At 39.5% G+C, this 72,089-nt stretch overlaps 4 protein-coding genes across 6 annotated transcripts; 2 read left to right on the forward strand and 2 right to left on the reverse strand.

Annotated features, from left to right (window-relative positions):
* The first annotated feature begins 403 nt into the window (after positions 1-403).
* Positions 404-7,754, forward strand: LOC124168047 (activating signal cointegrator 1 complex subunit 1). Of its 2 annotated transcripts, XR_006866825.1 has the most exons (10): positions 405-767; positions 856-946; positions 1,041-1,150; positions 3,526-3,659; positions 3,699-3,716; positions 4,777-4,940; positions 5,329-5,507; positions 6,489-6,679; positions 6,967-7,179; positions 7,337-7,754. XR_006866825.1 is itself a non-coding variant. In XM_046546152.1 (9 exons), exons 1-9 carry the CDS (start codon positions 638-640, stop codon positions 7,081-7,083), a joined length of 1,134 nt encoding a protein of 377 aa, XP_046402108.1. In that variant the 5' UTR covers positions 404-637; the 3' UTR covers positions 7,084-7,203. The 2 variants fall into 2 exon arrangements, 1 of the variants encoding a protein (XP_046402108.1); XM_046546152.1 differs by lacking the exon at positions 7,337-7,754 and having other exon boundaries at positions 404-767; positions 3,526-3,660; positions 3,700-3,716; positions 6,967-7,203.
* Positions 7,755-12,607: 4,853 nt separating this feature from the next.
* LOC124168058 (sperm flagellar protein 1-like) lies at positions 12,608-18,495 on the reverse strand. 2 transcript variants are annotated; one of them, XM_046546164.1, is made up of 4 exons: positions 18,127-18,495; positions 17,893-18,008; positions 15,862-16,021; positions 12,608-13,056 (listed from the first exon to the last, which is right to left on the reverse strand). In XM_046546164.1, exons 1-4 carry the CDS (start codon positions 18,221-18,223, stop codon positions 12,824-12,826), a joined length of 606 nt encoding a protein of 201 aa, XP_046402120.1. In that variant the 5' UTR covers positions 18,224-18,495; the 3' UTR covers positions 12,608-12,823. The 2 variants fall into 2 exon arrangements, with proteins under 2 accessions (XP_046402120.1, XP_046402129.1); XM_046546173.1 differs by having other exon boundaries at positions 18,188-18,493.
* Positions 18,496-22,371: 3,876 nt separating this feature from the next.
* Positions 22,372-27,048, reverse strand: LOC124168077 (B9 domain-containing protein 1-like). Its single transcript, XM_046546192.1, has 5 exons — positions 26,856-27,048; positions 26,610-26,721; positions 26,427-26,535; positions 26,214-26,332; positions 22,372-22,903 (listed from the first exon to the last, which is right to left on the reverse strand). Exons 1-5 carry the CDS (start codon positions 26,973-26,975, stop codon positions 22,731-22,733), a joined length of 633 nt encoding a protein of 210 aa, XP_046402148.1. The 5' UTR covers positions 26,976-27,048; the 3' UTR covers positions 22,372-22,730.
* A 60-nt stretch (positions 27,049-27,108) lies between these two features.
* LOC124168069 (ankyrin repeat domain-containing protein 65-like) lies at positions 27,109-32,392 on the forward strand. The gene is made up of 3 exons (XM_046546183.1): positions 27,109-27,397; positions 28,406-28,970; positions 30,537-32,392. Exons 2-3 carry the CDS (start codon positions 28,470-28,472, stop codon positions 30,975-30,977), a joined length of 942 nt encoding a protein of 313 aa, XP_046402139.1. The 5' UTR covers positions 27,109-27,397; positions 28,406-28,469; the 3' UTR covers positions 30,978-32,392.
* The last annotated feature ends 39,697 nt before the right edge of the window (positions 32,393-72,089 follow it).

A 72,089-nucleotide genomic window follows, 5' to 3' on the forward strand; every position in this document is an offset into this window, starting at 1 on the left:
GCGGTTATCGAAGAGTACAGCTAGGCTAGCGGGTCCTCATTGTTTCCTCAGCATCCGAGATGCTGCCAAATCGTTTTCAATCGATCGACAATGGTACCCTCCGACATACCATCAAACCAATTCTCGTGGATAGAGCGTGCGTTATGAATCCTTTTTAGTGGGGTTTGGTCATCATAGGGCATCTTATGGTACGGTGATTTTTCTGTTAGAAACATTTGTCTTACAATGTTTTACCGCATATATGAAGCATGGGAAATTATTAGTGATGGTTAAATTTCCCGGGCAATGGCTACACTACTGCTCTCTAACAGATAAATGTAGAACTGCTTGATGTTCCGCTCACAGAAATTCATCTGTTAGCGATTTGTTTTGAACTCTATGATGCCTATGATGATGATGATGCTCTATGGTTTTGAACATGAACATGCATATGCATGTTCATGGTTTTGAATATATTCCACGATGTCACACACCATAACATACTTTCCGTCTAAAGAACGGCCTGATTTGTATTAGATGGGATAACTTCGTTTGCGGAAAAAGTTTTTAGGCATTGACACCGAGTGCAATCGATGCATATTGATACACTGATAATATTTTGCTGCACGGGAAACCTATCTCTAATTGTGTTTGAGCCATGGATGTCATGCGACCAGAGCTAAAATGGGTTGACGGCTGTTGCTTTAGGATAAACGTAGTTGATCCTTCAATATGCCAGGAAGAAAAGGTGCCGACTTACTCGAGGAATCTGCAGGAGTATGATGATGGTAACTGTTCTTTGTTCTGGGCTGTTTTCTGGTGTATATTAACCTCTAAATTAATGGACCAATTGCGTCTAATGAATGATAATTTCAGAGCCCGAATGTCTTGCAAATCCTGCAATAGATAATGTACAAATTGTATGTGATGATACTGGTAAATTTACCGCGAGTCTACATGTTGCCAGGTATTTATGAATATTTCAATCATTTTTTTGTTTTTGGGTATGCGGCATTTCAAGTCGTTCAGAACTGTACTCTCCTAGTTGTTTCTTCCTGTAGCGCCTACTTTCCTCTCATCATTGGCTCGAGAGGGACAACTCGCAAGCGGTTGGAGACAGAAACTCGAACCCACATATTCATACCGAAAATGGGCCAGGAGGGTGACATAAGTAAGGACTAAAAACATTCTTTTTAGTGCAGGCTCATGCATAAGTTAACTCTGTGTCGATGAGTATAATAGTCCTGTGAAATGGCTTAAAAATTCTTGTAAGAAATTTTCAATTGTGTTAAGGATACTTCTGTATCATGGAATAGAATCCTAATAACATGATTGATTTATTTCTCGATTGAACTCAAGTGACAGGCCGAATTAATGGTCAATCTCAATATTCACAAATTAATCAGTATAATTAAGGAAGTACACAGCCATAGTATAGTCTTCTAGTATAAATCACATCAGATTCAGTCATTTCAGTCGACAACATGAGGTAATGTTTTACAACATTGTTATCATTCTTATCACTGCAGTAGTAATTGTTTCTCTCACATTATCCATTTAAAGGTGAATTTTCAGAGTGATTATATGTTATATAATTTAAGGAAAAGAAAGACTGGTCTCAAATGAAAATTGGAAGTACAAAGTTGTATTCTTTCATTACAAAACTAGCATTTGCCAATATATATTGTGTCAAGTATGTAGTGTGCATGGAATATGGCATTTACTATTACTTGCAATATCGAATGGTGCACTTGGAATCTTGATCAAACCTTCCCTTTTTCAAAGTTTTACCATCACACATTTTCAATGCAGTGTTATCTTACTCCTGATTCCCATGTATAATGGGTAGATATTGAAGTGAACTTTATGCAAGTGGCTGAGAAATATAATATTGAATACAAAAGTAGTTGCTTAAGAACGCGTTGACTCCTCCATTTCTGCATTTCATTCGTATTTGCTGATCAGCTTCTCCTGAAGTCACGTTACATTCTGTTCAGCTGCTGCAATGTTGTCCAATGCTGAAGTACAAACAATGCAAAGAAGGAAATTAATCGGGAAGACTTCCTAAAATTGTAGCCATAAGAGCCAGATGAGGTACCTATTTGCTCTCCGACATCCTCTAGTTGTGCCTCTAAGTTTTGCAGAATACCTTACTACTGAGTCACTTGGCCCTGTCGTGTACTTGTGCAACAGGTCTTAAATTTTTAGTTTTTTAACCATATCTCCAATTTTTATTTTTGCAAAATCATTTTCTTGATTTTAAAATGTAAATACTATTACGTTCTACCAAGCTGATTTTTTTTTCAAAAATTTTGACTGAAAACTAATCATTTACATAAGTTTGAAATTTTCAAAATTGAATTCAAAATTTTAGGAAACAATAGACACTGAAAAAAATATCTAGGTATGTTGTAACCCCTACTATAAAGTGTTCCACCAATTTTAAAAATCTGAAAAAAATTAGTATTATACTTTAGAGTAGGGGTTGCATCATATATTTTTTCAGTGTCTATCGTTTCCTTAAATTTTGAATTCAATTTTTAAAATTTCAAACTTTTGTAAAAGTTTAGCTTTCGATCAAAAAATTTAAAAAAAATCAGGATGGTAGCATTAATAATAAAATAAATTGGTTAATTAAATTATAATTAAATAGTATAAATATAATAATAGCATTTACATTTTAAAATCAAGAAAACAATTTTACAAAAATAAAAATTGGAGATATGGTTAAAAAACTAAAAATCGTGTTTCAATTTTTTTGGGATTATTATCCATAGTTATGACCTAAAACTTTGAGGAAACAAATTATTTTGGATGCTCTTTAAATGTACATTTTTTTAGTTTTCAAAATACCTAGGGGGCACTTTCATACCATCTTAACCTGCTAGACCCTTTATGCTTACAGGATAGTTTCCTGTATCAAAGAAAACGAACAAAAGGCATTGATTGCGATTCGTTCTCGAAAATTATTGTATTTATAACGTACAATTTTTTTGGTTTTAGAAATCCTAGTTGAGACGAATTTTAATGGTCAATTTTTACCTCATTTGAAAAAGGCCAGATCTGCACCCATGCGAGGCCACTCCATGTGACGTCACAGGGACCTAAATTCTATAAGAGTAGTCAGGAGTTTTACACCGCCTGATATTATCAATGCATGCTTGTGACACAGAGCTCAGGGAAACATTTCTTAATAATCACCTATTAAAATTGCCTAAGGTTGGAAAGTTTCCTTCATTTGATAGGGTATTAATTATCCTCATTTAAGCCAAGTGCTACCTGCTAGCAGCCTGCATCGTAGTGGCACTCAAAGCCTCGTCGCGTTTTCGAGTGCTTGAAAATTTTCACTTTTCATTTAATCGCAAACAATAGATATCATCATTTAAAAATTTACAATCGTGAAATACGTAATCCAGGAGTAATAATCTTTTGATTTAGGCAATGAAAAAAATAGGAAACCACCCTATTGTGTTTTCGTTTGTATATGAGTGGAAAGCTAGATAGTTATGTATGCCCTTCTATTAAATCATTCCTTTGTTTAAACAGAAATCAAAGGACTGGACCACAAGGGAGTATCTGCTGCCTGCAGACGCATAGGGTTAATTGTGATGTCTTCACGCCAAAGGCAGGCTTTCACACACTTTCTCTCTCTATCGATGGCTGGAGAAGAGATCCAGAAGTATTTCCTAAAGTACAAAGTTCTTCTTTCTTAATTTAATTATTTCCTCCAGTTTAAGGTAAAGTGTTTTCATTTAATTATGAACATCACGTTAGCAATATTTTTAGTTTGTGTTGATCACATTGTCTTGATAACTATATCAGTGGTGGCTAAATTGCTAGCCACAATGGAATTTGACTCTTGGCAAAATTTTGGCCAAAGATAGTTTGGCAGCAGTTTGACTGGTCATAATTTGGCCTGTGTAAACTTAAGACATTTGCCTATAGTTGAGGGCAAGGGTGTAGCCACATTTAAGTGCTGGTTTCCATTAGTTCCCTGAAGTTAAGCGACATTGGTTCTAGACTAAAGCTGAATGGGTAACCATTCACACCTTAACTATGTTGATCTTGTCTGCTGTTTGCAAGTGGTTGACAGGATAGAGATGAGGTTGGCACAGTGGACCAAGATTGTTCTGAGTACCAGAGCACCTTATGTAGGCCAACCATGTAATCTACCATATTTGCCCTTTTGTATTGTTCGTTGTATTGAAGGCCCTAGCAGGATAAGATGGTGAAATTGGCCTCAGCGGTATAAAAATGAACGTGGCAGTAACTTCATGGAGAGATTGCTTTTCAAGCAATTGTTCTTTTGATGTTTCTAGGAACCATTGAAGATCAAACTTTATTTGCTTGTAAATACATATCTGTTGAAAATTAAGTTACTGGGACAATTAAAAAACAAAGCAATGAATTCTTAGGAGATGCATCTAATTGTATGCATGTATTTCTTAATGCCCGCGGTCAGTCTTTTAGCCAGTGTTTAATAATCAAATATTAGAGGGCATACCTTTATTGTCTTACTGATGTGTTCATGGAATGCAGGTGGTAAGTATGAATGAAATGTAAATGTTTATTGCTGGTAATTTTTGGACTCAATTATGTATGTACATATACATTTCCTAATAATTAATAATTTTAATATTCATGTACTTTTTTGTGCTTAATGTTTGAAAGTTATATTTTATTGGCTATTATTAAAGCTGTTAGATCAAATAAGTTTATTAGTGGTAGCAGGAATTGTTTCAGTGCAGTTTACAGGGAATGTCTTTTCAGCTTTTTTGTTGTGTATCTGATTTTTAGAAAGATGTGCTGGAGGCTTGCAGAGATAGCCGAGGTATTTGTGAATCTGTATTTCAGCGGGAACAGAAGTTGCATTTGACCCTTGGCACTCTCGCCTTGTTGGACAAAGTAGAACGGGAACAGGCGGCCAAGACCCTTGAAGATGCATTCACAGATGTTATCATGTAAGCTCTTATTTTTTTGTGGCAAATTAATTGTACAGTCCCAGACAGAAAAGTATTATCACCTAGGATCTGAAATTTTTTCCCAAATTAACACTGAATTGGCAATGCGGCTGAAAAAAACCACTCTAAGCATCGAGTGAGGGCTTTCTTCCTTGCAGGTCTGAAGTGGGAGAATTCCTCAATTATGGTTTTCATAATATGCAAAATAATACTTGCGTGGATGCATAAATGTCCCATATTTATTATTAATCTTAGTATGAATAGACATTTGTGAATTAACTCTTTCACTGCATATGATGTTGTCACAGATTGCCTATTTCTCTTTGCACACTAATGGCTCTCATTGACAAATCCATGTAATTTTCGTGTACAACATTTTTCTCATCAGCCCATTGCTGGAAGGACGCAGTTTGAAAGTTCAGATGAAAGGATTAGAGTATATGAATGATGATCCAGCAGAGGTGGATGTACTCTATGGCCAGGTCCAAGTGGTGGATGGGAATGGTGGTAGTGAGGACATACTTCAGAAGCTAGCGGATGATGTTGCGGCATATTTTACACAAAAAGGTAATATTAATGATCAAATACCACTCCACTTATTAATGTAAAGGTTAAATATTATGAGCTCGTTCACCAATTTTTATTTATTCCAAATTAAGTTAGGGGTAGAAAAATAAAAGATACCAATTAATCTACTTTTTTCCATTCTCTGCCTACTTTTCAGTGTTTGTGAAAAAAATTGAGTCTTATTCCTTTTGCTGATAAGATGATGATGCCATGAGCTGTTTTTGACTCTCTTATTTTCCATTGTTTTCCTCAATTAATGCTTCTTGTTGAATGAATATGTAAATATATCAGAGAAAATAATGGTGTCATCGACTCTTGAAAAGTGGGTGGCAACTTTTCCTTTTTCATGTTTTTAACTCACGAGACAGTACTGAGTGTGGAAGGTTTTTTTACTTTCTCTTAATTTTTATTTTTTCTATCTACCTAACAAATTGTTTTTATTTTGGGTCCTTAAGAATGACCCCAATCCAGTAGAAATTAAAAAATGAATGATACTTTCATTTCTGTTTAATGTAATATATTTATGAACAAAATTTAATCTTTTTTTTATTCTAAATGCTTTTCGTATAGGCATATTTAATCATGGCTTATAATTTGTTTTTAACTACCTATTATTGTTAAATTATCAGTGTATAGAGTTGACCTTTATGGACATTTTCCTGTTTCTCAAATATAGAAAAATTGCATCTGACAAAATGTTGTGTAAAATTTTCATATTTTGAGATAAAGGCAAATGATGTCCTGGATCTACTCTCTGTATTCTGAAATTTCAACATGCTAACATAAGTTTTAAGCCAGTATTTCTTCACAAAATGACCAGTTGAGTAAGTGTGTTGAATCCTCTTGTGTGTGGAGTATTACCATTCTGTTTCATTTTTTTTTTGTCATGGAAAAAATAAGAGAGCTATTCCAGCATGATTATTCAACTAATGCTGTATTGAGACTAATTGCATACCGCATAAATTTTCTTGGTTTTTGCAGGATTCATGCAAAAGGAGTATGACAGGGTGAAGCTGCATGTTACTCTAATGAACACTATTTTTCGCAAAGAAGAGGAAGGTGTTAGTGAGGGTCTAAGGCCGGGTGAAGAGAATGATGGGCCGCCAAGGCGAGGAAAGCCACCTCCTCTGCGGAAGGCCAGGGAGACCTTTGATGCCAGGTCGATTCTTGAGGTGAGGCCATAATTTCTGGTAGCTACATTAGATTTCTTCACAATGTTTTAAATGGGTGGCACAATGCTGAAGTTTGATATGTAATTGAGTTTCAAGGATTAATGGTAAAGTAGGTTGCCAAAAAACCTCACTGTTTATGTAATTCTGTTTTAAAAAGGTACTAATCTAGAATCAAAAAAATTTGATATTATTTACTCGAAACTTGGGTATCTTGACTTTTTGTTTGGGTAGTTGTTTTCTTAAGTTGACAAGTGTTCTCTAACAGGTCTTCATGTTTCTTTCTCCAGAAATTTCAAGATTACTATTTTGGGGAACAAGTGATCGATACTTTGCATTTGTCGCAGCGATACTCGACTGGAAAAAATGGTTATTATCAATCAACTGCCAAGATAATTCTGACGTGATTTCATCTTCAACAACTAACAATTTTCTAGGGAAAATCTTTCTTGATGAGTGTCCGTAGTTATTTAGTCACTGAAGTGTGTCTGTCTTTTGCATTGGTAAATAAATTTTTTTATTGGTAACCATGTGAATGAATTCACTTAAGTTATTCTTTAAGTATCTTCAATATTGTTTTACTGAGTTAATTATGTTTATCACTTGCATGAACGGATGAAGTTTGATGTAGCCATCTTGATGGCATTCTGCTTTCACCAGGCTTTCAGGATGAATGACAACATTGACCTCTCACAAAAAAGGAAATACGATGGAAGCTATCCCATAAGAAAATGGGTTCAATAATTAAAACACTTTTTGAGCATTGCTCAAAAAAAGAGAAGAAAGAGAGGTGTTACAATGGAGATGTTGCTAATTTTCTGATTACAAGCGTCAAATACTGAAAAAGTTTTCCTTCTGTACATCTAAGGAATGAATTTAAAAGGAAGTATCTGTAGCAATTTCTAAAGCGATACCAACTTCAAATCAAACTCACTCTGAGAATGCCTCTGAAAACTATCTTTGATCGAATGATTGGATTGCATTCCCTGTAGGCATGGAATATCACATGAGGGCAAGATTGGAAAGTAACCTCCGAATTGCTATAAAAAATAAACCAGCACAGAGGGAAAAAAATGATTATATTAACCTATCAAAGGTACAACTCTCCTCTATTTTGACAACATAGTGTCTCCCATTATTCAAGTACTTATGGTACGGTTTTACCAATGTACCAATTCGTTCTGCATAAAAAGCGGCTACCTGTGATTTAAACCAATGTGTCACCTCATTTTTGAGTCTCTCATCATCAGCAAAATGCTGTCCCCCAAGCCACTTCTTCATTGCAGTGAGCAGATGATAATTAGGAACCAAGTCCGTACTGTAGGGAGGATGTTGAAACACATCCCATTTCAATTTGCACCAAGCCTCTCCTGTTTTTACAGCACTGTGAGGGTGCACGTTGTCATGCAGAAGTACAACCCCAGAACCCAATAGGTGATGACATTTGTTCTTGATATAGGGCTCCCACTAAACCGGGAATTTCATCTACCATGAAAAAACATGGAAATAGATGTGAATTTCGTCACAAACCTTAAAAATCTCTCTTACTTGATTGTAGAATTGTGACTGACAAATCAAAAGAAAAATTGATATTTTGATTGTGTTTTAAGGCCGAGTCATGGGCAGACACTGTCCACACATTTATCTGCACACATGTATTCGAAGCGCAATTGGTCCGTGTACCATGGCGACACATCGACCTTAAACCTGTGGTTGGAAGACCGGTAGATTGTTCATTAACCCTGACAAAAATTCAGACACTTCTATACTTCCCTGCCACCCTGCTCTCTCCATATTCCCACTCACAACCTTTAGCCAGACCTGAATAGCCCGGTCAAATTAGCCCAAAAAATAGGGGTACCCTTGCATAAATTGCCAACAAGCTGAAAATTTGCATGAACCTCAAGGATACCACTCTAATGAAATCCTGAAAAGTCCCCATTGATCCCGTTTGTGCAAAAAATTTTATTCAAGGTCAAAGCTCACAAAAATGAGTTTTTTGCATTTTTGTGAGTAATTTGCAATTGTTGTCAGATGGACAGGTGAGAGGTAGTAACCCATATGCGAGTTACGCGTCCAATAATGTTCGGAGAGCGCAACAATATACCTAGTCATGCATATTACAAAGAATACAGCTCCAGCCTACATTCGAATGGCTTTTTCTCAGAAATGGTAAATCTTAGAGAAAAAAGTGAAATGACAATTTTGTAGATAATTTTCTGATCTACAATTTTGGTCTGAGCAATTTTTATCTAAAAACTAACCGTTTGGCCAAAAAATGCAAAAAACTCATTTTTGTGACCTTTGACCTTGAATAAAATTTTTTGCGCACACGGGATCGATGGGGACTTTTCAGGATTTCATTAGAGTGGTATCCTAGATTTTCATGCAAATTTTCAGCTTGTTGGCAATTTATGCAAGGGTCAATGTTTATTTTGACTGGGCTAGAATGTTGCTAACGATAGGTAATGTCATGAGAGATAGCATTTTCATTGCTGCATTTGCATTTCTGGCGTCTGTTCCGTTTGTTACATTTTTAGTTAATGTGCGGTCAATAATTGTTACGTGATCAATATTTTTGGCTAAAATGTGTAATCTAAAAACCATGAATTTGACCTCATTGAGACCATAAAAACTGTGACTTATATAATTTAGTTAGAAAGGGAGCCCTTGGATAGCTCTTTTAAATTCTTGAAATGTTTTGCCAAAGGCGAGATAATTAAGAATGCTGAGACACATTGATTTAAATCGTAGGGGGCTCACTTTTATGCAGAAGGAATTGGTTAATTGGTAAAACGATATAACTAGTGCTTGAATGATGAGGGAGACTCACCAGAAAAATAAGGAGAATGGTACCTATGATTTGTCAATAATTTTTGTTCCCTTTGTGCTAATTTGTTTTTTTTCAGCGATTTGGCAGTTACTTTCTGAAGGAATAATGTGTAGAATGGGGTGGAAAAAGATTTGTCTTTGTCGTTGGCTTTAGTTGTGAAAACATTCAGGTAATCACCTTAGTAAATCATGTCCAACTGTATTTTAAGGCAACGAGATTATTATTGGTGTTTCTCAATGTCAGGTTTAAATTTAAGGGTTTATACATACATATATATATGATGCTATCTGGTGTAACTTTATGGAATCTAAAATTCATATAGGAATTCCATTATACCACCTCCTCCTTCCCCCAACCAATCAGCCTGTAGACCCCTCCTTTTCCTCGTCCCTTAATATCCCTTGGTTTTGCTAGTTAAGGACAATATTGGCAAAAGTATGGTGTAAAAGTAACTGGGCTCAATTACAGTTGCATGGTAAAAAATTAAGCAGTTACGAGTAAAAATTACTGATTTTTAAAATTAATCAGTAAAATTACATTCACAATTGCAATTATTTCTTGTAAGATTGTCCACCCCAGAGACTGTGTGGCAACTGTCTGATAGTGCAATAAAAATGTGGAATAATGGAATCATAGAAATTGCTAAATATTTAACCATGCATATTTTTGCATATTTAACCATGAATATCTTAGAAATTGCTAAAGTTGAAATTTCAATTGCAAAACTTACAATTATAACTTTTGTAATGACACAAGAGGTGTCATATATTGTACCCATTATACAGGGTTTGTCCGGAAAGTAATAGGACTGATTTTCTTCCGCCGTGACTGTACATTGGAGTCTGCGTGCACCGACTGGATTCGGTAGAGGGCGTTCCTAGCTAACGAACGAGCGGCTGGTCGTTTGTCTCCGAGCATCTAGAGAGTCAGGACAGACATTTTTGCGCAACGTGTTTCTGTGAGTGGTGCAAGCCGAAAATGCAGCGTTCACTCGAGCAGAGGTACGCGATTAAATTCTGTGTGAAACTCGTTAAATCTGCAACGGAGACGTTTGATATGACCAAGTAGGCTTACCCAGATGTTGCTTTAGCAAGAAGTGGTGTGTTTCGGTGGCACCATGCCTTTTTGGAGGGCCGGGAAGAGGTTGCTGATGAAGGTCGTGCTGGAGGACCTGCGACTTCGACTAACACCGGCAATGTGACTCATGTGCGCAAAGTTTTGAACTCAAACCGTCGACTAAGTATTCGTTTAATTGCCCAGATGTTAAATTTATCAAAACCTGTGGTTCATGACATTGTAACGGAGCATTTGAACATGCGCAAGGTGTGCGCGAAGATGGTCCCAAAAGTGCTCACTGACGACCAGAAATTGCGGCTCACACCGCTTTTCTTGTGAACAGCTACCTAACCAAGGCCGGCATCCCAACGCTTCCGCAGCCGCCTTACAGCCCAGATGCGACCCCCCCCCCCCCCCCCGGACTTTTTTTTCATTCCTTGCCTTAAATTGCCGATGAAAGACAAGCATTTTGAGACGACAGAGGGGATCCAAGCAGCATGCACCTCGGCTCTCAAGGCTATTCCGGATAATGACTTCCGTGACGCCTTCAATGCTTGTAAATCGCGCTGGCAGCGCTGCATCGATGCAGAAGGAGCCTATTTTGAAAGTTTTTAAAGAATTGTAATGATTGGCTCAATAAATTTTTTTAAATCGACTCAGTCCTATTACTTTCCGGACAAACCCTGTAGGTAGGCTACAACATGAAGGTGGCTGAACCTAAATAGGCAAATTATGGTACTCAGGGACCCAAAGTTATCTTTAGGCCTAGGTAAATCAGTAAAGTAATCATCGATTATGAGCAAGTAACGATTCCTCTTTCAGCGTATGGAGTAAATTTCGGGTAAAAATTATGTTTTCCAATAAGTAATCAGTATAAGTAAAAATTACTGCAAAAGTAATTGTACAAGTAATCCGATTACTTTTCCTGGACGACTTACCTACACTGGTTAAGGAATATGTTCTGTAAATTTCTCACCTGATGATAACAACTGTTCGATAAATCCATGGCCGTGAAATCGATCATCCTGTGGAAATGCTCATGGTTTTTCTTAAGAGTTTATGTTCATACTAATTTTACAAACAATTAGTGTGATAATAGTAATTGAACATGTATAAAACGGTGATATGGCTGGATTATCAAAAGTGACGGATTACTGGAAATGCTCATGAAAAAAATTAATCCACCTAAATGGATAGCTACTATTTTTTAAGGCATGTATACCAATACCAAGGATGAAATTTTCCGTAAGAAATCATTTGGCTTACAATTTGGGCTATCTGGGATTTGAACCCAGATCTCATGGTTGGCAGTCAGGTATGCCACCACTTACACCACCAGCCTCAAGGGTTTAAATCCTGGCTAAGCCAGATGATTTTTTCACGGCAAATTTCATCCTTGGTGTATGTAACTTTGCACTGTGTGATTGATTGCTTACAAAGTTACTTGTTTCATGCAGTGCAGTGAATTTATTTATGAATTAAATGTTGCTATTCTTACTCTTTCCTTATGAATCCCTCGGGTCAGAGTCGTAGCTGAACATGTTTCTTTTTTTAACTTAGTTACCTATTTTATGCCAATGTGGTGGATCGTGTAACCAAAACTTCAAACCTGCTTCTTCTCACTTCAAAACTACAGACTGCTAAACTATCCTGTTTTTTTTTTTGTTTCTCCTGGAAATTTTACCAAGGTGCATGATACTAGATATTAGGCCCTTGGGGTCCATCAAGGTTTGAAGTGCAAGGGAATATGGACTTCCATGAAGCCAATGCTCATGATTAACTTCATACTTTAGTTGAAATATTCTAAGTTTACCACCAAGAGCGGCTATAGCACTAGAAAGGGGTTTGCCTTTGGTAGTGAGGGCTTCATGGAAGCAACATTCCTCCTTGAATAGCCATCCTTGATGGATCTCAAGGGCCTAATATCTAGCACCATTAGCCTCGGCATGATTGTCATAGGAATCATGGAACCTGTAATTTTCCTAACTGCATATATTTATAATATGGAAAGGAAGTGATGGCAAAGAAAGGAATCTTCTGAATTTCAATCATTGAGTTAGTCATTGTTTCTGAATTTATCTGATACAGTTATAATTCCCTTGTCCTAGGAATTTATAAAAAAATTATTATTTTATGAATTGTATTCATTTTGTGGCACAATTATACTCTACTTACAGAATAATGCATTTCAGGTTTTTCATAGGTCACTTTCATCGACTAAAAAATCATCCATAGGCTATGGTTTACAGTTTTTTGGTTTAAATAAAGGACAAAATTTCATTATTTCCCTTAATTTCGTCACTACACTTTTCCTGAAGTCTCTTCAATTGAGCTGTTAGGTCAGCTATATGTTGCTCTTTTAACTTCAGTAGCCCTCTCACATGAACAACATCAGCTTTTAAACTGTTTATCACCTCTTCTTTTTCGGTTATTTGTTGCTGACAATCTTGCAAAGCTTGGCTAATTTCTTCATAGGATGGAGCATTTTCATCTAAGATGAATCCAATGTTCATGTTTAAGATAGAATAAATATGATTGTTTTGTTTTTATCAGAGCAATTTCAGATGAAACTCATGTAATTAATAGTAGCCATTTTCTGGTAATTGATTTTTAAAAATATCAGTGATAAATGAGATAATTTATGTATGTATTAGGGAGCATTCAGGTATGATGTTGGTAAATTTTTGTTTATTTCATCCACTCCTCCTCCTATCAAGCAAAAACAAGCATTTCCTGAACCTGTTGCCTCTCCCCACTTTCTTACCTTAGATTGTTCAGGTTTTTATATTTGTAGTATACATAGAATACTAATTATTTTTAGTGTTTTAGGTGTTTCTTTAGCAATGTATTGTCAGTGCCTCAAAAAAACATGCTTCTATTGAAGTATTTTCGTAGTATTTATTAATAAATTATTTTTAGTATGTACAATGTGATGTACTATCTTGGCATTCTATATACTGCAGAATATGCTCCACTTGACCATTTCTTCTTTCTTTGCGTAAGAGTTAGGCACAAACGCTCACCTCCAAGTCTCCAAGCTTCGGAGGTGAGCGTTTGTGCTCCGGCTACTGCCAGCTGAGCTTATGCATATTGTTGGCCTCCTGGATGAGTGGGTTTGATCAGGTGGGCGATTGTTGAGTGGTTGTACAGTGGAGGTATCGAAATGAAATTGATATTTGGCAATCAAATCAAAATTTTGCAACCAGTTTAAGTTTGAAATTGTAAATTCAAGAAAAAATTAACCATACAACACTGGTGGCCCACACTGTAACATAGCAGTGGAATGGTCTAGTGGTATCATAGCATACCCACAAATTGTGACACGTCATAAATACCCAACGATTTGGTTCACATCCACAAAATAGGCTTAGATAGCTGTATAAGCATGAAATAATTGCTTTACACAGGATAATCCTCCTGTTTAGTATGCTTTAACCCTTTCGAGACAGCGGAGTTTTCGTCTTAGCGTGACTGCTGTACTGAGCCCCAAGAGACTTCTTTTTTGTGGTACGGAGCATTTTTGGAGGACATTCGTTAAGAAGGGTCCCGCTGAATCTTTTTCGACCCCTCCCCGCTGGGACTTGGCATTATCTCGGACTCCGAGAGTAGTTGTGCTCCCTCCTTTCCGAGTTTACGACAATACCTGGGGCATTGGTTCGCGGACAAATTTTGTATTGCTTATATGTATTTAGCAAATGGATAATTTTTACTTGCACGTAAATTGCAGACTTTGAATTGAAGTCCTCATTTTTTTCTGAGCATTGTCAAATTTTAAAGGAAGTTCTAAGTTCTATATTAACACATTTAATGCAGCAACAATTTCCATGTTGATGTTTATACATAACTTGAGATATAAGTTAATATTTATCTTAGAATTTCGTTTAAAAATTGTAAACGCTGCTCAAAAGACAAATAATTCTATTCATAGTTTATTTTTTATGAGAAATTAACAAATATTTATTTTGAAAACTGACTGGATAAAATATTGTACGACGGCTGTCCCTTACTGCTAAGAGGGGTCTTTAAAGACGAGGGGTCCGGGTACCTGCTCTCGAATTCCGAGGGTAAATCCTAAACCCCGCAAGGTTGGGTCCCGAGACAAAGGCGACGTAAACCCATAAACCTGCGACCATCCTAAAAGGGGGAGAGCTAGAAAACGTATCTATATGGCTTTCGTTCTCCTGGCCAGGAAAATCTCACACGTAAATATTCGGCCGTCGTCTTCCGGGTCAGGAAACGTCCACACGTACCTATATATATACGTGTATAGTAGGGAAAAGGCTAAATATGTTATTAATGAAATGAAACACTCAAAAACTTCATGAAATGCCAGAGAAAGTCCTAAATATTAAGTTAGGTTCACTGCAGCTGTTGCAGTATGCTATTGCTAGGCATCCATGGGTTAATATGACAAACTGGAAAAATTGAACACTTTTTGACTGTGAAAATAGAAATGTAATTTATTCCTGAAATTGTTGGAATGTGTCTCTATATTTTATATTTCAAATGCATATGTAGGCTTGTATCTGCATTTTGTGAGTGTTACTTTTCAATTAGTAGGTATGCAAAAACTGGAGAATCCTCTAATTTAGTATTCTTAGTTTACTCATTCTAATTGTTCATAGAGCAAGTTAGATATGTCTTCAGGAAGAGTGTCCTTTTGGTTTGTAGCATGTGCAGGTGATTGGTGTGGAATGTTTCCAATGCCCCTGGAGTTATGCAATCAACTATAACATTGTAATTTCTGGTGTCAGCAATAGTTTCATAGAGCATGGTATAGGGTGAAAATATCCTCCCAAAATACTTGGATAAGCTTTTTTCTTACTGCAGCTAATAATTTAGCACCTAAAACGAAGTGTCATCTATAGATAATGTGGTGGGATTCACCAAGTAAAAGGTCATTTATTAGGGAAAAAATAGTTATGTATGTATTTAGAAAATTTTCCACCGAGGGTTCTCTCTATTTACCAAGTATGTGTTAAGTAGGTATTACACATCCACAATTATTCACTTTACGATCGACAGTTCTCCCCTAATATCTGTGCAAGGATTCACCTCTGCTGAAACCAAGGCTCTTTAATTGGGCAATGAATCTTTTTGAAGAGGGTAAATGTCAAATGATCAAGCTGAGTAGTACTCATTTTACAAATTCAAGTATTGCTCTCTCGGACATTAGATAATTAGTGATGGATTAATGGTTTATTATTGGAGATTTTTTAGGCAGCTCATTTGTGAAGAGAGGATGGCTTTTACCAATTGATTCATCAACCATTGACTCTTTATTTGATGAACTTACCTCTTGAACTATCAAAACTTGTCACACTTTCACTTGACATATCAACAGCTTCCACTTTGTCCTTTATTTTCTGTAGCAACTCCTCTGCTGCTCCAGGAACGGCTGATGAAAGGTCTGAAATCATGTCATTACTGATAGGAATTTTCAGCCTCTTGAGAACCTTCAACAATAGATGTAAATAATTAAGACAATTTTTCCTTTAATTTGTGCTTATTTTCAGTTGTATGAGGAATAAAAAAAACTTGAGAAGAGTTGTAAGCAAGTATGTATAAAGACAGCTGTTACATTAAGATGGAACAATTGAATCTTCATAACGAGACAATTATATCTGGCAAAGACAAACATCAGAAAGACGATCAGACAACCTATTCAGCAAATGAATACATCAAATGAATTCTGTAGAGATGGTGATGAAATTAAAAAAAAAAATTTGAATTTGAAAAGACAAGCTAATAGGATAAGTGAATGGAGAACTGCGGTAAATGAATTTTAAAATTATTCGCTGTTAATGGTGATATGCTGTGCAGTGGTGCAGCGAGGGGGGGGGGTTTTGGGGGATAAAGCCCCCCAGAGCTCAGAGAAATTTTTAAGTTTAATCCATTTTACTTTTTTTTCCATTTTACTTATTTGGATCAGTATTACTTATGGAATGCTCTTAGGATTAATAAAATATCCCTCAGAAAGCCATAATACCCGCAATTTTGAACTAATATTCTTTAAAAAAATTTGGAGGAGGGCCCCCACAACTCCTGCTTACCCTCGGGGGTATGCAATTCCCCCACACCCGTAAGTACTAGTTGCGCCTAAAATCCCCCCTTGCCTTAATTCTTAGCTGCACCCCTGATGCTGTGTGGTCTATGCACCCAGGTAAATATGCCCTCATAGCAAAAAAAAGTGAATTACTTATAGCTGGAATCCACTATGCAAAGTCCAGTGTGCAGGTCAAAATCCAGCATCCTTGCTAGAATTCAGCTCAGTGACAGTATTACTCTTTACAACATCCCATTTGCATTTCAGCTCTTTGTCAAACAGTGTTTATGTGAAACTCCTGGCTGCAGCAAGCCAAAATCCCACAGGAATCGGATTTGTAAATTTCAGAATCCAGTGTTATTTTCCAGCTTGATCAATCTATTTTACTTCCTTTCTGAAATCCAGCCGGCGCAGTATGTAGGACAGGGTCTCCATCTACAATCAGCTCTTCGTAACATTGTAGTTCAGTGTCAGGAAAAATTGGCACAACTGGTGTCCACTAGGATTGAATTAGGGCAAGATTTAAGTAGGTAGTGCACCATTGAAAATTTGGGAAGGCCTGAAACTATGGTGGGTATGGAAATTAAAAAAAAAGATCGATAATTTAAAAAATTTCTAAATTTTTTTCATAAAGATTGATGAAGTATGTCAATGCCTACTAAAATAGTAATTATTATACAGATAAAAATATTTGGGAAGGTGGGTGAGATCTGTGCTTTTGGGGATTATATTGCTAGGTTAGGGTGTAATCCTTTAGGAGGACCCAAACCTATCCAGAGAACCTTCTGGGCGTAAGATGCTACTATTCTCCTGATGTAATGTCATTGGAATAAAGACTCAATTTCATCTTTCTTCAATAATAATATAGCTAAAATTGAAAGGAATTCATCTGAAAATAATCTTTGCGAGCGAGAGATACTATTGATTGAAATGTTTTTCACTTCCGGAAAAACTTGTACATCACTCCTGTTAAGCGAGTAGGGGCCATAAAAAATTGAGATCCCTTTCAAACTTAAAAGCGATCACTCTCCCGTACCTGAAAGTTAAGAATTGTGATATATTGGGCTCGCTTCCACGGAAATGTTTCGGATTTGCGTACTTTTCTATACATATTATTCCTCCGTAATTTCCTTTTTATCTTCGAAAAAATGAATTTTCTTTATCATTCCTTTCTTTGTATCAATATAACATAAATTTACAGGAACGCCTTTTTTCGCGGAAAAAAATAATTTGCGGTACCTCCCGCTTACAATTACTCCAAAAAGATGTAATATTTTTTACCTTCTTGTTTAAGGTCTCCCAGTTTTTTGCTTTCGCTGATTTTGAGTTGACAGCGGAGTAATTATGTAAGTCCACTGATCGAGGATAGAAGTATTTCAAAATTTCGGCAATTAACACTGCAAAAGAACGAGATTTTATTTAACTTTTTCTCGCAATATGGGTCTTTTAGATTTCTGAGTGACAAAGGAAAGTTTTAGAAATCGGAAGTAATCAATAGATCTCAGCAATTTTAACCTGCGTCGGAAAAGTCTCGAGAAATATTTTTTTTACGACGGGTTAAGGGAATACTATCTACCCATGCGTAAAGATCTTCAATTGTACATTCATCCATCACTTCAATCTTCTAAGAACACCGCATTATGTTGCCGAATGAGAATCAAATATTTTCCTTATAATCAAGCGAATATTTGTTACCGCTATCGATACTACTGTGTGATAAATACGGATAAACACGTTGCTAGGAGCTATAACTGCAATAGGTTTCGTCCAGTTTCATCCATTTTGACCGCTTTTTTATTTATATTCTTGAAACTGACTTAATCTATGAACTTAGCCACCGGCTGCGCTTGAATTAATATTTGCTCGTTTTGTGTTAGCAATAATTTATCGCGGCATGCATCTTTCCATTCCGAGCCGGTCCCTGATAATTATAGCGAAAGAATGGTTTGAGCCATCACCATGTCAGTTAAGCGGGTTAATATGATTGCAATATTGTGTTCGCATTAGCTAATAACAATGTTTCGGTCATATTAATTGATTTCGATGAATCCTCCTGAACTGCAACTTCTGAAACAGGTAGATGAGGGGTAGAGACGAAGATCCCCACATACCGAAAAAAACGAAAAAAAAAACAATTTCTCAGTAACCTTTCGCATTGGTTCCTATACGTGGAACTTACCTCGGCGATCTAAGGCGAGATCGCGCGTTGCAGTTTATAAGCTGACTTTGCAATAACCGCTATCGCCATGCGTGAAAACACTCCGGTGGATTATCTGCTAACAAAAATAATTAAAAATTCTTATTTGAGGAGGATAAGTTAGCGGGTTTTTGCGAAGAATTCCCGGGAGGCTGAAATATGTTGCGAGGGCATCCAAATGGCTTTGACTTGCTTTTATATTATTTGAATTAAGCGCGAACTGCGAGCTCCGCCGCGGCTCAAATCGCGCGCCGCCATGGCCACCTATGGCGACATGGCGCCGCCCCTACCCTAGCTTGATTGAGCCCGCGTTCCCTGATTTCGTCGGCGGATTGCGTAGTGGTAGGAAGCGATTAATGATAGTAATAATAATTTTAAAAACTTTGCCTCTGAGCGACAGTGCGTCTGATGTGTGTAGAAAAGCAGGGATGCCGACTTACAAAAAATATTGGGGGGCCCAAAACGGGGATCTTGCCCCGGGAAATTTTTTAAGTAGTGAGTTTTAAGTTTTTTAAGCATTTTAGAAGAGTCATATGATCAACATTAGAACCCTGATAATTCAAATCTCGATATCTGGACACTCCGGGAAAAATCGGCAAGCCTGACACATTTTTTCCTCACACCTGTAACGAATTTTCGAGGGGGCTCGGGCCCCCTCAGGCCTCATGGAGTCGGCGCCACTGTTGAAAAGTGGCTTTTTCCAAGTGGCAATATTCATCGATAATTTTTAAACATCGTTTCTTAAACTGGTGAAATAAATTCTTTCATCGTAGAGCCACCTTATAAAGATAACCACATTTTCAGTTTTTCCAAACATTCCGGGAGGGGGAGATGTATTATATCCATAGGGTAATTCATGAAATGAATCCATGAATTGTACTCCCCATCCCTAAAAGGCAGTGATAATGTACAGCACAATTGGATGCCAGTTTTCTTAATATCCACTTTTTTCACTGACACACACATTTTTTTAATACAGGCAAAGGTACGGCTAACATAAAATGAATTACAATACTTAATTCTATGCACCTTTATCCACATGCTGATTAGTTGAGTAGCCAGGAATTCATTTGGGGGAGGGTCCCAAAGTCAGGGTGGAAATTTTTTAAAAAACTGTGATGCTAAGTAGAGGGTTAACTAATTTTAACACTTTTCATAATCGGAAAAACTTCATTTGTCAAATATATCTTTTGTAAATTCATGATTTTTCAATATTTCGTTTTCTTTTATGAAGGAAATAAATTGTGTTTCTATATTTTGGGGGTCTGGACCCCCCCAACCTCCCCCCTTGCTACGCCACTGATGCTGTTTTCAGGGCATGCACGTCAGCCATGTGTGATAGTGATAATGGAAATGCTGTGACATCCCCTGAGAAATGGTTCAATCTTAAATTGTAAATAGATTGTTAAGAGGCACTTCTCGACACAGGGGTGCATAAACTCAATCTAAGATCTCCTTGTTTACAGCCATTTCTACAGAATAAACACTTCTCTTTTCTTATTGATTGGGATAACCTTAACTTGAAAAGTAATTTAAATAGCTTACCTTCAATCAGTACTCGAGAACATTTTCCATATATCAAGTAGTTAAAGTTTTAGAACGCAGTTAGTTGAGTGGCATTTTTAAGATTCCATTTAGCTATGGCTATATTTAATACCTATATGAAGTGGAATATCCTCCCAAATGAATATTCCAAGACAGGTTTTGCAACCAACTTCTTCCTTCTCAATCCTCAATGTCTTTAGGACTATTTTTTGTTCTTTTTACCTTTTAATCTAGACATTAATTTTGTAGTTGCATCTTGATTTCATGAAATATTTGGTATAAAATTTTACCATTCCTCTAAATAAATGAGAAAACAAAATTAATGATATACTCATGACTCAATTATAATAGTAGCTCCTATATTTTACATAATATTACAAATCTACCTTATTTCTCCACAGAGAAAGGAGATACTAGTTTGGTAGTCATCTAGCACCTATTCAGGAAACCTGTGTTAGAACCTCAGTCAACCAGCATCATGCCATAAAGATTTTTTTCAAAATTTCAAATTCAATGTGATCAAAATCCTTTCATGAATCGCTACTTGGCAATTTCTCAAAACAAAATAATGAAAAACTTCATTCAAGCTCATAGATGGCTGAAACTGTCTAAGGTTTCATTCGGTTACCCTTAAGGAGTCAAGTCGGCAAGCAATTGCTGTATCATATGATAATGACAGTTTATGCTGTTCTTGGGAGTTATATTGTGCTATTGGGGTAAATATAGTGAATGAAGAAATATTGCGGCATACACATAGACTGTCATCTGGTTTGCCTCAGGCAAAATTTTCGAACTTGTAACTCTGATTTTTATACTTAAAATCAGAGCTACAATATTTATCATCATACTTAACATAATGATAAAATCAATTGATTTCCAAGGCTTTATATGGCATGACAGCTAAAAGTTATAAATATACCAAAATTAGCAAAGTTAAATAATCTTTTACACAATAGGGTAGTTTCCTTCATCAAAGAAAACAAAAGGCAATAATTGTGATTCGTTACCCACCATTAGTGTATTCAAAATATACAAATTATTTCGTTTTAGAAATGCCGGTTTAAACAAATGGCAATGGTCCATTTTTATCCTCATTTGAAAAGGACCAGATTGGCGCCCATGCGATGCCACTCCACGTGACGTCAAAGGGACCTAGTTTCTATACGAGAAGATAGGAGTTATGCATCCTCTGAGGTTACCAATGCATGCATGAGGCGCAGAGCTCAGGGAAACATGTCTTAATAATCACTTATTAAAACTGGCTAAGGTCGGAAAGTTTTCCTCGTTTGATAAGGTATTAATAATCCTTATTTAAGCCAAGCGCTACCAGCCAGCAGGGTACCCAGCTACCCGCTGGCAGCCTGCGACGTATCAGCGCTAAGCCTCGCCTCAAGGTCACCTCACCGGGCAGGAGGGGGAACCAGAAATACGACGTACGGAGAGATTTCCCGGCATTCATACTTATGCGTCGCGTTTTCACGCGCTTGAAATTTTTCACTTTTCATTTAATCGCGAAAAATAGATATTGTCATTTAAAAATCTAAAAGCGTGAAATACGTACTCCAGGAATAATAATCGTTCGATATAGGCAATAAAAAAATAATAGGAAACCACCCTATTAGCATTGGTACACCAGTGGCGTAGCAAGGGGGGACATCCACCCCCCCCAAAATATATAAGCACACTGATTTTGCATCACAAAACTAAACCAAATATTGAAAAGTCATGCAATTTCAAAAGATTTCTTTGGGAAATGAAGTTTTTTCCATTATGAAAAGTGTTAAAATTAGTTTAAAACCCTATTCTTAGTACCATTTTTCAAAAAATTTTCCCTCTGGTTTTGGACCCTCCCCGAACGAAATTCCTAGCTATGCCACTGTGGTACACTGAGTGTGCCAGCTCAACTAATCCTGTTTCTCCTAGAGGAATGTGACTACTCATGGGTCAAGCCCCTCGGAAATGGCCCTAATAACCTGGGCAACTAAAACAAGGTCTTGGGTGCTCTATTCATAAAACACTTTTTAGAAACTAGTAACAAATATTTATTTACAGATCATGGAAAACACCATGCAGAGCAAATTCAATACACTCATCTCTTGAGAATCACAAAATAGCAACACAACAGCATAAAAAAGCTAAGTCGTGAACAAAATTAGGATTATGTTCATTGCACATGCAAAATTTGTAGAGATGTGATCATGGTGCACAAAAAACTTTTCTGAGAAAGTCTCTCTTGGTGTCAATTCCTCAAATAGACAAAGGAACAAAATGTTTCACTTTCTCAAACATTCCTGACTTGATTACTCTGTCTCTATCTTCCTCACCAATATCACAATGTTTGAGAATCACACAAAAACACCACTGAAACGATAGTCTGCTATTGGAAGGACATGTTGGCCATATCTGACGTTAGCACGCCCATTGATGTAATCCTTTCCACTGGGGCACTCACATCAGAGCTTGGACAACTCTGATAGCCCATATGAGACATATTCCTCTTCATGACATTGAATGTCACATTCGTGTATCCCTCGGAACTAACTCTTGTAGCTGAAAAGTAGAGAATTAAAATGAATGATAGGAAAGATATGAAATAGGAATATAAAAGGAAGCAATAGTCTGGCTGAAGCAATTCAATTACTTATAGATTATGACCATTACAGCACTTACATTATCATAAGAAGTTTTTACAGGGAATGGATTTTGTAAACTTCGTGGGCGGGAAAACTTCTTATCATCGAAAGCAGGTAAAATTTTAATGGGTCATTTACCGCAATATAAATCTTTGGAAATAATTGCAAATTCATTTAAACAAAAGCAGTTTATTCTTTTTACTCATTGTGTCTAATATACATCCAACTAAAAATAGTTACGATATATTATGGTACTAATGTACCAAACATAAATACAAATTCCTCATATTACAGTCCGCCCACCGAGAGTTGTCCGTTGACAGTTAGAAAGGGTAGGGGGCAAGGTTGCCAGGTAAGAAATGGAAATGCCCACATCACATGTAAACAAAAGAGTTCCGAGAAGAAGGGAGCCGGAAGGGACGACGAGCGTGAAAGACCCAAAGGAAGAATCTTTTGTTTTGGCAATTCGAAGAAAGGGCTTATTTTGGTGGTTCAGGCTTGTTTCAGTGCTTCATATGCATGTGACAACATAGTGTGACTAGGCAAGGGTGTGAGGTGCGTTTGGGAGACAGCGATTGGTTGCAAACCATGTTGGCGCAGGGTTCTCCGCCCCTCCTTTTAAAGTGCCATCGGACAACTCTCGCCAGCTGAACTGTAGAGTCAGACTGGTCATATACTAACATCACTTTGATTTACCATTTCAGTCTACACAATATCTTCATCATGTCCAACAAAAATTTTCTACTGAGCTCAAACAAATTCAGGTCGTTACATAAGTTATTAAAGGGATAACAAATTCATGGTTTGGCTGAACTTTATGACCAAGAAAAATTATTAAGCAGGAACTTATCATACGGGAGAAATTAGCACATGAGTTATGGGATTTAATTTGAGAATTGACCATCAAAGTTCTAAAAGGGGAAAACTTCTTATCCGGGTCCTATTGTAATGTATACTTCTTGATTTTTGATATTAACACCAATTTCATTGAGTTTATATTATTATGATATTACTATTAAATAAAAAAATATCCACTGTCCATGTTCAAGAATTTAATTTCTTAAATCATTAGGGCTTTGAATATCTTTCTGAATCCAATGAAAACTGAGCATTAACTTAAAATAAAGATCATGCACCAATATAAGTACAAATACTTCGTAAGGACATCAAGAAATAAAATAGAGAGAGAGAATAATAAATTGCTGTTCAGAAAAATAGTGTATGTACATAGGATGTGGACCTAGATCAATACACTGCTACATGCATAAGGAATATGTATCATGTTATACTTAGCTTTATTATCACTAATTTTATCCGCTAAATTGTAATTGCATTAAGTTTTTACATAAATTTATTGAACAAACAAAAACAAAAAAGATTTATTCTGCATGGTCTAAAATAATATAACATTACCATAAGCTCATAAAAATGCAAATAAAATTAAAAAGTTTTAGTATCTAACCATGAGTTAGAACAGCAGTGTTTTAGACACTTTTAGAAGGTATACTTGGTAATGCGAGAGGTCTAAAAATTTAAGTCAATGATTGTGATATATTTTAGGAAGGCGATGGTCCCAGGTTTGTTAGTTATCATGTTGAAAATAAATACTCCCTAGAAATATATCTTCCTTTGAGACACAGATATCCACCCCATTTTCTTTACGCAGCGGCTGATATGATCAGAAACCTTTACATTAAAAATACTTGTTATCCCAGAGTAAAATGTTCTTGCTCTAGTTACCTAGATTCAATGCTGATGAGTAATCACTCATAAGAATTTCACCCATTGGGGGCTTGTGCCAATCATGTTGAAGTTCTCCCACCATGCCAATATAATTTTTAGCAATCAAAAGGAAATGGGTCTGGAATGGTACTTATAACTGACCAAGCCTCCCCCTTTCTATGACACTTAGCATATTTTTCAATCCCAAATTTTATATATGCATCGCATGCATTTCCACGAAGAACAAAATGTCTCTATACCCCTCACAGACAAGAATAGTAAGCGCAGGTACCCCAAAATAGCACGAAATACTGTGACTAGAGTCTTGCATACGTGATAATTCTAGAGCCAAAAAGGAAATTTATTCTTTATTTTAAGATGCCTACATTTAAGTCATCATCACGACTCATCCATGCAGGGAGTGGATTGATGCAGCTTTCTATATTTACACTGTGTCTAGGTATCTTGGATAGTTATGAGAAAATTTATTTGGGACAGTAAAATGTTATCGGACAGACAGTGGCATAGCCAGGGGGGGAGGGTCCGGACCCCTCCCTGAAATATAAAAACACAATTATTTTTCTTCATAGAAGAAAACAAAATATTGAAATATCATTAATTTACAAAATATTTCTTTCACAAATTAAGTATTTTCGATTAAGAAAAGTGTTAAAAGTAGTTTAAAACTATCTACTTAGGTTTTTTTATTAGGGTATTTTTTTAAAACAGGGTACTACATACGTTTGTTTTTAAAACATTTTCCTCCTGGTTTTGGACCCCCCACAAACGAAATTCCTGGCTACGCCGCTGAGGACAGACATCATAAAAGAAACTTCTGCATCCCAAGAAAAAAATTGCTGAAAGGACTGATTATTATTTATGGAGTCACCATAGTCTATTGAAGGAAGTTTAGCCCTTGAGTCATGTAATTAATTTAGCGGAAGTCAACTTGTGAGAGAATAAATCCATATGATGCCTGAAAAATGTCAACCGACAAACAAACAAATGAAAAACAGCCAATGTTGTTTGTATTTTGTAAACAGGTTAATACTTTAATGGCTGTTATGAAACGCTATGTTTACAGATCATTTTTCCATCCAAGCTAATTCAACCCAATTACTTAAGAGGAGTTAACTTTTGCTTTGACTGTGGCAGTTATATTCTACCTGAGATAATAGCCATGAGTTTTAATGAAAAAACACATAAAAACAAAGTTTTGTTTCAGGAACAAAGCTATGAGGATATGATCAAAAATGTAATCCATTTTAGTGCACAATTTTCATAATTAAGGTTTTTAGACTACTCTTGGAAGTAACTATCAAGTACAAACTTACTCTACATAAATTAATCTATGCACTAAAAGTAACTTGCTTCCTTAGATCGAGGTATAGTGTGAGTGTATTAGTGAGGTAAACTCAGTAAAAGAGTTACACAATGAAAATAACATCATTATACGAAAAATGCCATAATACATGTACTTATAAATTACTTTCCATGAACCTTACCTTCTCTTCCTTCACCTTGGCCCAATACTCGAGGATCAACGTATTCGGGCCGCCTCCCAGTGATCCATGCAGTAAACTTCTGAAGCTGCGAAGCAGATACTGGCACAAACATGGGCAATCTGCAAGGTAAATAACAAAATTGCAGTGTGACAGGAAACAAATAATTCGAAGACCGAAGAGGTATATATTAAACTGCCACAGAACATGATGTACCTCCTATGATGACTGCCCAGTCGAAGAGGAATGTGACACATGCCATAACCTCGTACTACATCATTACCAAATGCATCCAGTCCATATACACAAACGACTAGTCGAGGCCCTACGAAGGAGAAATAATTGTAGAAAACATCCAAAACCATTCAAACGTAGCAGTCTAGCTGTAATAATACTCACATCCGTAGGGGTTGGTACTTTTCAAGGATATATCTAAAGGTAAGTTCCATACAACTAATCCCCTTCCATCAAGAGTTTTTCTCGAAACTTGAGAAATCCCCTCCTCAAGACCCTAGATATTAAAAAAAAGACACGTATTACTATGAAACACAAACAGCTTGATAAAACATTGCCATATCAACAATCGATATCAATCAATATATGGACGAATTTTTCAATTGGTTATGAATTAAAAATTTTACTTACGGAAGCAACAACCCAGTCATTTCCAAACATAAAGCAATACTTGCAGTAAAGTTCATTGAAACGTGGGAATTCTCCACTTTCTATTTGCCCGGTCACAGACACAACGAAAGACTCATCCATTGTTTACAACAAATTGAAAAACCCCCATCCGACCTACTCACGCACTCACTCTTCACTTGCAATCGGTTTCGTAGACGGCCACTCGAAATGGCGGCGTGGTTGTCGGTCAGTGACATGTAAATAAACAAACTTGGACATCATGGGCGTATAACTTTTCGTAGAGAAATTTTACTTAGCCAAGTAAAAGATAATGTCCCATCTTGGCGGGATGAAATCTACACCAAATATGAAGAATAACCAAGAATATTGGTTTTATGTGGTCTATAAATAACAATTACATTTTAAAGTCGGAAATAGCAGCCTTACTCGGGTCAGATATAATTAGAAAGGCAACACGAGGAGTCTTGGAAGCTCATAGCATACTATGGAGTAAAGTTTGTATAGGTTGAGTGTTCAGTAATTCTTGCTGATAAAAATCTCAGGTAATTACCAAGCTTATTTTTAGTGAATTTTGGAGTAATATCGTCAGCCAATAGGGATTAATACATTATTACCATGATCAATATATACGTATCTTATTCTCCGAAACGTAAAGATGGCTTTCTTGAATACGATTAATGTTTTTGCTGTTTATCATTAATTAACATTCAGTTTTATATTTTTCACTCCTTTCATTCATCCTAAATACACCTCAAAGGTAAAGCTAATCTTGTAGTTAAGTTGGGTTTAGAGAAGTTTGAATCATCAAAAAAGGCGGATCCGCACGTCAGGCTTGGGGGTGGTCATATCAGCATTAGGGTGATAATGGCTAACAGATTTGTACCCTAATTAACACGCGTGGAACTTCTTTTCCTCCGAGATTCAACGGTATGAGGTCTCTGCGATTAAAGAGGGAGGGCATGCAGTGGAATAGAACTTCTCAGGCCTCTCCTTCCGGGGGAAGGGAAGGTCACGGCCCCTCATCACTCTCTCCATGGCCGTCAATAATGGTCAACTACATTCTATAAGGTCGAAAATTCTCTTGAGTGGTGACAGTTTATTTTGTCAGACTTCCGTATTATCTGACAGACAGCCAAGCTGTATAGGTGGTGACTCCACTAATGGGCAGGAATTCATGGGTGCCTTCTGCAACGCAGGCGGAAACAGTGCGGCTCCAGGGTCAAATACAGGGTTGGTGGGGGTGGAGAAGATTTGGTGAAATAATTTCTCGTTAAAGCACCTCTCCGTTTGTTGCGAGGTTAATTGGATGGTCCTCGCGAGAAATATTTTTTCATAGGAATAGCCGTCGCCAGAAAATATTTTTTGGCCGGGTGAATTTGAGGGATGTTCATTTGAAGAGCATACACGGAGGAAATTTTCAAAAACTTAAAGGGGTTTTGAGCCCTTGGACCCCCCACACTCCGTGCGCTTTAATGAGAGAAGATGTTTCTTCTGCAAAATATTCATTTCTTCTTTCTTCTCTTCCATCGCTGCGATTGCTGATCGCTAAGGACACTCACGAGCTCTATCGCCCTCGAATCCGATGACCATTTTACCATAGGGCCGCTTTGAAACATGGATCCATCGCACTGTCTGCCCGGCCACATTCTCAAGAGTATCGTGGTGCCCGCGTCCGTCTCCAGGCGGCGCCACCCCAACGACGTCGGCATCCGGAAGAAGAGGAGCCGCGGGGCGGACGTCGTACTGGCCGTCAGGCAGTGTGACTTCGAGGCGCTGGAGAGGCTGCTACGAGAGGAGGGGGCAGACCCCGACGAGGGCCTCGGGGCCACCACGCCCCTGGCCATGGCCCTCGCCCTGGGGGCCTACCCCTGCGTCGAAGCCCTCCTGCGGCTCGGCGCCGACCCCCGACGCCGCTCCGTGGACGCACAGGGCCGCATCGAGCCCCCCCTGGTGGCGGCTGTGCGCCTCGGCTGTCCTCCGCCCCTTTGCCGCCTACTGCTGGACCACGGCGCGGACCCCGACGCAAGGGACTTCTACGGACATTCGGCCCTCTGGACGGCAGTCTACCACAAGAGGGCGGAGCTCATGGAACTACTGTTGAATAGGGGAGCTAAGGTGAGTGGTTTGCTCTGGTGAGTTAATGTAGGAAAGGGATGGGTTAAGGAGGAGAAGCCGAAGAGTTGGGTGTGTAATCCGTACCGAAAAAATCTTTAAATTAAGAGGACATATATTCAAGGGTGATATTTGTTTCAAAGGCGGCCTGAAACTTACTTGAGTTAAATAAACATTCTGAGGGTTGGAATAATTAATATTTATTTCTCTGGATAGTATTTTTAATTCAGGAGTATTGGTAGCTATTCAATGTCATGAAATTATTCTCAAGAATATTTTCTTTATTCTACCATTCGAGTCGGATCCCTTCTAACACAAAGAAAATATTCTTGGCACATATGTTGGAAGGTCGCACTCTTTAATCAAGAGTGCGCCTCTTGATAAAATAAAATATTTTTTTAGTAATCATTTTAGAGAAAATATTAAGGAAGTCAGCCGAAAACGTGGTTTTCCAACACAACTTATCAAATCACTCCGGCATTATTCGAAGAAATTGAAAAATAGTGCGACGATTTTATGGATTTCCATTTTTGCGAAGGTACAAGCTACAGAGATTGTAATGATCTACACTACATACTACCCCGCAAGCCGTCTCAATTGACGTATGTCCGGGGGTGTTAGCACATCAACCGTTTATGAAACAAACCCAAAGAAAAATAGGTGCGCTTTGGAGTGATGCGGGGGAAAACAAATTCCAATACCTATCCGTTCGACAAAATGTCTATCTTATGTTATCGTCTTTGCCGCTCCTGGAAATATATATAGAAGTTCTAAGATGATACTCCCGCGTCGTTCTGTCAGATGCCTCTTATTAATTGTTCAAGCAGTCTAAGCCTTGCACGTTGCCTCTTCGAGTCTCCAGCGCCTCCCGGACGGATTAGTGTAAAATGTCGGCAATCATGCGTGTCGTCTACCTTGCCAGATTCTTGGGAGCACCGTATTGGCTGAAGTTCAAGGCGGAGATGTTGTGAAAAATGTCAAAAATATTCAGTATGTCGTACTTGAGGAACTCTCAGAATGTGGAATCGATATTTAAAGTCTTCTCTATCAATGTGACGGTGACGGCGTTGGCACGCGTGATATCGTTGTGACGCGTGCCAACATTTATTGCCTCCGTGGCGTGTTGTCATTTCCTGTTAGGCATTTATGTTAGGCACACATTCCCCTGTGCCCCCCATAAATCCGCCTATGCGTACATGTTCCGTTCCTGTCCACAAAAATCGTTCATGCATTCACAAATTGACTCGCACGTGTTGATGTATCGTGTTTTACTAAACAGACCTTTAAACAATAACGAACGCAGACGTGAGAGGTCAAGAAGTGGCCGTAGAACGCGGTGACACGCTCGCCATGAGTTCGCTAGTTCATCAAGTTATCGTAGCCTTCCATTTTTGTCACGGATAGCTCTAGGGGTAGTTACCTATCGACGTACGGGAAATACGTTCTTTTTTCCAAACTCTTCCACAATGAACAAAAATTGGTGAAGGCGCCCAATATGGGACGCTCTATGTGGAAATAACTTTAAGCTTGTTTTATTTTTCGTCGTTACGTCTCGTTTGTGTCGCGTAGGTTGCCGAGTGGAGCAGCGCGGGCGAGAGGGTGCCTCTCCCCTGGAACGAGTGCCCACTGTACGAGGCGGCCCGGCAGGGGTGGCGATGGTGCCTGCCGCTCGTCTCCTGCGGCGCCTGGGGTTCTGGGGGCCTCCTCGAGGTGGTGCTCGAGAGGGGCGACGCGGGGGCGGCCAAGGGACTCGTGCTGGCAGCCGGCCTCCGCATCCCCCCCGGCGCCGATTGCCTGGCCGCCCCTGCAGGCGGCGACCCCTGCGCGCTCCGCCAGTGGCTGCAACACGAGATGGCCTCTCCGCCGCCCCTGGCCAGGCTGTGCCGACACGGCGTCAGGGCCTGCCTATCGCGGGCCGCCCGCGGAAGGGACCTTACTCCGAGGGCCGCCATGCTGCCCCTGCCGCCACACCTCCTTCGATACGTCCTCCTCGACCCCTTGGGGCCGTGAGACGCCGCCCTAACGCCATCCAACTTCTATCTGCGATATAAATTTAAAAAAATAGCGAAAAATTGAACTAAGCTCATGTTGCTTTATGGCTCCAGGGGGTTTATAAAATGATATCGCGTACTGTATGTCAACTATCGTTCTTCGTATCGTTCTTCTGTCGATCTGACAGATTACTCACACTATTGATATGGAGTTGTTTACTACCTGGTTCGATGTCTTTTCCGGAGTTTCCATTTCGTATGGTGCCCACAAATCTTCTTCTTCCTGAAAGTGTTTACCATGAATCACGGTGTGAGGTTACGAAACATCGAAGAGAATGGCATTGAGCTGATGACTGCGACACTCTTCGTTCCAAAAATTCCACGCTAATTCAGAATCGACCAAACCCACTCCGTTTTCCTCGAAAATTTAGCCAGGTTCTGAGTAAACGCCGCCATTAGCCTACTTGTACTGGAAGTGGTCCCTGCAGTTAGTTTTTGTTTTTCCTACAGCGAATTTTTTTCCTTGAAGTATTATTTAACGCCATACGCCGTGGATCTTACTGATCCTTGGGCCTTAATGAGTGTCTTCAGAGGCATCGAAACGCTCCGTGGACGAGCGTGCGTGGCATCGTCGCGTCGCAACAGTGAAGGGTTTTTCGGTTTCTTTGGTTTATATTTTTTGCGAAAAAAGTTCTTCGCTAAAAAATCATGGAAAACTTGTTACTTCAGACTGCTACCAAAAATTATGAAAATTTTCGTGGGTTGCACTATTGACAAGACATATTTCTTAAAGTTAGCATATAAACGGCTTTTATTGTAACACTTTCATGCAAAACTCGGTGATTAATTGAAAATTAGATTCAATCTAAACTCAGTTATTTCTTTGGCTATCACAATGTTCAAAATTTAAACATAGACGAGATTTTAAATTTTTTCCATGCCATCTCCGCATATTTTGGGGGTGTGGCGGCGATTTATTAAACTGCATAGGGTCCCGAAGCCGCGTGGGCGATTGTTCAGTACATGGCGATATGCTTGATCATGTGATAGCGCTGGCCTGAGGGGCAAACTCTGGCCGGATTTGCCTTCCGGCAGGTCTTGCTTAGTCAAGGGATGAAATATGTTCACCATGCCAGTGGAACCCTTTTGTTGTGGATCATAGTTATGGAACTTTGGGGTTTGGGCATCAAACTTTTTAGGGCACTTTTGGTGACCTTTTCTGTCCTGTGACGAGAGCAGTTTCAAAGATCCCTAGGGTGAATTGCCCTATATCACTGGGTTTTGAGGCCTCTTAAAATATTTACTCATAAAAATGCAAAGGAATTCGAATTTCAGAGTATTTGAGAAAAAATATTTTAAGAAATGAGTAAGGCTTGTGATAAAAATTTTATTTTTTAGTTATGTCTAGATAAATGTCTTGATGAAAGTCCTGAACTCCGATCAAAAACATGAACGACTGCAAGGCTTGATCTTGCCAAATGCCCGCTTCTAACGCCCGATGGTAGTCGTGCTTTTTATTAGATAACGAATGTTACGGAAAATTGAAGTATAAAGGCCTGATTACGCTCCACATTAACAGGTACGAGTTTATGTGTAATTGCACCAACGCGAGAATAAACGCCAAAATGCACTGTGTAACTGCTTAATTGTACGAACGACCCCCACTACTACTGGGAGGTTACCCCCACCCCACTTAGCTCCCCTCCCCCAGTCCCTATCCTGCCACTGCCGTGTTTCGTAGTTTACCTTATTAAGTGTAATACTTAAATATCTCATAATAATAAATGTTTCACTGAGAGAAGCCTGAAGTTGTAAGGAATGGGCATTTTGTGATGAACCTATGATATCGTGGGTAAAACTACGTCGAAGTCAAAGATGTAACCGAGCTGGAGGGGGTGGAAAAAGAAGAGAACGGAAAAGGGATGATTTATCAGTAAAAATTCCAACCAGCTTTATCCACTCCTTAACATCAACGGTGAGCGAGAAGTGTGGAGATTACGGTGGGAAGATGCCGTTTCAGTGAAATTTGTTTTGTGTTGTTGCCATCTAAGAGTGAAATTGAACGTTTTCTGTTGGAGCTGTATCCTGATTTGTTCCTTACCTGATATAAGATAAGATAAAACATTGGCTCTTTTCCTTTGTTGCTCAGATTTCTACATTTAACGTCATTCTACGTCATCGTAGTTGTGATTGAGTGGAGTTTGGAGTTGGAGTAATCAGTGGACTCTGCCAATGTTTTAATTCTATAATGAAAAGTTCCACTATATCAGACCTTGTGTAATCCAGCGTCACTGGCATTACTAATGCCATATCGGACCTAAATTCCGTCTTAAATTGTTGATTTGGAGTTCATTTTTACGCTCTGATAAACGTGGTACTTGTCAATTGTTTACTTAAAAATGGTGAACCCATTTACTTCAATGTTTACGTTAATGTGTTGATTATTGGAAGTTTAATAAAATATATTTATACGTATTTCATCATCTAGGTTTTTTCCATTTCCCTTGATAGCATTAGTGTAAGGGGGATTTAATCACTAGAATGTAATTTTGGAAGACCGATTTCGTTGCAGTGCAATAAAATATTATAAACATTGATATTTCCCTATATATGTTTATAGTCTTCACTTCTTCTCTTCTATACTCTGTACAAATATCTTGGTTTTCTTAGTATTTATTTATTTTAGTTGATGCCTATCCATTACCTATCTCAAATTTATCAGTCTTCCTTAAGTCCTTCTCTTCTCGACTAATAATTTATTTCTTTTAATATCCTCGATTAAACTCGCTTATATCGCAGCTTACCTCTATATGTAGAGGTCGACCCTCCGTCCGCTACCCAGTGAATCACTCGTTGTCAGTGGATTTAAGCTTAGCCGCGAGAGTAGTCACTTATGGGCGAATATATTGGAAGACATTACATTTGGAGTACATTGGCGACCTTGGTGAAAGGAATTTTAAGGAGTGGAATCCAGGAGAATCTTATTTTAAATCATAGTAACTGAGAAGAAATTAATGCATATATTTGTATATTTTATCTCCTCATATGAACATAGACGAATTTATTAAAAAAAAAAAAAATATTTCAGATATTTTATTTGCTTACTTTAATGATTAGGTACTATTTATTATGTAATACTATGCACATGTAATATTTCATTTAATACACAGAGGCATATTTTATAGTAACTAGCTTTTCTTATGCAGTTTTCGCGTGTTAATAGGTTAATTTTGAAATAAAAACTATACAATATTTTTTGTTAGTTTGTTCGTATAAATATCTGCCACAAGAAAATAGTACGCCGAAAAGCTTAATAGGAGCAGTCCGATTGGAATCAATTATTTTAGCCGCTCTTTTTCGCGAAGCGGACCACCGTGTGTTGCGAGCCAAACTGGAACTCACCTCTCGACTCACCTTATATGGGAAGAGCAGGAGGGATAGCGAGGGGATGGAAGGAAGGCGGGTGGCGGGGGCGTGGCTCATGTGCCGTATAACTTTCACTCATAGGGTTTATGTTACAGTATTACAATTATAAATGCTAAAAAAACATCAGAGACGGTGGATAAAATATAACGTTGACATCTTATTGTTAGTGGCTCCCAAAACGCAGTGTATTGAGGTTAAGCAAAGATCTATTAAAGAGCGTTACCTTTCCCCTTATTCTTCCATTTTCTCTCCGTGAATTCGCATATCGATATCATATTTGTTTATCATATTCATGACCCGGAAAATGTACATAAATTATGTGGCAAAAACCGTTCTAAACTATTGCAATATGTTCGAAGACAGTTGACACGTGCTTAATTTTTGGCAATAAACGATTACATCCGCCTCGTGGCGTATCTCTTGCGGAATAGTACGTACTACGCTGACAGGTATCGTATCGACAAGCACGCCACTCCGTATGAACCTATTTACGGTGACCGGCTGGAATCAATGGCGTCGCGGGAGTGGAGAATCTGGAGGTACAATAATTATGCTTTCACTGTTCGCCCCCTCTCTCTTTGGCATCACGAGCGCGTCTGGCCCAATTGCGGATCTGCGGAGAGCGAGAAAACTAAGAAGCCGGGCCTTCGTGTCTCAGAGATTATGAGGATCGCACTAAGGGCGTTAAAACCCTAAAGATAAATAAAAAATGGGAGCGACTTGCGGCTTCTGCACCAGGTTTAAAATAGCTCAATAACCAAATCCCAAATCACGTGATCTCTGATTGGCCTGATATCGTTGTTCCGGCGATGGGGTATGCTTGCATGTTTTTCATTTTGATTAGAAATATATACGTTAAATTTTGTCATCACTAAGGAGGAGAAAAGTTTGAATTGTAATATGCTGTAGGTACTTATTAATGTTTCATTGACAAAATTCTACATTTTTTCAGGCTTATATTCAAGTTGGAGGTTTCATTTTTCTGTCAGCCACATAACACCTTCGAAGAATTATTTTGTCACATGCTGCTGGAATGAAGCCACCGTAAAATGTTGAAACGTAGCGGTGCGCTCGAAAGGGCTACACATTTTCAAAAGGAATATTAGTAATCTAAGCCACTTGATTGAAAATTTCTTCTCTCGAAGACTTCTCTATCATCATATTATTCAGAAGGCAGTGTCCATAGTCACGAATCACTTCTCTATCATCATATTATTCAGAAGGCAGTCTCCATAGTCACGATAACCTCGAACCTCACGTAGGGAACACATATAAAGAATATTTGCGGCATAGCCCTGAAGAAATTAGGATTCGTCAAGCGTATTGTGGGAAGATTTTCGGATGAGAAAGTAAAAGAAAGGTGCTATTTCGCTCTCGTCCGACCGCACCTTGAATATGCAGCGAGTGTATGGGATCCAGTGCAGAAAGACTTAATCCGCGAACTGAATAAGATACAAAGGAAGGCTGCGCATTTCGTCAAAAACCGCTACGGGCGTACAGACAGTGTTACCCAGATGTTAAGCGAATTAGGCTGGGAGCCGTTGGAGACTCGGAGGCTGCGCGCTAGGCTTAGATTGCTTGAACAATTAAGAATGGATATCTTTAAGAGCGACACAGAGAACATAATCTTAGAGCCACACTATATTTCCAGGTCCGACAGAAGCGATAAATTAAGAGAGATGTTTTGCCGAACGGATAGATATGGGAATTCGTTTTTCCCCCGAACAATAAAGGACTTTAATAAACGCTTGTCCCAACCTCGTTAGAGCACTTCTTTTTTTTTTAATAGCTGTAAACGGCTGGTGTCCTAACACCCCCTGCCACACGCCTTTTAGGCGGCTTGCGGGGTATTATGTAGATGTAGATGTAGAATTAACAGACTAACTGTAAGGTTTTTTTAGAACAATAGACCTTACTACATCTTTTTTTGCCGATAAAAAATATCAGACTAGAATTAAGACACATTTAAGGTGTCAATCGTACTGATGAATTCTCTGAAACTCTACTACCAAAAAACACACATTCGGACACCCTTACGGGACCGTTTCAACTGTTTCATATTTTAAATAACACATTCAAATGATACACAATGATCACAGACGGAAACAGTATTTTGATCGTTGGACAGGACATCTGAGCTGTGGATCGTGTTGTGTATTTTGCATAAAAAATCATTAAAGTTAAATTGGGTTTTTATTACTCTCCTATCTGTGACTCTTATTTTCCCCACGAAGTAAAAACCATCAACTGGGTTTATAATTGTTTTAGTTCTACGACAAATAACTTATGTACCTGAGGATGTCGCCTATGGGACGAAACCGGTCAACGTAGACTAAAAGTTTGAGGAAAAATGTAAAAAATATTTTTAACCCATTCGAATAACTTAGTCCTCAGACCATTGAGTTTAGCAGTAGAATGAAATGCCCGCTGGACTGTTTTCATCAACAGGTGCTGAGTGTGAAATGCATTCTTTGAAATTCATTGTCACCGTGTGAAGTGAACACCATAGCCAATTTCGATGTTATACTGGCTACAGTCTCACTTGCCGTCATGCAAAATAGCTCCAGATATGCCGAGGTAAGATCAATCGCTCTTTAGAAGGCGGACATGAACGAGTGGCGTAATCGTTCAAAAAGGTTGTGAAGGAGACCATTCCATTGCATGCTGGCGGCGCACGTTTCTCTAGGAAGTAAATGGGGGTTTGTGTTCGCGGGAGGCAGACGCAGAGATGAAAGGGAGCGTGTTGCTATGGGCCGCGAGGGGGGGTTGCTATCGCCATCTTCCCTCTCACTCTCGCTCTCTAGGTGAAGGTTGAGAGCGCGCCCTCCTGGAAATCTCATTTGCATACTTATGGAAATGCGGTACACAAAAAAACCACTATAAATGAGAGCATAGTCATCTTTACGAATGGAGTATTTATTGTTTAAAACAATTATTTTATTTAAAAATATAAAATTTATGCATATTTTTTTCTCTTATCGCTGCGCATGCGCAACCCCGAAACAAATAGATCAAAACCATGCCATGAATGAATTCTTGTAGCGGAAATATAAATAGCGAGACATAAGTAGTCCTCCACGGTAAACAGACCAAAAGGACATATTTATTTGCGTAGGTAATTGATCGAGGTATTTCGCTAATTACTCATATGGTAACATGGTCACGTTCAAATGATTCACTCAGTGGCGGATTCAGGATGGAGATAAGGGGTTTTGGTGGGGGGCCCGGGGGTAATTTCCCATCATTAGGGGGGATCCGAACAAAATAACCATGTTATTTGTGAAACTTGGATAGCCCAAAGGGGGCTATCCCCTCTCTGGTTCCGCCACTGCCCACACTGATTTTCAGCAATTAAATAGATTTATAAATATTATTTCCTTAGGCAATACGGCATATCGATCTAACGAGGTCTGAAATCATGGTGTTTTGGGTTTTGCAGTAAATCATGAAGGCACATCTTAAATAAATTTTGCTTTACAAAGAATATCATATTGTTTTACTTTTCCAAAACGTGAAAATTTACACTGCGATCCTTGTGAAGACGGCCAAAGTTTTTGCACATTTGATTAATGACTTGTAACTTATAATTTACTTATGTTATAAAAATCAATCGTATCATATAGGTTAATAAAGGTCATTAAAGTGTTGATCGAGCTTAATTTTGCATATATGAAGATGAATTTAAAGTTTAATTTTTATTAATATTCGTTATTTATTAATAATTTTCATTATTTAATTAATTTAATTGATGTATTAATAATAATTGATTGATTTATTAATTAAGATACATATTTAAATTTTAATAGTAAAAATTTAAAGATGAATCGCAGTTTTCTCAAGAGTTAATGGAAGTCTTCTGTTTAGGAAATAATTTGCTTAATTATGAAAAATTCAACGTATTTTAGAGGTTAATAAAGATAATTTAAGGCTTAATGGAGTATAGTTTTCTTATTTTAAATGAACTTGTGGATTGGGCTCCCCTTCGGCCGCCGTTTTCTCAAGAGCTATTGGACGTCTTCTGCCAATGCAAATGGGAGTAAATGGCTTTGATGAACAAGGTGATAAATCTAATGAATCTTTCGAACAATGAGGGCGATAGCTCGAGTCCAATGATCGGTTACGGAGAGCAGCCTCAAAGCCATCACGGAAGACTAACATTACGGCGAAAGCCGACGACCCAATTATGTGACACACGAAGTATCAACTGGAGCGGCTGTTAAGCAAGGCGACCGGCGAGGAATCTCGTGAGGGGGAGTGTATTGCGCAATACATTCTCATTAGATGACTCACGAATACTACAATAGAGGATTCTCCAGTCGTCCACTGCAATGTGCTGTCATACCCACTGCCGGTGGCGTAGCCAGGAATTTGGGGGGGAGGGGTCCAAAACCACTGGGAGGGGAAATCTTTGAAAAACAGGGTATGTACTAAGTAGAGGGTTTTAAACTAATTTTAACACTTTTCATATTCTAAAAACCTTCATTTGTTAAAGAAATATTTTGTAACTTAATGATTTTTCAATATTTTGTTTTCTTTTTTGAAAGATAATAATTGTATTTTTATGTTTCGGGGTTCGGACCATATTTTTCAAATCGTGTTAACTTGATTACGGAACGAAAATCTCAGTATTTTCATATTGCGTTCAATGGTTTACTAGACATTGCAGTGCTGCATAACGGTTAATTTACGAAAGCGTCCTTGAATTAGACGTCTGCTGATGTAAGATAAAAGTGAATCGATTAGAAATCATTCGTACTCAACCTAAATGTACGCAAATTACTTCGTCCCTGTTGTGAATTTAGAGTTCTACCCATCAAGTACACGGGTAATGATTGAAAGACTTTTTTTTAAGGAAAAATAGCATGAATAAGTAGTTAAATGTTGAAGTAACTACCGTGTGTAGACGAAGCAGTTAAATTTCCAAGCGAGGATAATTTGTGATCACACCGTGTGAAAAATGTTGAACAAAAGGTATTTAAACTGACGTATTTGCACTGGTTCATATGGTAGAAATTATTCATACTAGAGTTGCGAACCGGAAGCAGTTCTCTGGTGGTTGAATTATTGAATTCCATCGCAGCGTTTTTTTCCAGATGCCTCCAGTACTACCGACGGAGGTAGACGAAGACGAGGCATTTTAACTGAGACAATCCAAGGAAGCACAAGTTTTCGGAGGATACGCAGGTTTTCCTAGCGGTGAGTCGAACACGACTGCCGGCGCCAAGTCCCAAGATCGCGCTATTATATTGATGAGCCGTGTTTTCAGCGAACTGTAAATGGACAGTGATCGGGCGGTGAGTTTTTATCGGATGATAATCATATCAAACTATAAGTAGGTAAATGGTGGTGGTATTTTTATCATGCGCTATATTTTTATTTTTGCCGGTAGCAATACATCATTATTAATCGGTTGTGCCATGTGAAAAACTCGGTTTCGGATTCCCAGTTTGCCTTTTTTCAATCAGCTCGGTTTCGCTTTCTTCTCGAGCCCTTTTCCGTTGGCTGCAAACACGTTTGCCCCCGCCCCTTCCCGTCGGTCCCTACCCCCGACCCAGCCCTCCTCCTTCCAATCACTTTCAACTCCTCCCAATCACGTTCCCATCGTCATCTACATCCACAAGCTACCCATAAAGGAACTTCAATAGGTGTGTGGCGGGGGTTGTAAGGACACCAGCTGTCTAATAAATGAGAAAACAAGTTGCGCGCTGAGTTTATTGAAGCCGACTCTTAGTTTTCCGCGACGATATTTGCAAATGTCTCCATGGCTTCTGGGTTTCACCGCGTGGGATTTGTCGGTGACGACGATTTCGCGTATATTCCAACCGGCGTCCTCATGTCAAGTGCCTTGAAATATCAAGGCGGCGAACAAAATGAGCAGAGAGGACGGCCTCCCTCTCCACAACTCGTGGAAGAGGATCATACGAGAAAGACGCGAACCGACCAACCATCTTCCAGTAGACCATCAGAACTGGCGCCAACATGCCCTATGAAAGTCAACGAAAAAACCTCATCAGGACGCCGCACATTGGGCTGAAATCGAATAAACTGGACAGAACATCAAAAAACGTTTTTCTGAGCACGGAATTTGAAACTTTGCACAGTTGTTGTCGATACATTAGTGCATTTTTTGACGCGAACCATTTTCATAGGTTACCATTATATGGCCTCGAATTTGTACAAATTCCGCAAATATAGCCCGCGTTGAATTTTTTTTCGAAATTCAGCAACATAATTCACAGTGTCCGGCGATATCTGGTGGAAATGTTTTATATCCATGAGAATAAAATAAAATGGTAAACTTCCACACAATTTTATATACAAAGTACCGACCCGGTTTCGACACGTAGTGTCATTATCAAGATCGACACGTAGTGTCATAAAATTGTGTGGAAGTTAACTATTTTATTTTATCCTCATGGAAGTTCAGCAAGTTAATGTTAATGGCACACCTTTTGCAGTGATTCAATAGCAACAGAAGTTTACAATATTATTTAACGGTTTATTATTGTTAATTTTCAATAACTTATTTGTAGTATTTACGGTCGATACGACACAAAATGGCGGACCCTATTTTTCGTCAAAATTTTATGTTCATGTAGGATTATAAAAAGTATCGCCGAGTTACTCGAGATATTTACACCATACATACAACAAAGCCTGTATAGTGTGATACCAAGAGGAGAATTCGACCGCCTGCGATGCCGACATTAGATCGATTTTTCGAACGTGCGACGCAGTCCGGAGGTCGCTGCTGGCCACGGGGAATTTTGTGCTCGACAGATGTTGGAAATTGAATCTTATAAAGACAGAGAATTGTGTAAAACCTATAATATATCAGTGCCACATTTATTTTCCAGGCCACGCAACCTAATTTATTCACATCCTTGTAATATTTATCGTCGATACGATACAAAATGGTGGACCCTATTTTTCATCGAAATTTTTTGTCAAATAATATGTTCGCGTCAACAAATGCACCACTTTATTGGAATAACTGTGCAAAATTTGGAATTCCGTACTTAAAAAAGCCATTTTTGAGGTTTTGTCCAGCTTTTTTTATATCAGCCCACTGTGCGCCGGCTGGAATAGCGGCGAAGCTGCCGTCACCAACATCCTATGCGGCTAAATACTGAATCCATGGGCACATTAATTGAAGCCCTTCATTTTTCGATAGGAAAACGATTTCCTATTCCAATCCTTTCAGTCAAGTATATATTTTGCCGAAATAATAGATTTTCAGCTAATATTATCATTTCTGTCGCACCTGGAAACATAGAATGCCTCTCAGATGATGTTATCCGAGTCAATATCTCAAAGATATCTGTTCATATTTGCTCATGCCAATATAATCCATGTACGTGGCATTCGAACCTCGGTGGCTCCCAGTCTAAAGGCCGTTTTACACGGTACACGGAATTGCGCAATCTGACGTACGTGGGAAGGCGCAATCAAAATTGCGTCGTGTAAAGCGGTGTATTGCTAGAACTTATGCGAGAATGCGTGGATGCGAGACGGCAAAATAGCCCCTGTTCTACTCTCGTTCATGTATTCGCGCAATTCCACGCCATTCTAGAAATTAATGCAGCTCTAACCTGCGCAATTCCGTGCCCCGTGTAAAACGGCCTTAATTCATGTAAAAGCGGTGAATCGCTCTTTGTACGCTCGTCACTTTCCCTATCATATCAGTATTTTATTTTGACCCCGGAACAAGTCATTCTGCCCCGAGTTCAGTATGCCCAACTCGTAGTCGAGGGACGGCCTGACGAGACGGGATGCGTTCATCTCCCGCTCCACCGCCGCCGTCTTCTTTCGACATCGAAATTTTTCCAGTCGATTCCCGATCGTCGCTGCTGCTGAGGGGGAGAAATTATGCGCCTTCCTAGAGCAACACTCCCTCGGGCCACCCATGCGCTCCTCCATCGTTCCATTTTTGAGCAAGTGAAAGACAAGGAGCTCGGAGACTTGAATGGGATGAGTACCAAGCTATTCGCTTGGCCATTAAAGAAATCCATGTATTATCTACAGATGAACCAGTAGCGTCTATACAATATATTTTCGGGTAAGTGGGGCAGGGCAAGATCGATGAAAGGCTAGGTTATTTTGAATCAGCACACTAGGTGATATTTTTTATTTTATATAAATGTGAAGGTGAATAAATACGAGAAATGATACGTAGTACTAGTTGGTATATAGGAAATATTACTACAGCTGTAAACGTCGGGTGACAGCTTCAACACTCAAAATTTTTCTGATTTCGGGGGAACGGATCCTCTGACCCCCTATCATTTACACCCATGATCGTTACTATCTTTACTTCTATTCAGAAATCCTTACGTCACCGGCGGGATTATTGTTATGGATATAATTTTTCCCCCGTTATGGTTCAGGTTCTATTAGTTCTTACCAATGCCTGATCGCTTTTGACCGGAAATACATACATTTCCCCGGGAAAGCAACTGGAAAGCCTCAGTATATAGAGAGCAAAAACCCAAAGGTTTTTTAACATCATGCCCATTAATACCGGCGGAATATTCTAACCTTCTGCATCTTTCTAAACTTGTCCAGATAATACTCGTCAAGATTACCTTAATTTAGATCTTTTTCCTGCTTTCGAAGTGCTTTAACTGTTTTGTGCACGTATGTGTCTTTTTTCTTGCCATACCTATATTGTGATTTTTATGCCTAGCATAATAGGCAGGCAATCTGGAAATTGTGCTCTAAAATTTTAAGTACTTTCACTGCTATCTACTCTGCTGCAGAATGCATCGTATTGTATCTTAAGCGTGAATTTTAAGTGCAATCTTCATTCAAGCACTTATTTACTGTGGTATATAGACGTGACAGGAGAAAATAAATAGTAAATACAAATTATATTTAATATTACTAAATTTTTATTTCTCCCGTCATGTCCAAAGTGCACAATTTATGAACAGAAACAGTTGAATTAATATTTTTGTTCCTATCCTTTCCAACTAATAACCCAAGTTTCTGTTATATGAACTGTATTTGTATGCATTTTTCTACATTTCGCTTTTTTAATACATATAGTTTTCTTGCATTAAAAACTGTGATTAAGATTGTTCTTTCTGAGGTGAGGTTTTCCCCTTAGCTTCATAAAAATTCCTTAAAAATTTCGCTCCGTTGCTTGTACTTCGCTTATAACGGGAGAGCGACGGAAGGGAAGGCGCCTAAGTGACAGGCCAAACAATTCGGTGAGATACCGAGGGTATCTGGGTTTGAAACGGATTCCCAGAACGGATGGCGTGAACGCCAGTGAAAGGGGAAAGTTTTGTCGTTGAGGCCGTGAGATGAAGAAGTGGATGCACGCTCGAAAGACGCGCTCTCCTGGGGAAGAGGTGGTGTAGCTACGTAGCGGGGAAAATATAGTGTGGGTGATGCGTGGGAAGATTTGAAAGGTACGATTGCCGGTTGATGCGCTGGAGTACATACACGCTGGGGAAGGCCGTAGGGCCCGCGGGCGTTCGTGCGCGGCTGCGACGCTTCGTCCCCGAAGGCAAGGGTACTTCACGGAGGAGACCCCAGCCCGTAGAAACTTGAATTTCATTGGTTTTCAATAATTTCCACAGCGAGACAATGAGAACAGAGAGCTCCATTTATCCTCAATAATTACAATAAAATATTTTCAATCGCGATGAATGGCGTTATAAAGTTATCGATGTGGTAGACTACATCATCTCTACTATGATTGTCGGTTATCGACATTATGTATGTCTAATTTAAACGTGAAATTCAGTGCAACTAATTCTTTGGATATACACTTATAATATTCTTCACTCTTCAAAACAATGGAACAGCGTAATGGAGCATTGATTTTTTTAAATTAATTGATCTACCACCAAATTAAATTTATCGCTCAGCTTTCCGCAGGAGACTGCAACCCTGAAAATTAATGTAATAGAAAAAATTAGCGAAAATTTCATTTTAAACTCTTTATAAAACGAAGCTTGATGGCTCTTGTGGGTTTATAAAAGAAATGAGCGCATTTTGGACTTTGGAGTCCTGTATGCGTTAATTTCTTTACAGGTCGAGCGGCAGAGATATGTCCTCTTAGGCTGCGTAACCATACTTAGGCGGAGTGACCTGCCATGTTATCCGATTGCTGAATTTGAGGCTGATATCAGTTATTGGTAAGCTGGAATAAAAGTGGGGGGAATGATGTGTAAATCAGAAAAGTTCGCGGATGATCAGATTTCAGGAATTAATACAAGAAAACCAAGGATATTCGACTTTTTAAAGCCATGCGAGCTAGGATTGTGAGACTCAAATTAAATGTAGATGGGCAAAAACTTGAGCAGGTATAGCAATTCACAGCACATTTGAAGAAATCGGATACAGCAGATGGGACATCAGGTAGAGAACTGCGATAGCAAAGGAGGCGTTCATGAATAGGAAGGAGCTTATGAGGGGATCGTTACATACTAGTTTAAAGAAGAGGCTAAAGAAGAGTTTGATCTGGAGTGTAGCTCTCTACGGTGCGGAAACGTGGACTTTTAGGCTGGCGGACATGAAAAGACTGGAGTCGTTCGAGATGTGGGTGTGGAGGAGAATAGAGAAGGTCAAGTGGACGGAGAGGAGGAGGAACGACGAAGTGCTGGAGATGGTGGGTGAGGAGAGGCAGCATCTATATGATGAGATACGAAGGAGGCGGAAGGTATGGATGATGCGAGTTCTGAGTGGGAAAGTGATGTTTAAACAATGTTAGAGGGTAGTTTTGGGTGAACGAGGGAGAGAAAGGAAGAGAGTGGTATTTCCGGATAAAATGAAAGGAAGTGTGCTTTAATTGAAGAGGTAAGTCCATGAAGGGAGAGGACACTGCTAAAATACTTCTTAAATGCTTCATTCAAACCTAAATTAATCGCTAGAATACAAAGGAAATCAATTATTTCAGGGAGTGAAACGGTGAACTAAGGGATCCGAGCCTGTAATATCAAGATATTTTAGATTGAATTATGCATTCATCGTTAAAATCGATCTACGTAAGATCGGTACCTAACCGTATTTTAGAAAGAAAACTCTCCCACCCCAACGCCTAACATTACTCCCTTTTTTTACTGTTTTGTCAATAATGATATATTTGTGTGTGGCCAAGGAGGATTCCTTACGAGTGTTATTTCTTGTTATTAATTTTGTTTCCCACTGCTGCTTCATCCGATTCCTTTGAAAACCGTGGGATGAATTATTTCCGTGCATTTCAGTTGTCAAAGCCCCACTGGCAGTGAAGGTTATTCCTCGTGTGTCACTTCTCCAGCGTTGAAAAATATTGAGGCGCCGGAGACGGCTCAGGGCCCTGGGGGCGAGCAGCTGGGGGAGCTCTTGGGGAGATCGCGGGACCTCCGATCTCGTATTTTCTTCCCACAGCTAAGTGTGCTCTCATGCTCGAAAACATTCCCTTGCTGAGTCATGAGAATACCTTCCTGCATGTTGCCAAAATACTCTCGCGGAATCGTATTTCCTTGCCGTGGGCAGGAGTGGTGCGATTCGGGCCAACGAATGCTTAATATACTTGCTGTTGTTTACGTTATAAAATCCCAACGAATGAATCTATTTATAAAATGTTGCTAACTAGGCTGATTAGCAGGAAATAAAGTGCATTACGCTGAACGTTATATCAATTAGTTGATGATTTATATGTCGACTACTGTATTCGTAATTTTTTATGGTTGTCTCGTAGGCTGGCTTGTGTGGTCTCATTTCTTGAATGCCTGGAAATATACCCGAGTGTGAAGCATCACCTATATTTCACTTTTTCATTCGAAAATTACGATATCGATCTTTCAGGTAGGTGTTGCTTATTTTCGGAATATCTGCATGATGTAACGTAAGGCTTTTATTGTCCTTCAAGGCTTTATATGTGCAGAAATCTCCCCAAAGTCATTGTGAATCTTTGTTAGAAATCCACACTTTTGATTTCCAAACTAACCCCAATTTCGACACAGTTGAGATCGAAATGATGGCAAACCGCGTAGAAACTTAATCAGTTTTGAAAATTAAAAGGGTGGGTTTAAAAGTGACATGATTCTGTTGGGAAGAATAGCCATTTTGATTCTTATTCCGTTGAAATTCGCTCCATTCCGTCAGTGTTCAATTTGAAGGCTATACCGTGATCTAAAGGGATACACTGTATAAGGTCTCCGGCTTAACTCTGTGGATCCATAATATAGGGAAATAAAATTTACTTTGAAAACTCCACAATGGATATAGATTTGCCCTGAACGTTGTATCGATATTATTGTGTCATTTACAGGGGTGCCGACTTACAAAAAATATTGGGGGGGCCCAAACCGGGGATCTGCCCCAGGAAATTTTATAAGTAGTGAGTGTTTAGTTTTTTAAGCATTTTAGAAGAGTCATATGATCAGCATTAGAACCCTGATAACACAAATCTCGATACCTGGACACTCCGGGGAAAATCGACAAGCCTGATACATTTTTTCGTCACACCCATCACCAATTTTTGAGGGGGCTCGGCCCCCCTCAGGCCCCATGGAGTCGGCGCCACTGGTCATTTATCAATAACAGTATCTAAATAATGGTCAGTGTTAATAAATATAGTGTGTTGAGCGTATGAAGTGAATTTTATTTACCTAAACTAACAAAATAGGAGCGCTTGGCGTTTTGTTTACGTTGTCTCATGTCGCGGAGGGCTGGAAATAATTGGTCCAATTCATTTGAGAATGTCACATTTCACTCGAATGTCGCAGCATACTTCACAGTTTCTTTGATTCTCGTAAAGCATAAATGGCGAGATTTCCCTCGAATTGTGGGTCATGATTTCTCTGTCATATGGTTATTAATCAATGACGCTGCAGAATTTAAATATTCCATAGTCAGGGATTGGCTCTTCTCCTAAATTCGATCAAACTTCAGAGACATTCAAGCCAAAGTTAGAAATATGCATAATGTATTTAAATAAGGATTATGTGGGAGCATTTTAAATGATGGTGCGTGATCATTATTTGAATTGCAGTTTTTATCGCATTTAGAAGAGTATAAAATGTATAATCGGTTGTTCAATTATTAATGGCGCTTATCATCCCAAAGTTGTAATTGCAGTTTGTTATACCTTCATGTTATACAGCACTGACGATGGAAAAATTAAATTCCAAAACGCAGGAGTTGGTTAAGTTTTTTTTTCATTTAAAAAGACCTCAACTCGAGATAACTCAAGAGGCAAGAAATGCTATCTTGGAAATCAGCCAATCAGCTATATGCCTATGCGCAGAAAGGTCGTAAGTATAGGCGTGGAGGTTGATTTGAAATTTTTTTCGATTCCAATCTTGGTCAGAGAATCCGAAAATCGTTCATGCTTAAACAAACTCCGAGGGTATCACTCTGGCTTCATGGGGCCTCGATCAAGCAGCTGTGGAAAGCACCGAGTTTCTCTCCCGGCATATCCGCCCGTTCAACTTTCGCCGTGGTCTCTCCCTCCGGAAAGGGCAGCGCGTTATTCAGCTGCGCTCCCCCTGCCATTCACCAACCCACTCCCCCATGAGCCCGCCCGCCTCCTCTCTTCACCTTTCTGACCCCCGCCTCAACACGATCCACCTTGAGCCTCGCAGAGTCCCGTTCGCACATCGATTTCATTGGCATGATCACATGAAAGCCAGATTGAACGGGGTTGTTAGTGCTCACATCAAATTTGCTATTATTTTTAAATAGTATTTATGTAAAACATGACCAGAGGTATTTGGTTCATACGCTCAGTTCCATATATGAAATGAGGTGAGCTATACTGCGGTGAAACATTCGTAGAAAGGAATTATTCGAAATGCAATTCAAATGGGAAATTAAAATATCCTAACTTACGTGGCAGTATCAAAGGAGAGAGTTATGCGGACCCAGTCAGAGCCAGGCTTCGAATATCATTATTTTGAGCTTGGTACATGCACCTCTGTCTCGACCGGTCGTTTTTGTTCATCAATTTTGAATACAGATTTCACCTTTAAAACTTATGCTATAATCTTGATATTTGAGCGTATAAAGGGGATGCATTTGACTATTTCTCTAATATTAAAAATTTTCATCCAAGAACACACTAGATTTTTTTTGTTAAAACTGCGAGAAAAAGTTAAATGTCGATCAGGGTGTACGTTATATACTCTGAAATTTTCAGAATAATCGGATTGGTGATTGCGAAAAATCTGCCACTACTAAAAGACCGGTCGAGCGTTACGTGTATATCAGCCTCACCGGTATGCGGCTACGTTAACTAGTCAATTAAACGTTACAAGGATTTTATTCCTTTTTTATTTGGCTTTCGATTTATTCTTTATTAGTATATTTCTCCGTTACATAACTTTGCATTCATTCACTAGTGACCGAGTTACTTTTTCTTCTATCTATCCTGCAGGCAGGGAAAGCTATGGAGAACCTAAGGCCCTTATGAGGCTTTTTATTGAGTCAGCACGGAAAAGATGGGAGGCCCTAACGATGTGTTCCGGCACCTAGATCAGTTAGATGAATGCCTGATCCGATAGCTTCCATCGTAGCGCGGCGCAGGTCAAAAGATCGGCCAGGTGTTTAGGTCACGAGAGATTTGGCAAGAGGGAGGTGCGGGGGTGGAGAGGGAGGCGATTTATCGGAGCGTTCTTTTCAAGAGTCGAGAGCGATCAATCGAAAGAGCTCGCGGACTTTCTCTTCTTTCAGGTGCAGGCTCCTTATTCGAGAAAATATCATGTAAATCCTAACTCTTCGAAGAAAGGAAATGAATTGAAACCTCAGAAAAGATTCATGGGAATCTTACTCCAGCATCTGTTCCCTTTACTTTGTTTTCGCTGACGTAATTGGATTTTTAAGCAATTAATTGTTAGCCTATTTGTTATTGGTATGATTTCAGTGAACGTAAGAACGTTTCAGCAATGGCTATTGTTTGTATAATTTTAGAATATTTGCATCCACCTCTTTAAAAAAAACCTCAAAATTACATAACAAAATAGATAGATGCTTTTTCCTGAAGATGAAAATAATAGAAATATTTATTTTTCAATTTAAAATTTGACATTTTGTTTATTTTCAACGTTGTATTTGGGCTGAAAGTGGAAACTAGGTCTCGTTCATCTTTCTCGCGCGTTGAAATTTCCTATTCAGGGTAAAAATCGCAGGTACGGTTTTATTAAGGACGCATTTAATTCGCCGCCGGGGACTCTTTGGAGGCTAAAGAGAGGTCTATTTGTCAGTCTGAGTGAAATTTATTCAGGGGCTTTGCTTGATTTGAAACCATCCGCTATTATTAATTTCGCGTGTATTTTACGCGTAAACCTGTTAGCTACATCAATGCACTCCTCGGCGGAATACTGACAACGCGAATTTTCTCCTCGAAAGCCGTCGTAGACCGCTCGAAAGGTGACCATGAGTCACGGGGGAGCGTGGGTGGCGGGGAGATCCCCCGAGGGACGGAGCAAAGTGCGGGGGAGAGATCGCGGATCGGATGCCGAATGTGCGCATGCGTGAGGGCGACCTTATGGCCAGCCCGCAACCAACTCCCAGTGACCTTCTGGACACCCACTCCCTCTTGCGGCTCCCCGGAGTCCCACGCACACACCGCACCGGGAGATACTGAAGCCGTGTCCCAATTGGCCATTTGGCTATGCCAATTCCAGGATTTAGCCATGACGCCATCTTGGAAGGATGTCCCAACTCGTTAGCCAGCATAAGGGAGGGAATTTAGGCAGCTAACGCGGCCGCCAGATTTAGGCATCGAGGAGTGCATCCTTCGCCCCACTTTTCCCATGATTCAAAGCGTGCAAAGCGTCTTCAGGAGAAAGGGCATCATGGCTGTCAACAAGGGATAGTACTTGTTTGCAAGTAGTGTTGATATTTTGAGACTTGTTCGAATAATTATTAATTTTTATTTTGTTTATAATAATGAAATTGCGTTAATGGAAGTGTAAGAATTACGGAGAAATTAGTTAAAGAGAAGGCGGCGTTAATTTTAATGCTAATTAATGTTTATATGCTTCTTGTGTATGTATATGTTATTTTATAACTTTTTATACCGATCACATGTTATCTTTTGCTACCGTTTACTTTTCTAACGTGTTAAATAATGCTTATTGATGTTTATATGCTTCTATAATATATTCTTAATTATGTAACACTATGTCTAAATTCTTATTTAACACTTTTTGTACATTAGGTTAACACCCGTAAGAATAAACAATTATTATTATATGTTATTGGACAAAATCCCGAAATTGGAATCGGAATAAGTAACAAAAATTAAAATGTATGGTGATTAAAAGATGATACCGAAACCTGATTTTTGTACGTAAACCATACTTTAAATAAATTTTGAAAATAAATCCCAAATCAGACGGTAACCGTTTGAATAGACTAAATAGACCTGTTCTAATAATACAAAACTAAAAATTAAATTGCTAAAATATAAGGAATTCAAAAAAGTACTTGGTTGAGAGACTATTTAAATATTTCAAACCAATTAAAAGGGATATACGTTAACATTTCGCCACCAACTTAGCTAAAACCTCTTTAACAAAACCATACGGAACTAAAAATACGAATTTGAAAGTATACCCCTACTTTACTATTACAAAAAGGTTGTCTAAGATACTAAAATTATGATTAAATACTCTTCTCCGACATCTAATACTCAAAATCACATTTTAACAATTTAGGGTGGGTTTTGTTCATCATTTGTTCAAATCATTCCGATTATCTCTTGTTTTGCATTGGCCTAGTGCCCAGTAGATGGCAGCACCTCCGTAAGGATGTCCCAATTCATGCTCCCTTGTGGTTGGCTGCCCAGAATCTGGCTGGCTAAATACATGATGCCTAATGGCTAACGAGTTGGGACACGGCTTGAAATCTGCATGAAGTTTGGGACGTGTTTTTAACTCATGCGTGAATCACTTACTTCGCTAAATTTTCGCTTTTCTATCACTAACTAGTGCGAGTACTTATATTTTCATGGCAGCGTATTTATGTCATTAGCCTTCTAGTTTCTGGTCCAACCATGGGCGTCCCAGCGAGGGGCAGAGGGGGGGGGGGGCGCCCCCCCCCTAGAGGCAAAAATCGGAAAAGCCTTTAAGCAAAATCAGTACTGAATTGAAACGAAAGCATTCAACAAATTTTATTTAAACCCACGAAAAAATTATTATGTATTAGTATAAGATGTGTTACTAAAATAAAACTATTTTTTCAAGGAAATAATCTCATAAATTAATGTCATAACTTTGTGTGCCCCCCCAAACCCTAGACCATGGCTTGCCCCTCTAGTTATAATCCTGGGTACGCCCTTAGGTCCAACCGCGTGTCTTTATCGTGAGTGCCGTGTCCGGCGAACGTGCGCGTTTCTTATTAATGCAATGATGAGTGCTGCATGGCTGGTATGGAATCACGTCGGGCCACAAACTCTAGTGGTGTCTTGCGCGGTACTACCTAGGAGATGTAGATGATAGTAGCAGCTTCGGTCCACGGTTTTCATACTAATTCATTAATAATGAGTAACCGAAAATATACTGGAGTACATTTTTAAGTCTAATTTAAGTTTCTTTCTCTTAAACTGAAAGGTTGTGCACTAATTGTAAGATCCTAGGTAAGATAGACAACCCCCCAAATTTGTTGTTGTATCTCAGGAGGTGGAGGAGAACGGACTAAATCCACTTTACGGTAAAAACATCTCCTTTATGGGGCGATTATGAGGTACCAATATCCTTCAGACCATCTGCCCGGATTCAATTCACTCACGTCCGTTGCTTTAAAATGTATTCTGTCGCTGCCACCACCAATTGAAAATGAACGCCTACTTGCTTTCCCAGATTGACGCGGGGCATTTTGCCCGCGTAATTGCTTGCATTGGAGCGCCAGCAGAATTCCTGTTAACCTTTAAACTGAAGGCCGATGGAAGTGCTCCGTGAAGCGGTCTTCCTAATGAGGGAAGGTGTTGGAAAAATGAAGCGCTGCACTGCGCAATGTGGGCGAGGAACGGGACTCTGCCATAGAGAGACATTTATGGAGTATAGGCGGATTGGAATGGGGGTGGTGGTGTGTAGGGGGGGGGGGGGAGGGGTCCGGTTTTGTCTCCCTCCGAACCCGAGCACGACCACCTAAATATTTCGAGCCAGTGGCGTAGCCAGGGGGGGGGGGGGGCGGGGGGTCTGGACCCCCCCGAAATATAAAAGCACAATTATTTTCCTTAATAAAAGAAAACAAGTTATTGAAAAATCATGAATTTATAAAGTATTATTTTTACAAATGAAGTTTTTTCGATTGTGAAAAGCGTTAAAATTAGTTTAAATCCATTACTTAGAACCCTATTTTTTTATTTTCCCCCCTGGTTTTGGACCCCCCCCCCACGAACGAAATTCCTGGCTACGCCACTGCTTCGAGCTGCTGAACAGCCCCCTTCGCCGTTAGAATACGTCGCGCACGATTGTTATGTTTATTGCGTATAATTATCTATTACAAGACGCATTATGTTAACGTTTTATGTGTTGCAGTTAAAAATTTTGTTTTTACAATTTTATACCATTTTCTATATGTACACGCACACATTTAATTTTAATATAATTACAGGATGGTTCTATTTAAGTTTCTGCTTAGCTTTCTTCCCGTCTTTGACGTTCCGTCGTGACTGGTCGCTGGCGAGTCGCCGTGCTAAAATAATTACTAATTGTACGTAAGGCATCAATAAAACACGCGAATTGTTTGCAATATAGGAAAACAAAGTGAGAAAAATATAGTAAAAACTATTTAAAAACATATCGAGTAACAAAAAGTCATAAATCATACCTGACGTGTACGGCAGGTATTGAAATTACGGTACATTAAGGCGAAGGATTGTCTAGCCGATCACAATATATTTTGTCTCCTACCGCGCATTTAAATGCATTAGCAGAGCTCGTGTCGCTGAAAAAAGAAAAATCGTGGAGGCCCTCCGTAGGGGAATTCTATCTAGTCAGCGCATGTAAGCTATCCAAATTTCACGAGGAAATTAGATAGTATAGTTAGGGCTCCCAACCGAAAATTATATTCGTGTTGATATAATCTATGATATTTACAACTTTCCGATGTCATTCCGTGCGAGTACAAAGACTCAATTGCAAACATTGGGTGTGTAAATGAATCGCTCTTCACTCTTCGCCGCGCTGTACATATTTTGGTAATGCGATCAGAGAGGCAATGTAAACATCTAAGAAAGCTTCTGTGCGACGGACTTTGAGGGGGGGGGGGTGTCCTTTATGTAGTCGCATTGGTGTAGAGCTAGGGCACTGGCGATGAAGAACTCATTTTCTGAGTAAATACTGGTAAATACAAACAAGAGCGATTTCCAACTTCCGTGAATGCGACAGAGATTGAAATGGAAAAAATCCTAGGTCACGTGATCCCTTGCGCCCAACCGATCACCTCCCACCCAACCCTATCCTCTGGGCAGATCGCTATTGACACAATTAACAGCATTGTTTGACCTGCAGCGTCGAGCTTGCCCATGCGTTGTTTATTTCAATTAAAAATTATACATCCGTTGAATGTAACTACCACGCAAAAGGAGACACAGATTCGATGGGTACAAAGGTTAATTCTTCCCGAGAACGATTAAAGTCTATAGAAGTATTTACAAACAAAGAAAACGAAAGGCATTGATTGCAAATCGTTACCCACCATTTGTGTATTCATAATATAAAAATTATTTGGTTTTAGAAATCCCAGTTTAGACGAATAGCAATGGTAAATTTTAACCGCATTTGAAAAGTTTCTACATGAATAGAATGGAGTTTTACATCGTCTGAGATTACCAATGCATCGTTTGATAAGGTACTAATATTCCTTATTTAAGCCAAGCGCTACCTGCTAGCAGCCCGCAGTGGTCACACATCCTCGCCCCAATGTCACCTTACACGGCGACAGCGGGAACCGGAATGACGTCACACGGGCTCTTCCCAGCATTCATATTTAGCCGTCGCGTTTTCGCGCGCTTGAAAATTTTCACTTTTCATTTTATCGCGAAAAATAGATATCGTTATTTAAAAATATAAAAGCGTAAAATGCGTACTCCAGGAGTAATAATCTTTCCATTTAGGCAATAAAAAATAATAGGAAACCATCCTATTACTTGAAACGTGGTCTTATGTTAGACATTTTAGTAATCTAGTTATTCTGAACTCAGTATTACCGCTTACTATTCCCAGTAGTGATACAAGGTTTATGCGAACGTAGTTTTCTAGCATGCCCTGACTTCGCGATCAATGTGCCACTGCGCAAAGCGCTATCTTAGTTAGCGGGAGAAATGGTGCATGCCTGGTGAGAGTTTAATAATGAGATACACCTTGTTACTTGTTGTCCACTGCCACGTAATTGCACGTGCGACTGTGGTAGCACCGACATGTAGCTGAGCGCATGCAGGGGAGAATGAATCACTCTATACCATAGGCGGATCCAGGGGGGGGGGCACGGGGGCACGTGCCCCCCCCCAGACCCTTAAAAATATGCTAGATTTTTAATACGGTCCCATTATCATTTCGTTCGTTTTGTATAACAAGGTATCCTTGTGCCCCCCCTGAACAAAATCCTGGATACGGCCTTGCTTGTGCCCCTCCCAGAAAGAAATCCTGGATCCGCCCCTGCTCTATACCACACACCCTCGAGGTGGATCGCACGTATCCTGTAAGTGAAGGCGTATCAGGAGCTTGATATGCTGTATTTATGAATATTTTTCTTACTTTATCCATTTTTCATAATAATATCGAAGTTTAGCCACTTTGGATATACCATCGCAACATTGATTCGTTGTTTATATTTACTCTGAGGAGGGGAAGGCCAATCTCCGCCAGCAGCAGACTGGATGATTTCCGTTTTCCCTTGGAATCATGAGGGAGAGGTTGGCAAACAATAAACTCGCCTCATGTCAACCTGTCAATGTAGATTGGGGAGGGGAGAGAAGAGGAAGGTGGAACAGAATCGCTTGGCGCTTCATCCCCAATGTTAGTCTGAATAGGTGGCGGAAAGCTCACCCCGAATTTTATCGAAGAATGACATCGGACTAGCCAGCGCCGTACCATTACAGAGTCACCCGTAAGTGCACTAAATAATATAATGCACTTTTAGGTTTTTCAAGCCCCTTCTTCTTGTGCGGATGTTTTCATGGAGTGGATTTCTCCCAAAAAGTATTTGACAACCAAAATCCTTCGGATTTCTCATTTATGTTTACATCTTTTCACACATTACATTACTATTTTGAACTATTTTTGTAGATTTTATTCTTTCCTATGCCCGTCATTCCCTATATTATCATGCACTTCGATGGTATTAATGTTCTCATCCTAGATAGTGTTTGATTTTTTTGTATATGCTTTTAATTGACCATATATAACGTTGTAAATATTTAGAATCAGCTTAATAACAAGGGGTTAGATAGAAGAAGGCATTTCATAGTCCCAATCTAGCTTCAACGAAGGAATCATTATTACATATACTCATCCCAAAAAATACTTAGAGGGCGTATGAATGCCACACATTCACGATAGAGGGGCCTGTTTATTTCCCCGCAGGGCGAGGATTTTATTTGGGGTTGTTAAGTGCTTCAACCAAAATCAAACCTGTGACTCTACGGCCACTCCGCCTTGCACATTGAAGCACCACGCTAACGAATGGTTAATGAAACAATATGGTTATTTATAACTTAAATGACAAAATATGATACTTTAGTGGAGTTAAATCAACGAACGCCAATGCTGGCGGACATTCGCAGGAGACGAAAGCTACTGAAGTGGAGTGAACGCAGCATTGTTTCATGCCTTTTTCACTCCTTATAAGGAGGTTCAATAGTGAAACGAAGGAAATGTCATTGCTGTGAAATTTTCTTAATGCAATCTTCAAGGTTCAATGGTATCAGGCTCAACTATGTGGAAGATGATATTTACATATGAAAAGACGACAAGTACCTGAAAATGACCTCTATGGATCGAAACATGTCGTACCAAGAAAATAAATCAGTGGACGTCAACGAAGTCGTCTTTTCATTTGTGACAATCTTCAAGTTGTACTTCATCTACCATCGGTATAAGACGTGGAATTTCTTTCTCTACACCGCAGGTATTGGGATATAAGAATTTTTACAAAGGTTCTCACGATGGCACTGATTTAGGCATAGGATAAATGCAATTTCCGGGGCGTGGGTATATCCAGCGCGGATGGAGATGGCGCGCTTCCGCCCATTTGAGGAAAAGTAGTGAGTGTTCAAGTTGTCTACCGCACGCCTCTTCAAATTTTCCTATTATGTACTTCCTCCACACGTACTAGTAGCATTAAATTTTATATTCCAGAATTATTTTGATCATAAAGTAACATGAAGTGAGCTTATTCAGAATTACTCGACTAAAATTTACATTAATCGTGCTCACAAAGAAAATATGCTTGACACCCCCTGTTCGATTACAATTACAATATATTTGACTTTGCGAAAAAAATTCCAAAGTTATACACTGCAAAAGAATCGTGAAAAAAACATGACACATATGCACATAAATGTGCTATTTTATCAGTTGTTAGCATATGAATGTTGCAATTTAATTTCAATCACTTTATATGCATGAAAATGTTATATAATTGCCGCGTCCTGTAGATTTAAAAAAAGGTAATCATATTCATAGAATTTTCCACATTCTCAATAATTTTATATAATTTTCTTTTAACACCAATAGTTGCCATCAATGAAAGCAAAACGTTTATGGCTAAGTATGCGAAAAGTATTTGTCTTGGTTTGTTCATTTGTAACGTAACATCCGTAGTGGGATACTACAACAGAGAATTAATCAGTTAGCCTCCAGATGTATTGTCACTCACTGCGAATTTAAATGGGTAACGAAAATCGCCACTCGCGTCGCTGACGGACTGAGCGATCCAAATTTCACGGGAAAATGAGCTATTATTAAGGCTGTTGAACGAAATTAGCATTGGCAATGATGTGTTCTATCGGGTTCTTATCTTTTCAATGCTATTCCTTTTCAGTGAAAATGTTTAGTAGCGATATTGAGAATATATGGCTCGCGTTCTGCACTGATCGTCGCTCTACGGACATAACTTGAAACCAATAAAAAAGCACCCAAAGCAGCAACAATAAATCAAGCTTCAACGGGACGGACTAGTGTCTCCTCGTCATAGTCCATTTGATAATAGCGAAGTTTAAAAAGGATTAATTCGTCAACGAACGTGGCAATATAAGAAGCGGTTGAGAGGGGGGACGTATTCGTTCCCTTGAAAACAGTATGCAGTTGCAGCCCCACCAAGTTCTTTGCGCCTTCATTGTTTTTAGTTTAACATTTTCGAAGCAGGACGTTAGATGGCAGTAGTGAGCAACACGAGGCTACTGTGATTGTTATATTTCATGGCGGCTTATGGCTGATGTTTGTAGTCGGGGGAGGAATTTGGTAATATCTTGGTGATAAATGAGTAAAAGGTCTTGTTTTGTCCCTGGATTCTCCACAGGCTATGGAGCTGCAAAGAAAAAGGAGAAACTTTCCGGAGTGAAGGCTAAAAGTTTGTTCAAGGCTAATGCAAGTACCTTATGCTGTTCGATACTCACCGCATCGTAATACATTATTTTCGTTGGTTATATTTTAATATAACTATTGTTTAAGTTTCATTTATTGATGAATTATTTTACTGTAATTAGTAAGTATCTTTATATGAAGGTCTTTGATTTTAACCTGCTAAAGTAAGTACAAAGCATTTTAATCCACGTGCGATACGATTGTTTCCCCCATTGTTTCAGGCATTCTATATTCGTCATACCACATTATATACAATTTACATCATTGACCATCAGACACAGCCATAATTTAAGGCTTAGCTAGCCGCATTTATCTTCTGTTGAGAGTTATTAAAGAGAGAGAGAAAATATTAAGCTACACCGTAAGTTTACATGGAATTCAACGATTTGCATGTTCACTTCGTGGAATGGTGGCATGATTGATTCAAAATAAACATTGTAGTAACCACACTTTATTAATTGAAAAGCCCTACTGGTTTCGAACTTTTCAGGTCATTATCAAGAGGTAAAAGAACAAAAAAGTTTACTTTAGGAATATAACAGAGTTTATTGTTGAATCTGTTGCATAGAATTCGTCTGTTAGTAATCCTACATGGACTGGTGGCGTCGCGCGCGGCCGGCTTAAGTAAAGGTATAACGCCCAAGTGCGGAGTCTGCCATCATTTTATTTTCAATATTCATGGCAGTATGAGTCTTCTCTCTGCGCGCCGATGGCCGCGTTGGGGCCTCGGCTGCAGCGAAAGTTATATCTGTCGTGAGGTGTGGGGGATAGAGGGGGTTGGTGGGGTTTAGGGAATCAGTGGGGCGCGATAACGGGCACGGCCCGCGATCCGTTATATGGGACGACGGACGGAGTGGGCCGCGGAAAGTGAAAGGATACCACTTCCTCCTCTCTCGATCGGCCTCCGCCGCTCTGCACGATCGAGTCTCCTTCTTCGTAGTTACCTGCGAGAGATCCCGCACAACTCATGGGTGATTGGCAGGGGGTGAGTTCACGCACAAGCACTGCACTGACTGCAAACAATTTCAATTGCAATTACAGGCACTTTTTGTGATACGTTCATCACATACGATTTACGGTGTCACTTCGTGGAATTGTGACATCTTCATTGTCATGATAAAATTATGATACTTGTAGTCGAACTCGTTTATTGATCAGGTTTATACAATGTGCTTATTATTACCGAGGTCCTGATAATGACAAGTTAAATTGCCAAAACCTGGGTCGAGATTTTCGAGTTACTGGTTTGGAAGCTTCGGCTTAATCGACCGCAGCTGTATTTTCTACGCGGGACATCTTATCACGGCACGACCACTGAACCATTTGAACCCTGCCCTCGTGGAAAAAGTGTGGAATTGACTGAAAATACTGTAATTTTTTTCGTGAGATGACATTGTTTGAAGCAATGTTTTTTAGGATATCTTCTCGGGATTTTGACGGTGTCAGGAACACGATTTTAGCAATAGTATTATTTACTATTTTCGTTTATTGTTATTTTTAATTAGCACCACATGATGTATGTTATCCATTCATAACTCTGCATTCCTAAGATTGGTTTAGGTACTTCAGCTTTTTATTCCTCTCTTTCACTAGCTAGTTTCTTCAGTGTCGTGATTTTCTGATGTTCTTTTTTTCCTGTGTCCTTGTCCCAAGTACTTATCTCTCGATCAAAGCGTAGGATATTTATGCTCTTGGTCTTCCTTGTGGGACTTTTCCTTCAATTTTTCTCTCCATTGCATTGTAAACATCGCATAGTTGACCTACCCATTGAGTCCATCTGTGACGTATGCAACTAAACTTTTCCTTTCTTCTCCTATTCTTTGGTACATCAACTCATTTATCGCTGCATCAGCCGCCAGCCCTAGTCCGCGAAGGTTTCGAATGGTTTCTGCCCACCTTTTCCGATTTTTCAAGTCTCTGATTCGTAGAGTGCCACTCCATTGGTGCTCACAGTTGGTGAGTACACACGAATGATTTTCACATATTATTTTCGCGTCTCCAATCTGATTCTCCTTGAGCACAGCATCGGCCTTTTAACTTCCGCTTTGCGACGATTTGTGTCAGCAGTGATCCTTCCATTCCGGGTTAATATAGTATTTCCGAGATGAGTGAATTATTCTAATTTCTCCAAAGTCTACTTCAGATCAGTACCAGGCGCTAGTCTTATGCAAAATATCAAGTACGTAGAAGTTGTAGAATGTAGCACCCTGCAGAAAACCGACAATGCACAGGCATGTGTTGAGATAATGGTTTCCTAAAATTGTGTATAAAGTACAGTATACTAACAAAACGATTGGATTAGCTGATGTAAATAAAACGCATATTAGTCATAATGAGTGCACATGAATTGGTCGTGAATGGAATGCTCATGGAAAAAAGTGCTCATACCAACTCGGGAGAAAAAGAAAAAAGAAATCGCCGAGGAAGGCGGACAAATGGGAAGACTCCTGAATCCGACGGAAGGGTAAATAAGACGGCCGAAACCTACACTTCATCGACCTGAAGAAGCCAGTTGTAATGCCAGCGAAACTTTTACCTGCGAAGATGGACGCACGCAGTGCATATCCTGTAAACCTCTCCGATGAATCTTCACAACGCCGCGAAAGCCTACTCAAATACTGGAATTCTTTCGATTGTAATGCCGGACCGGTAACATCACCATTTCTTCACTATAATCAGCATTAGAAAAAAATCATCTCTTTTTGAGTGGTTCGTTCCTTCTGAGTGTGGACGACGTGGCTCCCTTTTGCTGGGCTCTGGTGATCTCTTTCCCGCTCCATTGGTGCTCACAGTTGGTGAGGCCACCACATTGGGGGCTGTGCGCTACATACCCATTCGATCGAGATTTCGATTGGACCCTTTCCTCCCCCATCCCACCCACCTCGACCAAACAACTCATCCTTCCCACCTCTGCACCCTCCCTCGCTCTCTCTCTCTCTCTCTCCCTCCACCCCCCTGCCCACTCGATATTATCCCAAGGACTCTTGACGCGTCACCTCTCTCCCGATACTCTACAAGAGCACTCGACTGCGGCTGCTTCAGTCAGACCCATACAAAACGCCCTGTGACCACAGTCGTGCCCATGGAAGGACCATGGTCATGCCCAAGAGGACTACGTGGAGGAGGCCCCAGTCCGTCCTTCATTCATATTGTCACTTTTTGGAGTATTTAAATCTGTTTTCAAAGATGTCCGCAGTTCTGCGATGCGTGCAAGGATAACCATTTAATCTCACAATCAGTATTTCCAAATAAGTTTTTTTTTAATTTCTACATAGCCCGAAAAAAGCTCGCAGTGACCTTTACATTAAGGATCATAGCAATTAATAACTAAAATTTTACAAATACAAAAACCCATAGAGGTAACTAGGGATGGACGGATCCAGGATTTTTTCCGGATTCGGATCGGATCCTTGATATTCGGAGCCGGATCTTTCGAATCGGATATTTTCGGATCCAAATGCATTTTCAAATTCCTGCAATTAAACGAAGTAATTATTCAAGTTTACTCTGGGTACGTACAACCACAGGAATGCTTTTTAGATTTTCATACACATTTTAATATTTATTTCTATGATTATTTTTATAGGCTTTCAAGTTGCTTTTTTTAAAACATCTTTACATGCTCAGGATCTAAACTGTTACGCTTGGGTTTGGGAATGAAAATAGGAAAAATCTTCGGATAAACCACTGACCAGTGGCGTAGGACAAGAATCGCATGCGACGGCACATTTGAAGAGAGAATCGGAACTTTTTCCACCCTTATGGGGTGTTGCATTCACTGAAGCTATTATTTAAAATTTCGGATCCCGATCCGATGTCTTCCGCGACTTGATCCGATGTATCCGATGAAGGGTTATATCCGTGGATATTTGGATCCGAGGTATCCGATCCGACCATCCCTAGAGGTAACTTACCCAGGCGGGACTCGAACCTGCGACCTTCCGATTTGCAGGCGAGGGCTTTACTTTGCCGCCACCGAGGCTAGAAGTATTAATTGCACCGATGCCGGCAATAGTATTTGCAATCGAGAGGGATATTTTGAAAAGTTATTTATTTGATTATTGCATAATCACGGATATGAATTTCGGTTAACCGCCCCTAATGTAGCATATTTCTCCGTGAAATTCGAATCTCTCTGCCCGTGAGCGACGCGAGAGGCGACTTACGTGGACCTATTTATGAACGGGGTGGGTTCAGTATATTTAGTGGCCGAATGGAGTACCTCTATTGTAATATTCGTGTTTGCACCACCCTCAAATTGGGGATTATGGCGCTTGGGTATTTGAACCTACGATCAATATGAAGCTGGCTTGCACTATCTCTACAGTCGGGGCAGATGTTACGTTGCCTCTATCCTAGTGTGAGGTGGGTAATACACCTAGTGATTTTAATTGATAGCAATACTCGTACGTGTCGTTAAATCCCCATTTAATTAAAAAAATTGTTCTCAGCTATAGTTCAGCTTTACATTTTGAAAACTTCTGTTCTGCTCTGCAGCTTAAACTAGTAATGCTTGAAATACAATTCATGGCAAGGTTGATATCTAGAGCTTTCTTTGACTGACTTACTGTTTGACAGCCAAGTGCTAATTTTGAATGGTGCACAGTATCCTTATCTTCTCCATGCACTTCTTTCAAAGTTTTGGTTCAGTTAACCCTCCTGGTGAACTCGTAGACCTCGTGCTCTTTTTAAATAGGCATCGTAATAAACCGTCGATATGGACACAGGATATAGTTCTTTCCTGGTGAGCCAATGAGATGGGTTCCTCTATGGTTTTCAACCGGGTAATGTCTTTTGCTGCTGGTATTTCATTGGCTAACTCCGTCTTGGCGTCAGTGAGAACGCCCCGAGAACGATGTCGCAGTTAGCCGTTAAAACGTTGGTATAGTAGAAGACCTCACTCGGTTGGAAACCCGAGAAGAATTCTTCTGGAAATAGGCTGTAATGCGATCAATTTTTTCCACAGAACTGCATAAATTAAGTAGATGACAATAGGCTCGTTTACCTATGTCATTATTGTCTCTTATACATCTTAAATGATCCGTATCTTTCAGTTTTTTTGTTTATTTGCTGCCTATTTTTCGGGTTAATCTGTCATAAAAAAATGTGGACGCATCCCTAATATTTCGCAATGGGTGGCAACTTTCACAATTTTTTTCCTTCAATTTACGATTACGGAGCAGATTATAGAATTTTGTCATTAGCAGAATTCATTAATCTTTTTTTCCAAATTCGTTAATCAAAGTCAGAAAAAGGCCGATTTTCAGACAGAGTACGTATTAATACGTTCCTTTCACCCATTATTCATTATTGGTAACTCTGACACATTTACTCAATGGTCTCATTAACTTAAAAACCAGGTAAGAAGCTGACGAAACAAGCAGCGCTTTCCCGGCGCAGTGGTTGCACGAACATTGAACACTCAGCGGGCCTTCTTTATGAGTAACAGGCTCCGTTTCCTCCAGCTTTATGGCTCATTACAAAATCCTACTCAGCGATTCTTGCCCTCTGCTTCTCGTTCTCTGAGGCTGCAGAGACAGTTATCCATCAAAGTATTCCTTTAAACTACTAGTATATCAGAATATTACACATCAGTCCACAGTTGGTTACCACTAATATCACGTAGGTAATTAAATATGACTCCGCCGAATTTCTATTTGGTAGGTATGCTCATCAGTTTGTGATGGATAAAATGTTAAATTATTTTCGGCAATGTTTTGGAAACTTCTTTTGTTGTTAATTCATGTTAATTTTTCAAGAGTAATTTTCACATAAGGAATTTTTCCTAAAAAAGAAAAGTTTTAACTGAGCGACAGTGGAGGACCTTACCGTAGATCAAGCCTGCTGGGGTGTGGAGGCAGGTTAAATTGTATCCACTCTTTTACCATATATTATCGTGAGGATTCGGGATTCTAATCTAAAAAATCGGGTTGATTGTATAATTTATTGTACGGCAAGCAATTAATCACATGATTTACATTCCTCAATTTTATCTACATTATTGATAATGCATGTAAGCTTCTTTAGATTCACCCATTTTTAAATGGTTGAGCAGATGGATTAGAGCAGAAAATAAGCCGGACTATAGTATTTTTTTACGATGTTTCCTTCCGGATCAACTCGGCTTTCTCCAAAGACATAAGGGAAATCAAAGGAAACCTTTCGAAGGTCAACCCGCAATTTACGGTACGTACTTGAGTTTCAAGGTTTGGAGTTGTCATCTGCAGTCACGGTCTCGAAAAATACCTTGATTTGAGATGTGTCTTGCTTGATTTTTCCGTCCAGTCCTTTGATGGGCTCTAAATTGAACATGAATAAGCTCTGTATCTTCTTAAATACTAACTTTTATTTTGCTGTCTTCAAAATTGCGCGTTGGTAATGTATGAAAAGTATATGCTGCGGGCTGTTCATTTTTAGGAGTTTTTGAGCGACCAAATTAGAAGTATGGTATGGTATTTGGAGGAAGGCGACCGATATCCGAGATCATTTGCGCCATGAGGGACGGGCAGCGAAGGAAGGGTGGATTCGATTTATTTCTTTTACCCCTGCCCAGATGAGGCCACAATCCGGCCCCCTCTTCCTCTGGACCAGGTTTCTCTTTACAATATTATAAATACGGAAATAAAGGAATGCAGGCATCAGTAAAAAACTAATATGATGGTAGATAAATTTTTATTATTTTTTTTCCAGCTGTCGAATCATCTTCCTCCTTGACCAGTCGCGTCTCTGGTCATCCGACAGGGCATTAAATGAGCGGGAAAAGGTGCATATAAATGATCCCGCCATACGCGAGGACCTATGGATTGGGACCAGAAATTTGTTTCCTCCATGTCGCGTGTTCCGCGTGTGGATATCGCTGATCAGAGCCATGCTGTTGTGGATGAAGGGTGGAACACGGTGCTTCCAAATTTTCCACCCGCTTTGCAGCACTGCGAGTGTTCGACGCTCCTTGATTTTCAGCCACCCTTCACGATCAGCCTCCCTTCACATATAAATACATGGAGAGAAACCCGGGGTTCGGGTTGGTGTGGTAGCTAGAGTGTTGGCTTCCCACCCGGCGGGCCCGGGTTCAAATCCCGGCAGTGGCAGAGGATTATAATAGACTGCCGGATCCCTGCTTGAATATTGTGTGGAGGACATTTCTAGCGTAACACTTCGTCCGTCAGATGGGACGTTAAGCCGTGTTCCCCTTGGCGCCTTTCGTTAAGAGCAGGCTAATGCCGACGCCGGGTTTCTCTCCACCATTCCTTCCATACCCTAACCTCATGGCGCAAATGACCTCAGCTGTCGATCGCCTCCTCCAAGTACAATACCAGAGAAACCCGGCGTCAGAATCATCCTCCTCTTGTCCCCCACAAAGCACCCAATGGGGTAGTCTCTGAAAAATTTTCTGCCGCAGCCGAGATTTGAACCATGGCCCACTGGATGGGAGGCCAAAACTCTAGCCACCGCAATAGTACCCAAATTAAAAGTTCCTATAATCTATGAGAATCAATTCATTATCAGAGTTTCTTAAACAACAGTATGATTCTGAGTAGTTCTTCGGCATCTAAAAGCAGTCCATAAAATTCGCTTTTCGCGTAAGTTTTTAAAACTATTAATGATCGCATGAAAGTGTTGTGATACCAATTTTTTTATATGCTCATCAATTGAAATATATAAAGAATTATAATCGGCACAAAATAGGCTGCAAGGCATCTACGATACGATATTTTTAACCCATACTTTGGTGATGGGAAATCCTAAAAATAGCCTTGAGTCCCCGAACAGAAAGTGCAAAGCCTTGCTCCACGCCTAAGGAAAATATTCACACCCCTGTCTACTATTGCTGCTTACGGCGCACATATGGAAGGTCAAGCAAATAGAAAGATCTAAGTTCGCATGCAGCAGGAGATGAAAGCATGATTCAAGATACATATTTGCATGACTTGAAATATTTGCATCTAATAGAATACTTGCACCACGCCCATCGACGGTCGGGGCGTGGTGATTTGGATGCAAGTAGGAGGTGGCGCCCCTCTGGCCGCGCCAACTGCCCCAGCCGACCTTGGGAAGAGGTCCTTGAGGGCCCCAGAAGAGAAGCAAAGCGACGGCAAGGAGAGTGGGCAGGTATAAGTATATATACACCGACAGGGGGGTTGGAGGAGAGAGCGGGGTGAATCGTAAAATTCTCCATGCTTAATTACCTCCTCCGGTAGGATGCATTCAATGAAAATGCATCCTACCGAGATGGTCCATCTATGTTGATCTCATCATCACCATCATCATAAGTCAACAATCCTTAGATTGGTTTGACAAAACTCTACACTCCGCTCTCCTAACCGCTAGCCTCAGGTATGCTTTGAGAATAAATGTTGCGATAATAATTACTTGATTTATCCATAACTTTGAAATGCGATTTAACTTTTTGTATACATATAACTTTGTGATCCTCATCATAAATCAACGGTCCTTAGATTGATTTGACACAGCTCTAGATACCGCTCTCCTATCTGCTTGCCTTTTCATGGCGACGTATTTAATCTATTTTACATCCTTAATAGCCTTCCCTATGCAATTCATTGGAGGCCGTCCCTTACCCTTCTTCCCTTCCACCTGTCCTGCTACGATTGTTTTCATCAGGCCATCATGTCTCATGATGTGGCCAACTAAGTTGTTCCGTCTTCTCCTGAATATTATTAGAAGACTTCTCTTTTCTCCCACTCTTCATAGCACATGCTCATTACTGACTCGATCGATCCATTACGCTGGTCTAGCGGAAGTTATACTAGTTGTTAGCCGTCCTAGGGTGAACGCCGGCCCATTACCGGACTTTTACTACTTCAAAATGCCTAAGTTTACTCGAGAAGGCGAAAACGTGCGCCTGGATCGTCAGAATAGGTTTCTGCATGCAATTAATATTGCTTTTTTTACATAGCCTGTATCGCAATCGGAACAATAAAGAAAATATTTTACTGAAATGAGAATTAACCTTGACCAAGGTCCGTGATAGAGTGGTTGCGCTACACAGCGCGTCCCATTGATCCCCCAAGGTTTTTTTTGAGGCTATCGAGGTCAGTTTTCCCCGCAACTTGCTAAGCCCGAGGTAACGATGCGACAGAGTTGTCTTATGCTGCGACATTACGTTGCGTTATGTTGTGTTGATACGACAGAGTTGTCTCCATGACAGAGTTGTCTTATCCAGCGGAAGTGATATTTAGGTATATTCATGGTAAAATGGTAGACAAAGTGTAGAGACGACAGTGTAATTGAAAGTTGAAAGAGGACTGGCTCACAAATTCATTCTCAGTGCACGCTTGCAATAGTCTTCTAGCATCTGAAAATTTAAGCTATTCCATATTTATATCTTGAGCGACGCTCACAGCTTTATTAATTTGTTATTGGGTGGGGTTGTGAGGAAATGGGATAGAAGAAGGTTAGCTCGGGAGAAGGGAGAGAAGTGTGTGGGAAAAAATCGCTCTTTCACTTTTAATTATGATAGATTTTATGAATTTTATTTCCGAATGCTGCAAAGTCGTGTGAGTCAATCTGGGTTATCTGTGCCTTTTGATGAGGGAAGGGAGGAACTTATGCATGGTAATAATGATCAGAAGAATCAGGTATTATGCAGATCTAGACATACTATGTGAAGGAAAAAAGAAATATTATTTCTTACATAAAGAAAATGTTTATTTCATTCACTTATCAACGCACAGAGAAAGCTATTGAAGACATATCCTATAATTAAATACAGACAACTACTGGTACTGCATAGAGTGGCGGCAGTGGAAAGGTAATGGTACGGAGTTTTTGTTCGTGAGTTAAATAGTTGCTCGTTTTTATTTTCCCGTGAATTGGGTGTGAAATTAGAGTTGTCAGCGAGGCACGCTTGATTAACGAATATATCCGAAGTTACCGCTGTCGTGAACGCAAAGAAATTCGAAGCGTGCGAATTATCGACTGTGACTGAAAAATTCGAAGGACAGAAAAACTGGTTATGTAGGAAACACATCCCGCTTTGGAATGCCAAAAGCGAGGAGAGACTGTAAACATGAACAGCGAGGTCAGGCCTAGCCGTCATTGGACATTGGTCAATTTTGTTAAGAAAATACTGCTTTCACCCCTGATATATTTCCATTACGAATATTACAAAAGAGTATTCTTCAGCTATTGGCTCTGTATGTCATGCGCCGTGAATTAAAGTGGATTTATGAAATCGCCACTTGCGTTGCAAACAGCAGATCGATCCGAATTTCTCGGATAAATGAGCTTTCATTGAGGAAGATAATCGAAAATATATTCCTATTGATTTCACCAAACAATTTACAATTTTTTAATTCTATTCCTTGCGTTCGCTAGTATTATATAGTAAATATTGAAAATGAATGGATCGATCTCTCTCTTTTTGCTGCGGACATGTCTATAAACAATTAAAATGTGTCCTATTTGGCAATGCAAGTCAGGCTTCTACGTGGCGCATTAGGGCCTTCTCTAAGTAGTCCCTTGGATTTAGATGCTCTAAGGACAGAACTTGGCCCTGATAGCAATAAGATACAAATGAATGTTCACAACCTTGGTCCCAAAGGGAATTCATATAGGAGGCCCCAATTCGTCCCGTAGAAGATTTATTTATGCTGGCACTTGCCTTTGCTTCGCTTTTTAATCGATTTTGAAATATGTCCGCAGTGCGTTGATGAGGGAAGAGCGATGAATTTATTCCCAATGTGTGAAGTACAGTATATTCACTAGACTATAAATTGCTTTAGAATGTTATAAATTTTATATGTTATATGATCTCAAATATAAATTTCGAGAACACCCCTAATTATAGCTTACAACATCCTTGAAATCCGGATCGCTTTGCTGCTAGCGTCGCGAATGGCGACGAATGTCAACCCAAATAATTTCGCGGTGGGTGACAGCATGTTGAGTGGACGGCTGAATAATTCTCCGTTGTAATATTCTTACGATATGCCGGCGTAGGCGGCGGTGGGGTAAAGTCCTCGCCTTCCAAACCAAAGGTCGCGGGTTCTAGTACCGCCGGGGTAAGTCACTCTTACCTAGGATATGGATGTTTATAAACGTCTGATTGTTTTATATTATCAAAAACCCCGATGTAAAGATGGAAATAAATAAATAAATATGATAGCCATGGCAATCATAAGTGGACCATGGCATGAAACAATTGTGAGCGGACGCTTAAAATATTTAGCGGCCAATTAGAAAATTATGTAATGTGATAATCGCACGTAGTCCTTTTGGCAGGGCTAATTGTTTGTTCCTTTGACGAATATATAAAGTGCAGAGTTTATGGAATCGCTCTTGAGGCGCTCTTTAGCAGCCCGATTTTTCATTATCAACGTCAATAGGAACCATATCTGTTATAATAAATGTAAAGATGTTCATGTGCTATTTGTGTATTTGCAATATTTTGCCTGACGGATAGGTATGGGCATTTGTTTTTCCCTCGAATAATCAAGGGCTTTGATGAATGCTAAGCGAAACTTCATTGGAACATTTCCTTTTTATTTGTCAATGGCTGGTGCCCGAACACACCCGGCGGTAGTATGTAGGTGTAGTTGAATAACAGAAAATGCCAACCATGCAACGAAAAATTCCGTCAAATAACCTCAAAGCCGTCAAAACCGTGCCGAAATCCATCACTGTGGTAACCTTATTTTTTTCTTCGAAATCGGCCCTCCGCCCGTGAGCGCGAAGGCTCAATCAAGCGGCGCAAACTCGCTGTCGCCGTCTGCCACTTTCGGTTCATCGAGGGAGAGAATCTTGAAAAAGACGGGAGCAGACATAAGGGGCGATGCAACGCAAGAAATATCGCATCGCCCCCTCGCCGCCGTTCACCGCGACGGCCATTGTTGAGGGGCGACGAGGCGGGCGCGGTGCCACCGGACGAGGGGACACCTTATAGTCTTAGGAGGGGACACCACGACAACGGGAGCGGGACGATCGACACTGTCCGCACAAACAATCCGCTCTTACTTCTAACCAAGGGGCACTACAAAGAAGAGTCCGCCTCGTCGAGTCTTAGGATGATAATGAAAGACGTACTACATTTCCAAACAATTTTAATGCTAACCCCACTTAATATGAAGGTTAATATCATGGAAAAACTCTTCTCGGGATAGGTTAATATCATGGTCTCCGTGTCGCTCTGAAAGATATCCCTTCTTAATTGCTCAAGCAATCTGAGCCAAGCGTGTAGCCTGAAATTGAAACTCCACAAGGGAGAACACGGTGGAAAAACGAAAATTTTATAATTAGGGATGTAAAGTTAAATAGCCAAGATGCGAAGGTAATAAGCAGGTACTCTAAAAGGAATCGGGTCGCTTTCGACACTTTTCGTAATAATGGACGTTGAAGTATTGCTCTCTGCAACGGAATAAAAGCGGCTGAATCCCAGTGAAATGAAATGAAAAATTGAAGTTGGGAGAGAAACAATTAATATTGAAATATGCTTTCTTGGATAAATTTGAGAAGTGGAAATTTTGAAATTTAAATGAAATTAATCTTATGAATTTGCAATTATTTGTACGTGTAAGATCATTGTGTGACTACGTATACTTCTTGAAGAATAAAATGACGCGGAATTGAGTTTTTTGGCAAATAAACATGAGAATTGGTAGAAATAAGTTCGGCTTCACATTTTGTAAACTCAGTCAAATAAAGAGAATTAGAAGGGAAATGATGGGAAAAGTAGATGCTTCTATTTACGTTTAATGATAAATCAGATTCTAAATTCAGAGTCTAAATTCAGATATGATCCGTTCATAGGAGAATGCAAGATAGAGCGGTGAATAGCATAGGAATATATGTGCGAAAGTGGCTTGCGTTGATGGCATATCTATTATGAGGGAATGGATTATAGTAAGATGGCAAAGCAGATTAATGTTGGAAGAACACGTACCGTGGGTATGAATGGCGAGAGGAAGGCCTGGATCCCACGATCATTTTTTTTCTGTTCCTCCCGAGCGATAACTCCAGCGATCTCTCCAATGATGACGAAAAAATGACCGTGGCTCAGGGATGGAAATCCCATCCCTTTTTCCTCACTCGGCATGCCGCTGAAACGGCTGAAACCATCGCTGGAACCGTCTTTCGGCCAATCAGAACTCACGGCCTCTGACAGTGATCGTAATGCCAAGCCTGGCTTAACGACAGTTGTTTATAGGAAAAATGCATACGGAATAAGCGATGGAAAAAAGGGACGATGGGAATAACCGTGTTATCTAGGAAATGATTGGTCGTTCGATCTCTCTTTTGGTCCCTCGAAGCCTATCCCTGGAACTATCACTCTGAGGAACGGAAAAAATTATCGTTTTTTTAAGGCTTCGAGGTATTCAAATGAACGCTGGGATTAAATTGGAGGGTTTAACGAATGACATCAATGACACGTCTTGACCCTTCTGCAGAAAGCTGTTTCCGAATCATTTTTTAAGCTATTGTTTTTCGGAATAGGGTAGTTTCCTTCATCGCAGAAAACGAAAGACATTGATTGCGATTCGTTACGCACCATTAGTGTATTCATAATATACAAATTATATGGTTTTAGATATCCCAGTCTGGACGAATGATAATGGTCAATTTTAACCTCATTTGAAAAAAGGCCACATTGGCGCAAATGCGATGCCACACCAGGTGACGTCACAGGGACCTAGATTCTATACGAGTAGATAGGATTTTTACATCGTCTGAGATTACCAAAGCATGCATTAGGCACATAGCTCAGGGAAACATCTCTTAATAATCACCTATTAAAATTACCTAAGGACAGAAGGTTTCCTTCGTTTGATTGGGTATTATTGAAGCTAAGCGTTACCTACTAGCAGGGTTCTCCGCGCTACCGCCACGCACGGCAGCAAGCAGCCTGCATCGTGAATCGCGAATAATAGATATCGTCATTTAAAAATCTGAAGCGTGAAATATGTACTCCAGCAGAGATAATCTATCGATTTAGGCAATGAAATAATAGGAAACCACCCTATTTGAAATTAGACGGGCGTAAGGTAATGCAAATACTTGCATTGAACTTACTTTTCTCCAAATGAGTGCTTCTGAGATTTATCCAAGAAAGCATATTTCAATGGAAATATTTACTTTCCCAATCCCTATTTTCCATTTTATTTCTTTGGTAGGAAAATAAGTCATTCTGCGAAATAACCTTTCACTCGCCCTATATACCT

The sequence above is a fragment of the Ischnura elegans genome, chromosome 1 (genome assembly GCF_921293095.1).
Source record: "Ischnura elegans chromosome 1, ioIscEleg1.1, whole genome shotgun sequence".
In the NCBI taxonomy this organism is placed as follows: Eukaryota; Metazoa; Arthropoda; class Insecta; order Odonata; family Coenagrionidae; genus Ischnura; species Ischnura elegans.

Excerpts from the sequence above, each read along its gene's own strand:
- LOC124168047 (XM_046546152.1), top strand. The coding sequence starts at position 638 with ATGGATGTCATGCGACCAGAGCTAAAATGGGTTGACGGCTGTTGCTTT. Across the intron at positions 947-1,040 it reads GCGAGTCTACATGTTGCCAG|CGCCTACTTTCCTCTCATCA; the intron begins GTATTTATGAAT and ends TTCTTCCTGTAG. Across the intron at positions 1,151-3,525 it reads GGGCCAGGAGGGTGACATAA|AAATCAAAGGACTGGACCAC; the intron begins GTAAGGACTAAA and ends TTGTTTAAACAG.
- LOC124168058 (XM_046546164.1), bottom strand. The coding sequence starts at position 18,223 with ATGGATGAATGTACAATTGAAGATCTTTACGCATGGGTAGATAGTATT. Across the intron at positions 16,022-17,892 it reads GGGAGACCTTAAACAAGAAG|GTTCTCAAGAGGCTGAAAAT; the intron begins GTAAAAAATATT and ends CTATTGTTGAAG. Across the intron at positions 13,057-15,861 it reads AAGTTTTGATAGTTCAAGAG|ATGAAAATGCTCCATCCTAT; the intron begins GTAAGTTCATCA and ends GATTCATCTTAG.
- LOC124168077 (XM_046546192.1), bottom strand. The coding sequence starts at position 26,975 with ATGGATGAGTCTTTCGTTGTGTCTGTGACCGGGCAAATAGAAAGTGGA. Across the intron at positions 26,536-26,609 it reads AAGTACCAACCCCTACGGAT|GGCCTCGACTAGTCGTTTGT; the intron begins GTGAGTATTATT and ends TCTCCTTCGTAG. Across the intron at positions 26,333-26,426 it reads CTGGGCAGTCATCATAGGAG|ATTGCCCATGTTTGTGCCAG; the intron begins GTACATCATGTT and ends TTTACCTTGCAG.
- LOC124168069 (XM_046546183.1), top strand. The coding sequence starts at position 28,470 with ATGGATCCATCGCACTGTCTGCCCGGCCACATTCTCAAGAGTATCGTG. Across the intron at positions 28,971-30,536 it reads TGTTGAATAGGGGAGCTAAG|GTTGCCGAGTGGAGCAGCGC; the intron begins GTGAGTGGTTTG and ends TGTGTCGCGTAG.